Raw genomic sequence first — 72,089 nt, 5'->3', positions numbered from 1 at the left:
ACTATGTAAAGATGTGAACAGAGGGATGAGTCTCACAATGACGTTTTTTGCAACATTCTCTCTGCACTGAAGTATTCCCCAGCCTTCCAGCTAATATTGCTTCAGGATCAATTACCTTCCTAAGATATGCCAAAACATTCTAGATTATTTCTCACTATGGGAGGCACAAGAATATCATAAAAAACTTAATAATGAGAAGGACAACAGATGATCAGTGTGAGAGATACACACTGGTTATCATTCTGATGAGAAAGTACCAAATGTCATACTATTCTTTGAAGGGTGAAAAGTAATTTCAAATGAGGACATATATTCCTCTCTTTTCCTTCTATTTTCTTCACTTTATTAAATTAGTAAATACAAGCACTGACTGATATGAGAGCCATCCAATCCAATCAGGCAGCACATGGCAACACATGGCCTTGAGATGCTTCAGAACTAAACAGACATCTCCACCTCGCTCTCCAAGAGCAGTCGTTGCTTCTGCAAATTCAGAGAACAATCACCAAATGCTAAGAGACAGAGTGTGCATTTATCAGAGATAAAATGTCTTATCTCTGATTTCATCCCTCCCTCACTCCCTCACTCCCTCCCCTTTATCACACTAAAAGCCAGCGTTTGCCTCCATTATGAACAGAAAAACTTCTTATTAAGAGAAGCGTAGCTCTTTCTCATAGAAAAATAGACTAACATACAGGGAATGTTAGCCACTGGAATCAGGAGGAGGATTTCCTTTTCCTTGGTCCTTTTTTTTTTTTAACTAACTAATTGAGTTTATCTCTGAGGTTTGCTTGTATGTGCACAAGATAAATCAAAATGTTCAATATGCCGTGTGATTCAATAAAATGTGACTTTTGGCTAGAGGTTCCATACATATTTGCTGCAATTATAATCAGAAAAATTTGAAAGTAATGCAGTCATCATTTCTACTATATCTCCAAATTATTATGAAGTACATTTTGAATTCATTGATCTAGAATATCCACACAAAAGGTGGCTGCAAATTCTCAGTTTTTTATATTTCTAACACCATTTTTTTTTATTGTTTGGTGTGTGTTGAACTAATCAATGACCTTGGTCATCAGTGGCAGGAACCAGTTTTAGTTAACTGAGAACAGAAAGTGACTTTATGGGATGCTGCCTAGAGGCATTGGTAGGATGAATGGAAAAGCTGCTGTACATAGGAGGCATGGGGCAAGTCAAGACAGAGACCACAACCAAACTGCACCAAGGAGATAATCTGGTCTTCCCCCTAACTCCCCAGGCATTGCATGGTAGGCTCAGCGTCTTTGCACCAAAGTCCCAAAGGGTTCTCATACCAATGATAGAACTTTATAAGTAGGCTTGTGCTTATCTGTGCCTGTGCTGAGAATGAAGAAACACTAGATTTACTGAGTATTTAGTGAGAAGAGTTATTAACTAGTACTGACTCCACAGAAGCTTAAAATGTCAGACAAGCAAAAAAGGAGGGGATGAGTAACTGTTATTTACCTAGTACACAGATTGATACTTTACATGTCATATGCTTCTATTATGTTTAATTTTAGCAGCCAGTATATTTAATTTTGAAATTTAGAGAGTGGGATAGGGAACAATGTATTGAGCACTGCTCATTTCAAACTGCATTTATGAGAATATGTATAAATCAATTAGTATTATTTAAGTTTATAAAACCCCAAAAGGAGATTATTTTTTCTGTCTCTTTGTTTAAGACTTTAATTAATGAAAGCTACTTTATCTTTAACACTAATATGGCTCACCTGGATTCATTTTATGGCACTGCTAAGGTTTCTGAAATTATTTTGAGAAAATAAGTTACTCCAGATAAGTTTACTGGCAGCACTAAGCCTCTTTGAGTGCTAGAAGGACCCAGAATTGTTCAGAATCTCAAGCTATAATTTATTCCTTGATAATCTGACATCTTGTCCAAACCCAGAAAAATCTAGTTTTCATTATGTACAACCAGGTTTCAAAACTGCAACAGATAGCCTACATTTGTTCATTCTATTACTAAAAATTTAATCCTATAAGAAAATGCTCCTTCTATAAGACCATAGCTGCAGTGAACTACAACACAAAGCAACATAAATAAAATTTACTAGGTTCTCTCAAGTCTCTGTCAAATTCATTTTTGACCAAAATAAGCACAAGAGTGGAAGGAATTATTAACTGAGATGGGTATAGGAACAACTTAAGGTTACAACTTCCTATAGACACAAGTAGTTCATATGGACAAAGAGGAACTATACATTAAGAATGGGATGTTAGTATAAGTTATTTATACAGTTAACCACTCTCCAAACTTACAATATTTTATAATTAATTTCTTCATGTAAGTAAGCAAGACCATTTCAAGTGTGAGCTGTGCATTTTCACAAGGGTCAATTGCTCTTGTTTTATTCTAACCACTGATATGCCACAAACAAACTCCATGGTGTGCAGTGTAAAAGAAAAGTCCTAGCTTTAAAACGCAAAGGCAAATACAGAACCAGAAAGTGACCTTGCGTGGGCATTTTTTTCTCACATGTGTAAATTCAGCATTTTAACAAATTATTAGATACTGCTTTGCATACAACCTTAAAGTTAATAAATTCAAAACAAAATGAAGAAAATCCGATGCTCATAATAACAAGTTGTTTAATTGAATTCTGAAATAAACACAGAAGAATCTAGTATACAGAATTAGGAAGAGCTTGGATTTAGATGCAAGGACTGAGTCTTACCCCTAAGACCAACTATCTTTGTAGCCTTTGAGAAGACATGAATTAGTGAGGTTTGCTTTGCTCTCATGTCAACTGAGAATAAGGAGGGTGTTAAAAACTCACTGTTAGTAGTCAAGGAAACCATGACTGGGCATAGAGTAATAGATCAACAAGCCACCATTATCATTTTTCAATACATTAAAGAATGAGAATTTCCCAATTTCCTTAACTTTACTCTTGTATCTTTTTAATTGGGTTAGAGTACGAAATCTCCAAGCAGAAAAACATAATATATTTCTCTGCATATATTTGGACATAAGTAGGTACCTAAGTATGCTGCAAAGATATTCTTCAAAAATCAATGGATTTATTTTTACTTTGGAGAACATGTGGTAGAGGAGAAGGTTCTTGTCGCTGGGAAATCTGATGAGACAAAAATACACTAAATTCCTCCATTTCTAAATTATGTCTACCAGAAGACAATAGCGGTTATGGTAGATAGATGAAGCTTCTTCCCTGAAGTCTGTCTTTTTAAAACATCATCTCTTAAGAAGAGAAAGACTCATTTTGTGCAATGTCTTTAATAGCAAAGAAAAAAACAGATCTGAATACTAAAGAGAGAAATTGCAGCTCTTCTATTGCTTTAAAAAAGAATTGGAAATATCCCAGGTTTAGAAGAAGCAAATAACCAAGTATTTGCCCATCACTGGCCACCACGTGATAACGATGCATGTGCAGTACAGCTGAGGGTCACAAGAGAATGCAGAATGGCACAAGATGTTCTTGCTAGACTACTACTGCAGTGTCATAGAAGTGTGGCAAGACAGTGTTAGCTGGGGTCATTCAGAAGCCTTGGTTATCTGATTTATACATGATAGACCCTGGCCAAAGATAGTTACCTCTTACATCAGCTGCTCCCTGCATCCTGTCCAAGGTTTACCTGTAGAAGCCTCCACTTTTCAATGCCTTTGCATGAGGCCTTCGCAATAGAGAAAACTGTGCAGCCGCTTTATACAGGGGCAGCCCACTGCAAAGTAAGTCTACTTGCATGCTGCGTGTCAGCCACTGGGTTTGAAGCCAGGATAAGGAAATGAGATCAAGATAAAAAATTAAAAACTCATTAATTTAAAATACATTCTTGCTGGATATGAAGTATCTTGAACATAGCCAAAGTCAATTCATTAATGAAAAAGTTACTATAGAAATTAATATTGCAAGTAGGAAGCTGGGGGAATATTTACATAGGAGAATATTTCATATTAATGCCTTCTGAGGAACAGACAAATCCAAAGCAGTTTAAAACCAATTCTTTAAAATCTTGGAAAGAATGTTTAAAATGATTAAAATAGACTCAGTTGACATTTTCCCAAATTCTAAAATTTAAAAAAACTGAAGTACATGTATTTTAAACTATTATATAATAAAAGCTACTCTTCAATCTACAAAATTTATGAGATTGAAGATTATTTAAAATAAATAGGAATACATTTTGTAGATTGAATAAACATTAAAGTTTATACATTTGGAAATATTTATTGTATCCTTTGAATACTATGCATGGATGCACACATGACTAAGTATACATTGTCTGTATGTAGACAAAAATGCATACATATGCTGTTAATTCACTTACTAGATGAATTAAAGAAACAAACTAGAGTGACAGAATCGCTTTAAAAAGCACACAAGTATCAATGATTATTTCTCAAGCAAAAAAAAAAAGCATTAAAAACTCAGCTAGAATAAATATAACTTACAATCAATAACATTTAAAAAAATATTCTGGCAGGCATCTGTAAAATGTGTGTTGAGAAACCGGGCCCATCTTTTCAACAAAACAACACAATGCGAAGACTAAGCCCTGGGAATCCAGAACTCCGTTCGAAAAGGGAGAAAGGATCACAAAATTCCAGAGATCCCTCAGACATATTTTGATGTTTTTTTTTTCTTTTGTGTACTGTATTGATGAGTGCGGCGTGGTGCTCATTGAGAAACCAGCCCTCGGTAATTGTCAGGGATCTTCATTCCAAGTGCCGACTCTACTGGAAATTAATTGCTTCGGTGCAATCCGAACCACATCATAAATGTCATGTAGAAGTTGCAGGGAGTGAGGAGGCAGTGACAGCTCAATCCGCACTGTTTCATTTAAAGGTGGGTAAAACACAGTGCGACAGAAGTGCTCTTCATCAATAATTTAGTCCGCGGTGTAAAGCCAAGCCGTGCCAAAGATGCCAGGGGAGCCGCTGCCTCCCTGGTTTTAATGACACCAGCAGGGAGGGGTTGAGGGGCCAGCTCAAATCAACATTCACTGCACATCTGGGCATGTCGGCAGATGAAGATATCAAGGACTGAGCTGACAGGACAAAGGGTTGAAAAAAGAAGTCTAACCTAGGAAAACCTTTGCTTTGAATTCTTTGTATAAAACTCAAAGGAGATGATAGTTCCTACAGTCATCTTATGGAATAAAACTTCAGCAATCTACATAGAAAATTTTAACCCTTTCCAACATGTAATCAAAGACAATAAAAGTTTTTTTTTCTAACATTTACTTTATGACCCTGAAATATCCCTGTCTGGTTCCTTCCCCTGTACTAAAACAGAACGAGCCAAACTCTAGCAGGGGTTGCTTGATTTTGCCTCAGGAACACGAATTGTGACCCCTCAAAGAGCTGGGGCAAGAGGTTGACATTTCGTCCCAGCTCAGAGTGTAGGATCTTGGCCATTTTACATTTGCACGAAACTCAAAATGCTTGTGTGGGAAACTCCCATGTTACCACCAAGCAACAACATAAGACAGACAGCAATCCACTCTTTCCGATGCCTCTCTTCTATCAAGGTAAAGAGAAAGGGTGAGTGTGGTGTCACTCTCTAACATGCGCTGTCTCTGGGACTTTACGTTTATAAAGCAAGCTTTGCAGGAGTCATGTGTACGCCAGTTTTGACTTTGGAGGACACCATGCCTTCCCAGGCTTAATCAAATCCAATGCCTCCTTCTGTTTTATCTATCTGAAGGATATCGCAGCCTCACCAAGGATTAAATGGGTTTAGCAATAAGGATATTCCATCCACATTAAAGAAACTTACCCAAAAGAAAGCAAAAACCAGAAGACTTCCCCCATCTTTGACTCCCAAACCTGAAGGCATCATTAATGCAGGGAAGAGCTAAAGGTTAAAATTGTTCAGATATGGAAAGGCAAAATAAAAAAAAACAATACATGTAATAACAAGATAGGGATATAAAACAAATGTCATGCTTACATTTGAATCCTCATGGCTCTTTACATGATGATGAGCACGCACTAAACTGTCACAAGTAGTCCTGCATGTTTGAGAACATAGGGGTCCATGTTAGTTTCAGAGTGCTAGTTCGTGGGAAGTTGCATGGCTATAAGCCAGTCAGTGCAAATTGCCAAGAACGCCTTGTTGCGGCCAGTTTTTCTTGAAGCACAGGTAAGAAGCACATTACACTATTTTAGGAACATTTTTAAATGACTCTATGAATCCAGAATAGGTATAAAACAGAGAAATGTGGCACCAGAAATTTGGACAGACTGCTGCTTCCGTTTAAATGTCTGGCATTCGGAAGGTTCTAGATCTGGTGGTTAATCTGCTGATACCTTGCTGAAAAGAGTAAGACTGTGAAGGTTGCCTAAAACAAACAGGAAACGATCTTATAGTATTTAGACTGGCAGCTCAAGCCAGACAAGGTCGCCTTCAGAAAGGTCGTAAGGAAACAAAAACGAAGTTGATAACCAATTCCGATTGATGCATGCAATAAGGAGGCTTTACTTATGAAAATGAGGTAGTGGTTTGTCAGACGAGAAGTTTGAGTAGGTATGGCAAATGTCTCATTTTATGGTTGGTAAAATATAAAATTAGTCGATGAAAATCGTTTCTTTCAGTTAGACTTATCCCAACACTGTTGGCCGCTTTGTTGCTTGATAAAAAAAAAAAATGATTTGAACCCATCTTAAATTCCCTCTTTATGAAAATAAATCATCCGTCCATTTACTAAGGAGAATCACAAAGAAAACTTTTCTACGTAAAAGCAGAAAATGGAACCCCGTGACAGTCATCTGTGACACTGTGAAGACGGTCTAAACACATGAAATCATTAATTTTTATCTTTTAACCCCCCCCAAATATAGTTTATGTGGCTTAAAAATGAAAACTCTAACAGATAATTTAAATAATTATTCCTAAATATTTATTAAAACACCAGTTGCAGATGTTTGAATTCCTTCTATGCGTCCAGTAATATCTTTGTATCAAGCAACATTTCTGCTCATAAATTTTAAGGCAAATAAAAACACTTTACAACAGTAATTTGTCTTAGGGACAAATTGAAAGATTTATAAGTGAGCAGAACACTATGATATTTGAAGTTTTACTAAATAATAGTTAATAGGAAAGAAGCTATCAGTATTTTTCAAATCAACATGCAAAGCAATAGATTTCTATACGGCATTTTTGTAGGCATTTAGTTTTGATTGTCCCTTCCTAGGCTCTCCCCTCCCCCACATCACTTACCACCTTTCACTTAGCAGTATCTGCAAAAATTATTTCAGTTACAGAAATAAAATAATGAAAATGTTACCACTTTTATCTTTTTAGTGTTTACATGCAATCAATCCGAGGGAGCCGCTCATGTGGGAAACTGCTGCAGCATGCTATTGGCAAAACAGACCTGGGAGAAGGTATTTTATATGGGCTGTATTAAGCCCCCAAAATGGCAGGTTTCACAAATTTAAAATTATTGTCCACTTTACAAACCAAAGATATTCAGCTTTCCATATTCATGCACGAGTCTCCTGAACTCCAGACAGAGAAGAAGGAAGACTGTAATTATCAGTGGATTGTTGTAGCTTTAAATGAGACTGAAAGCTAATCACACTGAAGTGTCAGATCCAAAGGACGGCTGCTTTTAAAAAGCCCATTAAACAATATTATTCAATTTAAATGGTTGCATTATCAGAAGGTCTTTGATAATGTAGCTGCCAATTGTGTTCCCTTGATTTGTAATGTTCTTTGAGGGCTTGGCAAACGTGAGCTGTTTAAAGCACCTTTTAAGAAAGAGCCTAATATCTTTCTGACTTTGAATATTCTATTTTCACGGTAGAACTGACAGGAACCTGCAACTCTGCCTCGCATGGAGGAAGATTACACAGATGGAGTCCCCCAAATCATACAAGTGCCATGACTAAAACCGGGAGACACAGGTAGTTAACAAGGCTGACCTGATGAGGGACAGAACGTGAAAATGCAGGAGTCACAGCCTTTGAGACATAAATATCTTAGAGGGAAGAGATTCCCACCAGAGAATCTGCAATCACAATAACAAAGGCTCCATCTTCCATGCAAGCTATATTTCTTTTTCTCTCCCTCCCTCCCACCCTCCCTCCCTCCCGCCAACCCTCCCTCCCTTCCTTTCTGTCTCTGTCTCTGTCTGTGTCTCTCTGTGTCTGTGTCTCTGCCTCTCTGTCTCTCTGTCTCTCTCTCTGTCTCTCTGTCTCTCTCTCTGTCTCTCTGTCTCTCTCTGTCTCTCTCTGTCTCTCTGTCTCTCTGTCTCTCTGTCTCTCTCTCTCTCTCTGTGTATATAAATGCTTGAGGTATGTGGCTCCATATTGCAGGGGCCTCACATAGCTTTTAAATTAAACCTTGTACTTAGAGTCTGATGAAACATACCAAAGGTCAGTAAATACTTGTTTTGTTTTTATTTGTTTTAGACCATTATAAATAAAGTGACAGATTTTCTTCAATCATTGGCAATTACTCCTCATACTGCCTCCTACCCTAAGCCTTCTGTGTGGGTATTTAAGTGTTTACAATAGAACAAAATGACATAATACAAAAATCCTTCAACCAAATCATTTCTTAACATGAAGAGAATGCATATATTAAAATACCTATTTCACTATACATGGTTCCTCTGAAATTTCAACCAATAGAATGCCCACAAAAGCTAGCCATTACTGCATACAGTGTTCTATTTCACATATATAACATCACATGAGTATTAGGTATACACTGTAATGTTTATGGCTGGTGAGATCATAATAAACACTGGTTATTTTGAGGCAATAATTTTTTTTTCCGGAGCTGGGGACCGAACCCAGGGCCTTGCGCTCCCTAGGCAAGCTCTTCCGCTGAGCTAAATCCCCAACCCCTTGAGGCAATAATTTTAATATGACTCTATTAAAGTAATAAGTAAGGTCATTTGAAAGAAATCTTCTGAATATTTTAAACCACTAGGTTAAAATCTCAAAAATAAGAAATAGAGACTATAAAAATTGGCAAAGTGAACACCTCCATGGTAAGAAATCAACTGCTCTCTGAAATTCATTCTCCACACAGACTCACAAGACCCACCTAAGAGACTCTAGTGATCAAAAATGATGGTGCCCAGTCCCAAGAGACATCCACCTTATGCTCCATTAGGTTCAATGTGCTGTGAAGTTAAGCATTTCCCACAGAAGGGAAACATATCCTTTAACAGTTCCTTTTTCTTCCTCCTCTGTGGCCACAGTGAGAAACAGCCATAAATACCCTTCACTGTCGGAAGGTAGGTGGAGAAGAGGGTTTCTCCTTAAACGGTAAAAGAAAAGGTATGATTCGCCGATAGTAAATGGTCAGTTTTATGGACTGGTGTGTGAGGTCTGAAGCTAGGAAGGGAAGGTGTGTTGGCGAGTTAAGAAAGACAGAGAACGGCAAAGGCACATGGGCTCTTTAATGGAAGTCTGAAAAGCCATATTTCAAATTTTTAAAATTTCACTTGGGTTTGTGCTAAGTTTCTTGAAGGAGTTTGAAGCCCGGTATATAAAAAGCTGACTATTTATATATTTGATTCCTTAAAAGCAATTAGGAATACAAAGCAGATGGTCCAGCACTGTAGATTTCCCTTTTCATATTGCTTAAACACTAGAGATCAATAAGTCTAATATAAACAGATGATTTCCATAGCAGGGTTTATAATTAGCTGGCACTGAATGTGTCCAAACTCTAAAATAATTAGCAGAAGCATGTGGCACACCATTAAAACCTTGTGGCTTGTCTGCATTTACATTTATAATTATTAAAGTTAATTATGATGCTTGCAGTGTGATTCCAAGCTCCTTTACAACTTAGATTAAATATTTTTTTAATCGCATACTTCTGTTATAACCTTCCTTGAGCCTCTGGAAAGCAGTGAAGTAAGATCAAATTACAGATATAAAGCTACAGTTGATTTGGGTTTCTTCTTTGTTTCCATTTTTTGTTTGTTTGTTTGTTTGTTTGTTTGTTTTTCTCCAAAGAATAAAATATGGCTTGAAAGATAGGCTCATCTTAAATAGCTGGCAGCTTCCTCGCTGATTAAAAAAATATTTAGATCTTGGATTTTAATGTATTCTTAAAGAAGAGGATAGGCAGGGTAACAATGCTGATGGATTTGTGGAGTGAAAGCTGTCATTCTGAGTGCTAAATGAATGGCGAATTAGTGCCAATGTAGTCATCTCAACTTATTACAGTAATAGAGAACTTTAAATACCACACTTACATAACGTTTTTGATCCAAGGTCTAAAGATATTCCGTGTTATTTTAGAGCATAGTTAGCATTTTGTAGCAGTTTTTTTTCTTTATTTGTAAAGTTAATATCACAAAGAGGGCAAATATTTAGTGAACCCTCGCCTATACTGGGAGCCACAGATCCAATAAGCAGCATTTGCAGACCCTGCCTTCTAGGGCAGAACAAGGGTTGCAAAGCTGCCAACAGTCGCGTTATCCACAGAACACATTTCTTTAAAACCTGCATCAAGAAATATGGTGACATGCTTCCGTAGAACATACAGTCTTGCCATCTATTGTCACTTCAGCACCTGGCCAGCATTCTCAGCATAAATCTTATTAAGTCTGAAAGTCTTTTATTTCTGGTTGGAAGTATTCTATGAAGGTTTGTACTATATGTCCTATATGTACTATATGATCATATATGTACTATATGACCTAATAAACTAGGTCAGTTTGTAAAGATATAACCCCTAACATTTATAAGTCAGTAAACCAGAAAATGAATCTTGAATATCTATTTTCTGCATTGAGTGTAGATGCGTGTTGGTATGTTTGTCTGTACTCTATAAACAATAAATATGATTCGTTGATAAACCACCCATTGATTCACCGTGATGGAAGTTATTTGTTGGTCTTTGATTCTTTGGTGTTTTCTCATTACTAGACTTTTACATAAATACTACTTAGACCACCCTACAAAAGTTTAATTGGCTACTTTCCTTTTTAGACATTTTAATCATATGTTTCATGGTTTTAAATAAAGAACTCTTACCCATATAAAAATTAGAAAATGATTTCTATAAAATATTTGGCTTTGCCGAACAGTTTTTATAACAGCAGAGACTTCTTAAGAGACATTTTACCATGTGGGAAAATCCTTTGTTACAAATTCCCAATGTTTTAATGGAGGTTAAAAAGTTAAAATATACTTCTTTCAGACTGTTAATACTGGAATCAAAGACAGTTGTGTTAATTTTTCTGCTGCTGAAACACAGGAAGACATATGTAGCACTGAGAAAAGAAAACATATCAATAGAGTGATTTCCAAGTTCCTTATTATTTTAATAAAACTACTAAAGGATTATGTACAGTGGAACCTATGGTCAACGGCAGCCAAAAGAGAGACAGAAGGCAAAGAGGAGGGATGTAGAATGAGATAGAGCATGATAAGGAAGCACTCCTTATTCAGAAAGAGAACTAGAGCACAGAGCAGGAGGACAGAGGCAGTATCGTGGAGATTAAGGTGAAACCACATTTTAGCAAATATGTTGCTGTTAGCAAATCTCCCGACAGCCCTGCTTGCCCTGGTGCTCCTTCCAGAGAAAAACTACATTCCTATAATGTACTTTGTGTCCTATACTGAGGACAATGAAATGAGGTACTGCTGTTTACACAACTATAGATCATGTTATACGTGTGTTAGTTTCTGCGCAGAACACCTGTGCACACCTGTGCTGCCCCTCAGAACTTACCTAAAACCACTTCTGTCAACTGCTCACCCTGTATTCTTTTGCCTAACTAAAAGTTAAGTTCACAAAATAACTGAGATAAGCCAGAGAGGAAAACAAACTCTAACAAGCAAAAGTTCTGATTAAGATCAGGGAAATACAATATAAAGAGCATTGTGATGTTATTATTTTATATTGCTTGCAACTATCCACATCATGTTACTATATAAACACAAATTATAACATTCTTAATCGATATTGCCAATAAGTTAAACTCTGACAAAGTCTAGTGTGTTTAAATCAGCTTTTTGGTGCTGAAATCTTGAAGATTAACTCCAAGCAATGCCAAGCCTGATATGGGAAATACAAAATGTCAGGAGCAATAAGAAAGGATACTGTGCACCGAGAAGTACAGGGTGCCAACTAGAATTAGCAGTTCTTCAGCAAGGAAACCCTCACTAGAACAATAGAGCTTTTCATATGCTCTTATAGAAGGACAAGATACTGGGCTGCGGGTGATAAAGGAGAGACCCAAGTTCAATCCCTAGAATCCACACCCAAAATCCAATTATGATGGCAGGTGCTTGAGAGACAGAGATAGAGAGATAACCGGGGATCTCTGTCCACCCTGACAAGCCTTATGTGTAAATAAAGATGGACCACACAAGAGAAATGGATAAATGAGGCTAACCTTTAGCCTCCACATGCACACACACATGCACATGGATCCTCATGAGCAAACACAAAAACATGGTAAGTCAGCATACATCAGAGGCGCAGACATAAAGTATATTCAGAGAAGGAGGAAGAAACCTATTTAGGAAAAAGCCCTAGCTGTCATCCTGAATGGGGTCTCTTTTAAGATCTATTTCAATCATCAGATAATATCAAACTTAGAAATATTTTTAGACAGAGCTTATTTGAGTTTTTGTCTTCACATTATCAACACCAACATCCCACCCCCACCCCCACCTCCACCCCCAAATCAACTCAGCTTTCAACTTCACTTTGTGTATGTCGAAGTCTGCTTGGCTCATAGAGGGGAAAAATTCTAAGTATCTCCCCCACAGCCCAAGTGTCTTCCTTTGTCACATTTGTCATCTTAAAACATCCGTGTTCTTCCTTCAGAAAACCCACATTCTTCTCGCAGACTTGTTAAGTCTCCTCCATGCCCATCACTCCTTCTGGCCCACACTCTAGTTCCCCTGGTTCAGGCTAGACCAAGAGATGTCTGGAGTTTGACAAGGTGGTATGAGCCTGCCAGCCCTATTCTGTTAGCAAATTTATTTTCTTCTCTTAGACGGATGATAAAAATGTCACGGTGTGATGCTTTAGCAGGCCCAGGAGCTCCCACCTACAGCTGTGGGGCTTGTATGTGACCGGGAGCCAAGAACAGCAGAAGGAACACAGACAGCAGCCCCACCATGGCTGCCTCTCCCGCACTGCTCATTCTCCTGCTAAATGATGCAATGGGACCCCTCAGGGATTCAGAGTCTGATCATGTTTTTCTTGCTATTTTTTTTTACCTTCCATCTCCCCTTCACTAAAGCAGCCCAAACTGCTGAATTTTTCATGAAACAGATAATATCATTGTACACAAGATAATGGCATTCAAATACATACATCTGCTTGTTAGCTCCAACTACGTTGATTGCAAAGCGACTGAAAGAATATTTACTAAAAAATGATTTTTCTCTTCCTTTTGTAGTATTAAAAATGCACATTTTCAAAAGGGAGCTATAGAGAGACCCATATACATACATTAGCCAAGAGGGAAAAATGAGCTGAGAAATTAAACAGCAGTCCCTGGGGCTCGTCCAAGAACAACAGTTTACTTTTTCTCAAAGACAGATTAGAAATCCAGATGAGTTTTATGACTCAATGATTTTGTTCTTCCATCAACTGGAGAAGGGAAGGTAGAAAACAGACTTTCACTGGTATGATAGACAGACACCAGGCAGTTCCCCCACGGGTTGGAAAATAGACAGAAAGCTATCCCTTCTTCGCCAAGCTTGTCTTGGTCTCCATGCATGTGACAGAAGTGCAACTTTTTGATCCAGGTCTGGGAATCTGGCTTCTGAGTCTAGGCTGGGCATCCACAAATCTGATTCTTGATGGCAGGGCTTCTTTCTCTCTGTAGCATAAGAAATCGAACATCATACATACAAACTTATTTATTTACTTTTACTGTATTTGTTGTATGCCTATACGCAAGGTCATGGCATGTGTGTGGAGGTCAGGGGCAACTTATAAAAGTGAGGTCTCTCTGCCATGTGGGTCCTAGGAATTGAACTCACTTTATGTGGTTTGGCAGCAGGCTCCTTTACTCACTAAGCCATCTAGCCTGCATGATTTTAAACACTATCTGCTTTAGTCTCTTGTTCGTAAATGATAGACTTACTTATTTACTGTGCTTTTCTAATTGCCATGCTTGCATTCAGAAGTCAAATGGGAAATTAATTCAGCATGTTGGTGTATGTCCAACCATTATGTCAGAAGTCACTGTTTCCTCTGTACTTCTTCTTTGTCCTGTTCAACAACAGTCAAGTCATATTAACTGGTTTGGATTCTTATTTGAATAATTGCTAAGACGTTTTCTAACTGGCATGAGATTTTTAATTGAATGTTCAATTAATTCAATTACCCCTGGCTTCCCTAAATTCTAGACAATTACCCCCAGCATCCTTAAGTTCTAGGCAAGTATTTTTTGTCCAGTATCTAAATGAAACAAGTTTATTCCAGTCCTTATTGTCGTCAAATTTCTAGATAAAATAATGACAAAGCATTTAACTTAAAAACGTTCTAACTAAAGGATCTCTATTATTCTTTAGTACGTATGAACTAGTAGAAAGAATCAGGAAACTTTTCAACTGTATTACAGACCATTAGGAATTATTCTATCACAGGGATGTACTTTTTGTGAAAAACTGAGGTATTGCTATAATACTTTTGAACGGCACGGCATACAAACTGGGTGAGGAGGGGAGGGGTGGGGTGGGTGTTGAAAGTACACTGCATTCTGTGTAGTTTTCATGACAACAAATCCAGAATCTCAGAACCGTGGATGACTGCTTCTTTGTGCTGGGCCTCTTGTAGGACAGGGTGTGGAGCTGATTAAATGACTGGACATCAAAGACTGGCACACGGGTGGGTGTTAACACACTACTGAAGCTCGGAATCCTTATTCTGTGCTTGCAAAACAGGTTGAAACACCGTTTGGAAACTACCTGTTGTACTAAAGTCCACGCCACTTCTGCAAAAGGGAAATTTAAAGACAATACAGATAGCTTAACATGTAGTCACCTGTTATGAAGCCTGAGGACAGATCTCAAATAAGCTCTCCACGGCAGAAATACAGAACTGAACCCAGCAACTTGTCCTCTGGTCACATACATGCACAGGAGGACACTCCCCCATCCTGATAAATAAATTCATTAAAATAAATGCAATTTTAAATGAAAATAATAAAAAGCTATACCACATGCAGCTTTCCACACATACTGTACAGTTTTTCCACTGCATTAATGAGAATTTTATAGACCAAATAAGAGGAAGGAAGGCCTTAATTATTCCAAGACTTCCTATTAAATGTCCATCTCTAAGGTTGGACTGAGTTCAAATAGCTAACATTTCACAAATAAACTATTAAAATCTTTCAGATGAAAACCAAAGTCACTGCAATGGCGATGGACTGGTCTTCCTTATTTCAGGTTTTGCTGAGAAATGCTGCAGTGGTTACAGCTCACGCAAACATCCTTTCAAATGGCTACGCACTCCACGGCAAGATCAGAAAGAGACTGTGCATTGGCCTCACCCAGTCGAGTGGAAAAGAGAGTGATTTTCATTAACTCTAAAGTTTATTGTAGAACATCAATAAATATTGATAGCAGCAAACATAAGTCAAAGGGTTCCCTTCATCTTTACAATATAGCAATCGTTATACGATATCTTTATATTCACTTACGCCTTTTTGACTGGATCATGGGACTTAGTGTTACATTTACAACACATACCCACAATTGCTCACAACTAATTCTTCCATTCCTTCCTACTGAGGCAGGAGAGCAGTTCACTATGTCCTGTAAATTGTTCTCAGAGGACCACTGTTAATGTCATTCTTCTCTCTGTCTCTCTGTCTCTGTCTCTGTCTCTGTGTGTGTGTGTGTGTCTGTGTCTGTGTCTGTATGTTTGTGTGTGTGTGTGTGTGTGTCTGTGTCTGTGTGTTTGTGTGTCTATCTGTGCCAATTACAGTGACTTTGGCTGAGATTCATAACTCATGTAACTGTTTTACATGAGTAGATGTAGCAATGAAGCTACAGATTTGTTCAGACATGTGGAATAACTGTTAATAAATACTACATTTTTTCTAATGCCAAACATAAATACATAGGCAACTACTTCACCTATATTATCTTAGGTGATCAATAAAGTACACATTGTAATGTGTGATTCTGTCCCTCCTCGATATGTCAGAAAAAGGAAGAGAATTAAAGGAGGAACGAGGAATAAGGAGCAGCAAATGGCAAATAGCAGGTCCATGAGACAGTAGCATCATTTGATCAGTAAGAAACAGTTGTTGGTACAAGCTGGTTAACACTTTTGTGACGAACCAGATAGATAAATACTTTTCTTTGTGAGTCATATAATCTTTCAAGGTTACTAATTCTCCCTTTGAAATGTGGAAGCTGACATATGTATAAAAATGTACCAGATGAATAAGCATAACACTACTAAAATGAAACTCTAGAAACAGAAGGCAAACAGGATGTGGTCTATACAAGTCATGACCCCTTTGGGAGTCAAAGAAGCTTTTCACAGAGATTGCCTAAGATCATCAGAAAACACAGATATTTACATCACGATATATAACAGTAGCAAAAATACTGAGTAGTCAGGAAAATAATTTTATGGTTGGGGTCACCACAACACTAAGAACTGCATTAGAGGGTCACGGTATTAGGAAGGTGGAGAACCACTGCTCTGTACTACAGTGAGCTAGCTCCAGTTTTATAAGTATGCTAAATAAAAAAGTAAACCCTGTATTCAAATTTTGCCCAGTCTCATTTGTGATGCCATGAAAATACTTCATTTCGATCCAAGTCATTCTGTGGTATTATATGATTATTTTTTTCCTAGAAACTAAGGCAATATTTTAACATATCTCCAATGTCTTTTCTTCTCAAAATACCTTTAAGAATAAAAGAGATAAGGCAATCATAGACAGATAATTTAACATTAAATCGATACTGTGGGAATTAAGTGAATAAAATTAAGATTTGCAGAAAAGTTAAGATCTGAACCTATCCTAGCTTGGGAACCTCCCAGATACACTCACTTTTTGCTTGTCTCTCACAATGTCTGGGGGCGATTAATCTTAACTTTTCTTTTTAATTTCTCACCAACTTTGAATGCACATTCCCATAAAGTGAGAAACTCACAGAAGTGTGTGTTTCTTTAAGGGAATGTACTGTTCTGTCTTCCACAGTCAGAAGGACTGCTAAAAGTATCATATCTTAGTAACATTTTGTTGAATCTCAGAAATAGATTTATATTACATAAAACCTAGAGTGTTGTCATTGAAAAAGAATAGCCATGACACATCCACATGCAGAACTTAAGGCGATTTAAATCACCAAGCTCAGAGAAAAATGAAGAATCTCTCCTGCTTGGGCACTGCCCATATCATAAAGAACTGCTTATGGATTCCCACCAATTCAAGCATTTCTGGCACATGATTTAGACGCCTTGTTTAGAAATTGAAAGCCAGAATGATTATTTGAAACTCTTTCTGTTTAAGCAATTTTGTTGGTAAATGTGAAACAGTTAAAACTGTACAATAGGTCATAGCCACACCTATCAGAAAACGTTTTCAAATATGAGTTCTGTAATATGATGTCTTTCCTTCTGAAACACGGGCTCTTTGGTTGACAGGGTGGGGCTGGAAGCATGGAAAAGTCCACTCTGCATAGTTAGTATTGGCCCAACATCATTTTTTTGTGCTCCTGGAGGAGCTGAGAGTACAGCGTTCGAAGGCCAAACTTGTGTGAGTCAAGTCCAAGGAGCCAGAAGGTAATTTTCCTTTCCAAGTGTCTCAAAGCCAGAACTGAGAGAACAAGAACCAGAAGTGGATGAGAAAAATCCCAGGAAGGACTGAGAGAAAGGCACATGCTCCAGCCCTAGTAACTGGGATGAAAAGACACCCTAGTTAGAGAGAGCACAGAACCACCAGGGAATATCCTAAACTCTGTAAAGAAACTGCAGTTCGTGTCTTGGGAAGTCAATTGGACAGTCATGTCTTCCTTATGCACTCCCTCCTAAGGTCTGGGATCAGGCTGCAAATATCTTACCTATACTTACCGATGATTTTAGATATTTGAAAGGAAAGATTTTGACAGATATGCCTTGGATAAAATGTTCTGAAAATTATAAATTAGGATATAGAAGTCACATGAATCATAATACATTATAGATCCAATATAGGAGTTCAGCACAAAACACTATTTGACTTTTCCTTTGCTGCCTGTGGCAGAGCTGGGCACACTCTACAACGCACTTCTCAGTAGGGCAGAGAAACAGTGCTCACCCATCTGGAAAATTCTCAGGCCTCACAGAGGAATTCCTATTGCTATTCAAACCCTTATGATAATCTAATCTAGACAGATATTTTTTTCTTAATGAATGAAAATGGCTTTAAATGACTATAAACCTATGTTAAATTAGCACCCTGTTAACTTAATACAAATAGCATCTTAAGCCAAATGAAATTAAATGATCCCTAAGAAAGATTATCTTAAGACTTACCAATCTTCATCTGCTTAAAGAGAATTTTTATTTCAAGTGATATATAAATATCATATAACTTAGCTGATGATCAAACTTCAAGTACTCTGACTTACCAAGAACACTACTTCAAATACAGAAATTAGTTTTTAGAGGGAAAAAAAAATCTCCAAATGGCAAATTACCATTAAAATGTAAGGAAGGGAAGTTGTGGACGGAAAATGTCTAGTTGTACCCTGCCTACGTAACAAGAGGCACCCCATGAGAGAGTCCATTCTCAGGAAACATAGACACAGGGGTCCTATGGAAGTCAAAGACAAAAGGCCAAGTAAGGCAAGCCGGCTGTCAAAACCAAGTGTGTTTAAATTACGCAGGTACTGGTCGTCCAGGATGTACTGGGTGAGAAGCACTGACTAGAGAAGACTAGTAACGGCCAGGAAAATGGAGGTAAACGGGGCACAGGGTGCAAAAGCCTGTGCCAATGTCGTCTGTAAATGGCTCTGTCAGTGTGCATTCAATCTAAAGCATCCAACGGTGAGTTTCCATCCTCTTATTTGAAACCTGACTCTCTACAGGTGTAACTACATTCTTCTGAAACCCGTTTTCTGAGCTCACATAGCTTCCCTAGAAATAGATATGCTGTAGAACTTGTATCGCTACTGCTTACCTCTATCTGAGCTGTAGTAGAAACTTTTGAAGTAGCCGCCATATATCAGTAGTACTGGTCTGAGTGGACTAACTATCACGGTGCATTTTCTGAAAAACTCTGAGTACAGGTTTCATTTCTTTCACAGACCTGAGTGTATTGTTTGTCATTTGGTAAGCAGATTGCTTGTTTTGCCTATCAAAAGACCATTTAAAATGTAGGGAAGGATTTCTATTAAAATGTATTCTTCACAAAACCCTTTCCTACTGTGATCGGCTATTCCACATGGATTTATCTCCCAGACAAGCTGGATTTCCCTGCATCGGTTTTGGTCAACGAACAAATCTGTCAACGTGTTAAGTACTGCAGATATGGAAAACGGCTCTCACATTTGTATTCCTTCCCTGAAGTAATTCCCTTACAGTAAGTTTGCATCATCAATAAAATCTCCATGTGTTACTTTTAATTTCTTCTCTTTCTTGAGAAAAATGAAAGCCTTAGAGTGCAGGGCATGCTTGAGACCCCGGGATTCTAAGCAACGCCCTAAGTAGGTCACATTTCCACGCTGCAATTTCAGCAGACAAATTTGTTTGATTCTTCAACATAATAAAAGAAGACACTTGGTTCAAAGTTTCAGCTGTCCATCGTCATCTTCAGAGTCTTTGTGGTGTAGCCTGGCATGTTCCAACAGTGTAACACACAAACGTTAACTCGAATAGGGACACTTGTTTCAAACGCTCTGCAGTCTTCCGCCCTGAAGGCTGGTTTTCCTGTGTATGCTCCATTTTCCATTTATGCCCGCAAGCCCATCTCTACAAACACTTTCCTCCACATCTCAACTGCCAGTACTCTCAGTCCTGCCCTTGCAGCCTGTGGGACTCATTATAGCGCAGAGTCTGTGGCCATTTTGTGAGACAATTTGGCTGTTTCAGATGTTTGTTTTATATCTTTAGTTATTAAATCATTTCTAAGTATAACAGCTCATTCAGCATAGACCTCAGCAATGATTATCTACAATATTTCTCTAATATAATGTGGATGGCTATTTTTAGGACCTAGAGTATACCTAGCTATACTTGTACTCCACTGTGGTTGACCCCCAAGTGGGCCGCCCAAGTGGTTGCCATTTTTACACAATTTCCTCAATAGTACTTCTCGTAAGAAGTCTAGGGGGCATTTCTTTGCTTCAGCAAAAGGCCAACAAAGTACTCTGATCTTATCACCCATGTTCCCAAAGTCTCTGTCAGTGACATCATTATGTCAGCAGGTCTCTTCACTCATGGACCAATGCTAAGCTTTGTTTACTTAATAGAGAGAAACAGTTCTGAGCTCATCACTTCCCAACATGAGAGTCAAGGACTGGACTTTGTGCCCTGAACTCTGGGTTTGGAGACCAGTTTTATCCATAGTCTTGGCCAGTGTAGAAGTCTTCAGAATTCATCTCTGGATATCAGCTGTGACTGTGGGGTCAAGCTGACCACTGCAAATAGCACTTTAAAGAATCAGGGCTACAGTGGAGCACGTGTAAATGGCTGGTATGAATTATCCTTTGATATGTCATGTATACAATTGGTTATAATACAATTTTTAACAAAGCAGCTGTATCTTTAAGTGTCAATTTGGGAACTGCAAAGAGTGACTGAGTCCAAGGTGTGGTCCAGACACTGCCGGCTGTTGAAATTCCAATCTGAAAAGTAACCAGAAGTCCTTCTGTTAGCTCTTTAAAGATAAAATAGCTGTATGGGGGAGGCAGAGGGGTGCACTCTCCGGCAACGGAGGCCGTGGAGGCTGCTGAGTAAACAGCATACACAGATTTCGTGAAGTGTATCTCCCACAGGACCCATGGCAACAGCTTTTATTTTCTTCTATTTTTCCTTGCAAATCTTTTCCTCGCCTGATTTGCTCTTTCTCCTTCTATCACTAGCCCTGATCAATGCAGCAGGTCAGCTTGAAAGAATGGACGGCCTCCAAGCCACACGCATTTAAGCCACTTTAATGCAAATATTGATCTTAGGAACCAGGACACAGAGTGTCCCCCCACCCCCACATACACACACTTTTTAGTGAACATGCCTTTTTTTTCTAGGGCTCTACTGCCCGTGATAAAATAAGTCACCATAGATCAGCATCCTACCATCTTTTATGCACAAGAATGTAGACGTCACCCAAGGGATGGGCCAGATTCAATGACAAGCGTGCAAACCTACATAGCAGGTACTTTGCCAGAGTACTGAGCCATATTTTCTCCATCACTTATGGAAACCTCCTCGGGGAGCTACGCTAGTCCACACAAAGGCACACTATCAGAGTGGGTGTGGTATCAAGTATCACAGGAGTAGTTGTGCAACAGCCATGTCCACTATGCTAACATTTATTTTCTCTGTGCCCAAGATTATCAAAGCATCATAGCAGAAAGCCACTGTCCAAGAGGCAGAATTAGCAACAGAGTCCAAGTAGGAGCTGAAACCCAAAAGGAGAGATCAAGGGCAGGAAGGAATTCTAAGGGCCACTTTGAAATTCGAAACTAAAAAGATCTGATATTCTATCTGTAGGCATTTTTCAGGACTAAGGTGGGGGTTGCGGGGGGTGGGGGGGGGAGAAGAAAAACTGTTTGTACAAAGAAAGCTTGCTTGGCCTGTGGCCAAGAAAAGAGGCATCACAAACTGGGAGGAGTTTGAAGGCAACACACAAAAAAACCTAGAGCCAAAGGACAGGGGGAGACAACCCAACTTAAAAGCTCTGGGCCAACGCTGGTTGCTTCAAAGCCATGCTCGCTTCTTACACATGTTTGTCCCCCCACTCCCACCCCAAGGGTTTGTCACTGCTGTTGTTGTCTCCTACAACTAGAAAGCAAAATAAAGCTGCAGAGGCGTCCCCACTACCGAGATAGCTTCAGACATGGAAATAGCCCTGCACAACCTTCACCACAAAGGCACTTTCCTCGCTCTCTTCCTCTTGCTCCTCAAGCCGCATCTTTATGCAAAGGGGCAGATGTCATCATGACAGGGACCAGGAGATGTGTACATCAGGTGGACAGAATGTTCACTGTGGGCTTATCAGCCTAAAAGCTGCAGATAACTGGGGGTGAAGGGAGAACTGAGTGGTATGCAAAGTGGGAGGGCAGCTAGGCAGAAGGAAGCCTTTGACCTTGGAGAGGCGGAGTACTACAGAAGTGTAGGGTGGGAGTCGGGGAATGGAATGAGGAAGTCTGAGCTGTAATATATTCGGGTAAAAATGGTGCTGTCATCTTGAGCTACAAGTTAGAAAGTTATTACTTTTAATATGCCACTACCTTAGGCCTATACTGTTATGTAAAAGAAAAATAACCTTGTGTGACAGTTTAACATTGATCGATGTGCCTGCCAAACGCGAAGAGATAAATAAGCAGGTGATGAATAAACACCACTTCAAGTAAAGACATTACGCCGCATGCATAAAACGGCGCCAGGCACCTAGGAGCTGTGGGTGGCCGAAGGTTGGCCATTTCATGCCCACTCAGTAAAGCAGACTTAATCGCTTCCAATATTTTCTGTTAAAAAGCACGCTTAATGAGCCAATTTCACAAGCCCAGAGAAACTGATTATTATCTCCGAGTTCCAACAGAGTTGGTTGTTTTCCAAGAGCCAGCTTTTTTTTTCCTTGATGGGATAAAATCCTTTTTTAAAAGAGAGAGAGAGAGAGAGAGAGAGAGAGAGAGAGAGAGAGAGAGAGAGAGAGAGAGAGAGAGAGAGAGAGAGAGAGAGAGAGAGAGAGAGAGAGAAAGGAGAGAGGGGTGCACAGGAGAGAGAGAGAGCTAGAGCAAGAGAAAAAAGGGAGAGAGAGGGTGAAAGAGAGAGTCAAGGAGCCAGCCTGAGGGCACAGACTCCGGCTCACCGGGCAGGGGCGACCGCTAGATGGCAGTGTTACCCCGCAGTCGGCCCCAGGGCCCAGCTAGGTCTGGGCAGAGAGCTGGGGAGGGTAATTAAAGCTCAAAGCAGCTGCCTGAAGAGTTCACACCCTACCACAGTGCAGCTCCTTTGTCCACTTTCTTCATGCCCAAGCAGCTAGAAGGCAAGAGACAAAGGGGGCAGCCCCCGAAGGCCTCCGTCCCTCTAACAAGCAAGGTTTGAGGATTGCCTGCTAGGCTTCCTTTCTCCGGGTGCGAGAGACCTTTCTCTGGTGCCTTATTTACCCTGAGGGGTTTGCCAACACTGTGTACCTAACAGGACGAAGCAGAGGACTACTGGGGGCAAAAATTCCAGAAGACAGAAATCTTTCCTTTACCCTTTTCTTCAGGGGAGTGCTCCCTTTTTTTCTTTTCTCTTCTCTTCTTTTCTTTTTTTCTTTTCCTTTTTCCCCTTTCCTCTTCGATGCACTTTGTACGCTCTCTCCTCCCCAATACCGTTTTTGTTTTCTTTTTCTGTTTGTTTGCATAGTTTCGGTAAGAGGTCTGCAAAAAGGGATAGAAATAGTGTCAGGAAAAGAGAGATAGGGCCTCTTAGGAAGTTGGCTACCTGTCCATCAAGAAACACTGTCAGGAAGGAGCCTTCTGTCCCTCCAGTTCCTGCCAGCTACACCCAAATGTGCTAAAAGCCAGGCAAAGCCACGCTGCTATTGTCAGCGACTGCAGTCACCCAGTCACCACTAGGAAAGACCCCACAACTAGACCTCAGTGTACCATCAACATAGATTTTTTTTTTTAATGAAGCAAACTGTTGTTAGGTTCTAAATTGAGATGCAAGTTCATTATTTATGAATATTCATGGAAAACTTGAAGATTTTCCAAACTTGGCCTTTCATTTCTTATCAGTTAACCAAATAATTGATGCATATTCTCTTTCTGGAGGAGAATCTTCTCGAGATGTGTGACAGAAGTATTCATGAATTTTGAAGTTAATTTTGCCTTCTGATGACTCAGAAGAGAAGAGAATTGGCAACAGAGCAAAAATGATTCTCAGCTCTTATCTTTCACTTCTAGTCCCCTAAACGAGAAGAACAAAGTAACACTTACAAAGAGTGGTCTATTATGGGGAAAGAATTAGGATATCTGAGGGGCATTTAGAAGCTGCAGAGAAATCGCCACTGGTATTCTGCAGGAAGGAGCAGAGAAAGCCAGGCAGAACTACTTGAGGTAAAACAGAAATAAGAGGACTAACCCCAGAACTGATTTACTACAGAAGATCTGAGAAGACACCAGAAGCAGTCACTCAAGAGCCTCACTGGGCAGGTATCATCCCAGAGGCAAAAGGACAGGCAAACAATCTTAAGGGGCCTCGCTGGCCTTGTTGAGTCATACTTCTCAAAATGCCCCTCACCAAGCACGAGCGTGCAAATGCGCTCCTTTCCCTGAATCTTTGGGTATTTGCTTCCTTATGCCAGCTGTCATGTGATCAAGCATAGTGACAGAGACAATATGAGTGTGTGCCTGTCATAGTCTTCTATTATAGGAGAAAGTTCTAACCAGAAAGAGAAACGAACTTCAGGCCTTCAGGGAGCGTGCTTCCCATTCACTGTGTCAGAAACACAAAGTGTTACACTTTTGTCTTCTCAGGATCTTGGACCTGTGTAGTTTCCACCTCACAAAACTTAAAGGAAATACATAGTACCTGAATGTATCATTTCAGAAGGGTAAAGGCCCCACAGAGCTCTACCGTCTTCCCCCCACAACAGTGTGTTAGGCATTGTGAACAGCCTGAGTCCACAGTCCAGGAGCTCACTGGCTGGAAGCTCCAAAGCAGTGACTCGTCAAGGAGAGCGCAGTCTCCAGAAGCTGGTTCCTTGCCCAGACCTTGGAGGTCCTGAAGGCTGCTGGAATTTAGCATCAGTTGCAGAGCCAGAAAAGAGTAATTGTGTTGCCTAGGGCTGCCACAAAAGATTACTGCATACTAGCTGCCTAGAAATGACAGAAATTACTCCTCTTGCTATTGTCGACGCTTCCCGGGTGCAGCGTTCAGTTCTGGAGGAAAATGCATTCCTTCCCTGCGTTCTAGCTTCCAGAAGGACCCATGTGACATGTCAGGTGTGATAGGTAATTCACAAGATGTTGGCAATAGTCACTATTCTGTATAAATCAAATGCTACTTTGCAAGCCTTAAATAGATAAGACTTGTGAAATACCTATTTATGAGTAGGGAGAGGTTTTGCGATTCAATCCAGCTCTGACGTCACCTGGAGCAAGAATGCTAGAAGAGACAGCACCCCAAGTACTTCAGTTCCTGCCTCCCAGTTACTAAGAAAGATGACAAGGAAGTGTGGATGAGAGGAAAATGACAGGTCAAAAAGACTTCATGTGACTTTAGATTTTGAGCTGATGAAGAGGGTTAGAAAGAAAGAAAGAAAGAAAGAAAGAAAGAAAGAAAGAAAGAAAGAAAGAAAGGAAGGAAGAGATAAAGAAAGAGAAACACCTCTATGACCATGCTAGATACTAAGACCTGAACCAGAGGCCGATTACCATCTTGAAGGCTTTGTAACAGTGAGAGCAGGATTGAGGCCACCAGAGCAGTGTCAGGGCTTTTGAGAACAAAGTTCACTTCTACCTTTCAAAGGGAATAACATAATCCACAGAAGTTAAGGTGTGGGGAAGAAGAAACTACTGGTTGTTGAATAGTGAACTTGTCAAAAGCTGCCAAGGCTCTCAGACTTCTGGCCTGAATAAAGAGGTTGATCATACCATCCTTAAGCAAGATTAGACATAGACATAGGTATCCCAAAAGCAGTAGACTTGAATGCAGTGGATACTAGTCCATTTGTATATATAAGGAGAGAGGCAGAAGAAGAGAGGGAGGAAGATGAGGGAAAGGAAGGAGGGGAGATTGAGGAGGAGGAGGAATTCACAAATGAATAAGACAAATTGGAGCACAAACATAACTGTAAGTTAGAAACTTCTAATTAGATGGTAGAGGAGTTCGTAGAGAAGGCAGAGAAAGTACAGAGTTACAGGGCTGAAAGAAAGAAGAATGCATCAGGTTGGAAGGGCTGAGGGATTTCAGAGTAGGTCTGTCTGCCACATATAAGGAGGTGCGTTAGACAGCTGTGTGGGGCACCAAGGGCCAAGAACAAACAATGGAGGTGAATAATGGGAAAAAGAATAGAAAAGTGAATAGCAGACAGTATTGAAAAAACGATCTGTCCTTTCTGTTTGTTCTAACAAGAGGGAAACAGGCATTCTTGTGCGTGAACACAGGGAAGGATGCACAGAACTGAGAAACAGAATGTGTGGTTCTAAGAGAAGGGAGAGCACAGCCTCTGACTTTCTCATTGGACCCACAAGAACCAGGATTCCGACCTAGGTGGACCCTTGCTCTAAGTTATTGGGGGCTGGGTGAGTGTGTGATGTCAAATCACTTTGAAAACCAGTTTATTAAGATGCAAACAAAACCCAGGCAGTGTCAGCACACATCTTTAATCCTTGGGAGGCAGAGTCAGGCCGATCTCTGAGTTCCAGGATAGTCAGTGCTACACAGAGAAACCCTGTCTCTAAAAAACAAACAAATACACACACACACACACACACACACACACACACACACACAAATAACAACAAAAACAACTCATACTTATTCCTAAGCTCTTAAGAGTAAAATATGGTTTGATATTATTAATTAATTTCACATAATCTGCAGATACAAGAAGGGACGCACACTCAGCCTCCTCTGTCCCTGTTGGGTTCCAAGTAGCCCAGTCTCCATGTCTCTCACCTGGCTTTGACACAGGAAGCATTTCCTGCAGGATTAAACTAAAAGACTGAATGGAACTTTTCTCTTACTCAGTGTAGAAACCAGGACTTGTTTTACAAACTTTAATATGGATGAGTGGGCTCCAGATTTTTACCACAAAGCCTTTAGGAAAGGCATGAACAGGACTCTCTCTCTCTCTCTCTCTCTCTCTCTCTCTCTCTCTCTCTCTCTCTCTCTCCCTCCCTCCCTCCCTCCCTCCCTCCCTCCCTCCCTCCCCCCCCCCTCTCTCTCTCTCTCTCTCTCTCTCTCTCTCTCTCTCTCCCCTCCCCCTTTCTGCGGCAAATGACTGTTTTTCTCTGATGCATCCTGTAAACATCAGCATACAAAGGTCCACCCCACCACACACACACACACACACACACACACACACACACACACAAACACACACACACAAGATCTGGGACTCAAATTTGATCCATTATAGAAATTATTAAGAGCCGTACTTCCACTCTCAACAGAACTTTTTATTAAAAACAATCCTCAAAAACTATTGAAATAAAGGTCCTTTTTCTCATCTGTGAACAGCCCATTCAGCCTCTCCTTGCTTCTGTGCACAATGCCCAGGATGGCTGCCACACCTACGACTTCTTACAATGTTTCTCAAGTGGTCAGAAAAACGATTGCAGAAAAAAAACCCTCTTCTACCATACATGGAAAAACAAACTGCACCATTAAGCCGAAGGAGACAAAACTAATGTACAAGAAAAAAAAAAGAAGCATCAGCTGTGTTTTTTTCCTACATAAAAAGAAAAGAAAAGACGTTCCTAAGGCAGCTATTAGTGACAAAATAGAGAGTTTTTACCAAACGCCATTTTGCTACCCTGTCACCTACACATATCCACTCCTGACTCTTCTCCTGTGTGTCCCACCCATGTACACTGTCCTGTCACCTACACATGTCCACTACTGATTCTTCTCCTGTGTGTCCCACCCAGGTCCAGAGCCCTAGAAAATCCACTAAACTGACTCAGGCAGATTGGGTACTTTTGGTGTAACACAGACAAAATTATGACTCTTATCTAAAGATAAAAGTAGGGGGCAAATAAAACCATGAAGGTAACAGAATCACCAATGCTCAGATATGATGAAGGACGGACAGCTCTATGCTATGTGGCTAACTGTCCATCAGCCTTACAGATGCTATCCATGACCTAGGCAACCCCCGCTGTTTCTGTATTTGGAAAACAATGCTGATAGATGTCATTGGGAAGAGAATTGGAAAGTAACTTGAGAGTGAACACAGAACATTAAATTTTCACAAAATGCAAAAACATACAATGGATTTGACACTTGAGTTTCTCAAATTGAGACATCTGCTTGAGATATGGAAGGATGAGGGACAAAATTCCTCTGTAATATATAGAACAATGGCTTGTGATTTTTTAATCCTTAAAGTGAGTAGATGCCATTTTCACAAGTTTTTATGTAATTATTAGGCTAAGGACAAGTGAATTGATTGGTCAAGAGATTACTCTCTATGCTGTGTAAAAGACTATAATAACAGGGTAATCTATGTTAAGGGTCATGGTAATCAAGATAATAACTTGGTTAATATATTTTAGAAATAAAGCCAATAGCACTCTAAATGTGACATTACACTCTCTTCATGCACACTTCGGTTCTTTGTCTCAGAAATACATTGTTATCAACCACCATGAGATCTATAGTCAATGAGTCTAAAAAGTTTAGATTAAAATACATTAATATGTTATTGGATTACTGTGTGTATTTGCATGTATGTATGTATGTGTGTGTGTTTGTGTGTGTACATGTGAGTGCACGGGCACACACACACATATATTTGAGTATGTATGAGTGTGTATGTGAGTGTTGTGTCTCAGAGGGTGGGAAGAATAGTTCTGCATGCTTTGTGCCTGTTTCTATTTCTTGCTTTTTTTCAGTTCAAAGATTTGCAGCCACCAGCCCTTGGTAACTGTGGAAGGGTGCCATGCACTACACATTAGATTTTAAAATCTACTTTTTGAAAATAAAGACTCTAACAAATTTATATCCTGTTACATGTTTGGGGCTCAGTCAAAGCTCACAGCAAGGAAATAGAAGTACCGACCAAAAAGAGGCTTCTTGGTCATTCACATGCTTCAGGTACATTCTTTCTCCTTGGGTGGCACTCAACTAATCTTTCCTGTCATCCAGTGCAGAATATTCTACTGCATATGGACATATTCCTTGCTGAGAGGGAGCAGCAGAAAGTGGTAAAGGAGAACAAATGGAAGAAAGGAGGAAAGGAAGGCCATGAAAACCAAATCAACTAGTGATTGTTCGAACAGGGGCGGGCATCAGAGGTTGAATGGCAGCTTCATTTATTTTTCTGCCTCTTTAATATGAAGTGAGAACACAGACTCAGTGATCCTTATTCATATAATATGCATCTCCTGTGTTCAATACAGATACCCACCCTGGTCCTGGGAAGGCTCAGTGCCCTAGTGTAGAGGAATGTCAGGGCAGGGAGGCAGGAGTAGGTGGGTTGGGGTGGGGAGCAACCTCATAGAAGCAGGGGCAGGGAGGATGGGATAGCTGGTTTCTGGAGGGGAAACTGGGAAAGGGGATAACATTGAAATGTAAATAAATAAAATGTTACATAAAACAATGCAAATAAACAAACAAAAACCAAAACAAGCAAGCAAGCAAACAAACAAACAAACAAAAAACCCACAAGAGTACTCACCAGGAAAATTCAAGAGCCAAGGCACACCAGCAAATTATTTAGCAGCAACCCTGAAGATTTAGAATTTCTTATCACTTCATGTTCTTTATCTTCTTAAATAAAGACTTTTAGGTTTCCAAATTCATTCACTAAATGAGAACATCTTTGAACCCGGTAGCAGGTCAAAATTGTCTATTATTTGTTTTCTGCTTCCATAGCATGAGATCATCAAAATGTAAGGCAATACACTTTGACCCTGGAGAAATAAATGAATCCTTCATAGAGGGTCTAGAACAGTGGCTATCACTATGTGGGCATGTTTCATCTGGGGATTAAACAACTCTTCCACAGGGTTCACCTACGATCATTGGAAAACACAGATATTGACATTACAATTCATAACAGTAGCAAAATTACAGTTATGAAGTATCAATAAATATCGTTTTATGGTTGGGGGAGGGGGTCACCACAACATGAGGAAATGTATTAAAGGTTGTAGCTTAGGGTAAGATCCACTGGTGTAGAAGAAGCCAGTGCCTGTATCTGGATTTTCAGCTGAAACAGTTACATGCACAGGGACTTACCTCCTGCTTCTCACCTAGAAAAATGGTTATGTAAGTAAAGCTTAGAATGCTACACTGGGGGCTGCAAAGATCATGTGTACACCTCCATCCAGACACTGAAAACGCCAGGCTCCTCCTCCTGACCTTCATTCATTAAGAGCACGCATCAATATGGGTTGTTTATCTTGTTATGTTCCTAAATAAAACACAAATAAATGTTTTGGCTTTGCTCGATTGAGTTATAATAATTGACTACCTTACAATATATAACTAAAGAATACCATGTGCCCTTTCTGTATTTAAAATTTTGCACTGTTTTCGTGACTTGGGAGTAAAAGTTTTCTACCATTGTCATTATTTCCATCATTGTAAATCTTATAGCAAAGTATATAGAAACTGACTGTAGACATTTCAAAAATATATGGAAAGTCACAAAGGAGGAAGTTAACGTCCCCTGTAACCCTCTAACTTATGGTGACCACTACCCATTTGTGAGCCTCTCGTTTTACTCCTGGTGTGTGAACAAGTTCTCCACTCCTGCTACACTGCTGCTTTAGGGATGCCCATTTCCTATGAACACCATGAAGATATATTTAAGGGCTATACTTCATCTCATGGACATGTTATGAATTATTAATATAAGGTCATTTATTAACTATGTGGGGTTGCCAGTTTTAGGCAATAAAATAAAGAACAATGTACCCTTAATCCAGTATCAACTACGTGCAGCTTGTGGTAGGAGTTCATTCCCTTAGACTCTTATTCTTACTCCTACGCTACTGGGAAGAAAATCTACTCAGGGTTTTACCTGTATACTTTTCACTGTACACCATTAAAAGATAAGAAAATGGTAAATAAAACTGCGAAACCACTATCATAGCACAAAATATTACCATCCTTTCACGTCATCAGACACCCAAGCATTGTTTGAAAATCAATCTCCTCTCTCCTGACTGTAAAAGTGAGCGTTATATACTATTCATACATCCCACGCTTGAGCAGGCTTCTCTCTCTGCAGCTCTCCTTCTCTCTCTCTCACCATATCATTTATCTGTTGTGGGAACGAAAGTGTGTGTCGGAATTTATGGTATTCTCCATGTCCTAAAAGGTACTGGCTACATCCTCACCAAGGCCACTTATGCTCCTCTATTGACTTGATTTCTGGCATGTATGTTCTTAGAGCTAGACTTTGGTTCAGATTTAGGTTTTGCATTTTGTCAGGAGTGTTTCGTACAACTGGTATACTCTCCTCAAAGATACATAATGTTAGCTTGTCTGTTTTGTGTTTATTTCACTCCTGACATTAGCAACCATTGTGAATGCCTTTGACTTATTACTACTGTGCAGTAGCCCCCCAGCAGCCTTAATAACACCAAAGCAAAATGTGACAGTTGAATATTTATGCACAGTTAAGTGCCTACATTTAATTTACAGAAAATTTTAAAAATAAATACCTGAAATAAAATGAGTTCACATTTGCAAATTTAAATTATAAGTGTGTGTGTGTGTGTGTGTGTGTGTGTGTGTGTGTGTGTGTGTGTGTTCTCTGTGTGAGTGCATGGGTATGAATGTGTGTATATATATGTATGTGTGACATGAGTGCATGTATGTGTATATCCTGAATCACCTTAATGAAAACTGTACCAACTATACACAATGTTGGGATTATTTGTTTTACATATTTCTGTTACTAGATTAGTCAATAAGATAAAATACACTCTGATGCTTTGGGGGTTTTGACAGTTTTTTATCAATAAGATGATGCATGCTCTCCGTAATTAAAATTGTGTTTCTTCTTTTGTGAATTGTCACTTTTCTGCTAGGTCTCTATCATCATTTAGTGAAGCATCCTAGAAACTGATTTCTGATGATGAATCCCATTTAGACACAAGGATGCCACATAGCAAAACCTCTCATCATTCCCAGCCTAGAATTGATGTCATAGTCCTGATCAAACGTGGTAAGTTATTATTAGGCATTTCAAATATAATTGCCATATAACTCACAGTGGTGATCTGATATACTCAGCAAATGGTCACTCTATATGTATCTTGTCTTATAGGTAAGACAATACACTTAGCCACTTAATACAGTAGCCATTTACTTTGCAATAACATTATGATTAAGAAACTAAAGTATACTAAATACTTGGCCATAAATTCTATAAAAATTATACATTCACCTATAAGTCCTAGCATTGGAAATTTTCTTTTCCCTTAAAAGAATAAAAAGAAATAAGCATTATTACACTACACTTAAAGGGATTGTGAAAACTACCCTTGTTGTGTGATACATAAGAGAGGTTGATTGCTAGCAGTCGTACACCAGGCAAGCTTCTGTCATCACAGCACTTGGGAGGTAGAAGCTGGAGAATCAGGAGTTCAGAGTCACCCATGGTATTTGAGAACAGCCTGGGCTACACGAGTCTTTGTCACACAGAGCTCTGTGAAGAGTCCTGTATCTAAGCACTAAGCCATGTGCTTTAAACAAGCTCTGCTGGGAGAACATGCCCTGGAAACGTCCATCCCTTTCAGCCTAGTGTTTATAACATCTTCATCTGAAAGCGGGATTACAAATGATTGGAAGCCCAAACCAAAATATAAAGTATAAAAAGTGAGTAATATCAGTAGGAGAGACACAGTGTTAAAACCGCACGTGTGATTATACTATACTTGGAATTGAAAAACATAGCAAAAGAGTGCAATCAGATCTTTGTTACATTAGTGTCTCTATATAAATATTATCACGAAAACAAAATTGCTATTCAGATTGATTGGCTGCTTGGTGGTTTAATCAGTGGTTGTGGAATTTCTAGTATATATAATACAAAATAGAGATTATAGTTATCAAAAGTAGTAAAGGAAGAAATGATGGATAGAAAATAAACAGGTAAGAATGAAAATATTGCTAAACTATCTTCATTTTAGAAAAACTGTGTATTCCAATTATAATGACAATGGTCACAATACAGTGCTTGCTTCATCGTAACCAACCCATAACCATCTGCTCGGCTAAATGCACAAGGGATTCTTAAATAATCCTCCTGCAGCACTTATAAAATCCTAATATTCTTCTTAGTTTCTATAATCATTTCAATATTGACAAACTGAGAATGTCAGTCACATCCTAAACTATTCCAAAAAAGGAAGACAAAGATCAACACACACTGGAAACCCCAGGCCTTCCTCAGGGATTTCTATTTTTACGCACGCCTTGTTCAATGCATTAGGAAGTTTACCTGATCTTGGTAAAATCTTCCTAAGTGCTGCAGGACCATGGGCATAACTGTCCTCGCTAACAGGTCCGCTATGAAGCATCAAGGTGATGCCTGCTGACCCCACTGCACAGTGGCCGCTGTGGAGAGCTCAGAGGACCTCTATCCCTTCTGCATCTTAACCACCATTCCCACAGAACCAAGAGAAGCACACTGGGATGTGTTCTTTGAAATAATTTTCCATAAAAAATATCTGACCTGTAGAAAGTCCTGCTCATGTGAAAAAAAAAACTGCTTGAATATGTTTGTCTTACAGTCAATCTTTCAGAGACCAGTCAGGGAAGCCAGTGCTCACTGGGAACATTTTTATTTTCTATTTTCCAAATTCTGACTTAACCGTGGTGGGCCTCGGGCCTGCAGCTCACGGCCATGGTGGCACTCCTCAGCCCTACACTTTGCTTAGATACCTGTCTTAGAAAGTTGTTGTGCCTCTCTTGTGAAATCCAATAGCTTAGCTGAACCTTTTGGGGAAATTCTTAAGTCACACTGACAACTTTTTGCATTTGATGTTTTCATGTCTAGAATGTATATTTTTATCTTAACGACTGTGCAAGGAGAAAAAAAGCACACTTGTAAATCCATGTTAGCCATATGGAGAAGACAATGAGTCCAGTAATTAAAACTGAAAAGGTAAAGAACTATACAGTAATTAGAAGACTGATTAATCAGCTGATAATTTTATCTTGATTAATGCTGCTGGTTTCCCTTCTTATTGACCTAGGAAAGGTGGGTTTAGACCAATTAAACATAAATTATTCTCCTTTTTAAACATTCTGGGCAGCTTCCAGTATTCTAAGTCTTTCTCCACTTAAAGAGTACCATTAAAATGCTTTTACTAAATTGGGCAGCTCAACAAAAGATGGAATTAGGTTTATGTTCCAAGCAAACGGTTGCTTTTATCTAAGGCGAAATTATGCAAAACTGGTTTATTTTCTACTATGCAGGGAGTATTAACAATTGAGTGAATTGCTATTAAAAGGGAGGGGCTTAGGTGACATTTAATGCAAAAACAAGTAGACCCATGTTTTACTAAATCTATCAATGAAGGAGTGTGAACAGCAATTTGTGTAGGACCCCACATCACGAGTCTTCAGATCATAGGATTGATAGAACAAACCATCTAATGTAAAGCCCAAAGTCAAATTCCGAAGATCCAAAAATTCTACAAGTTAGTGCACATCAGTAGAGTCCACTATTTTAAAGCATAGCAGAGCTTTAGAAAAGAGCCAGAGGTGAGCATGTTTTACTAGGAGTACAAATGTACATGCACATATATGCATGTATTATTAATGGGATGATGAAGAAGAGGCCAGGAGCAAGGGAGGGGGACGAAAAGAAAGGGGGAAATTATATTATAATCTTAAAAAGAGAAGAAAAATACCAAACAATAGCCAGAAAATAAGAGGATTATGCTGTAGAAAAAAAGTAAAATCAAGCTGAGGACCCAGGTCCTGTGATAACATGGTGGACTGGCATCCACAGAAACCTAGGATTAATTCCACTATATAAACCAGTTAGATGGGCAAGCTGCTATGATCCAGCATTTACGAGATAGTGACAATAGAATCAGAACTTCGAGGTCATCCTCAATTAGAGAGCAAAGTCGAGAAATTTGAACACAGCCTGAGGTACATGAGGTGAAATCTCAGAAGAAAAGAAAGATAAAGGCAAGGGAAGATAGGAGAGAAGCTAGGAGAGGAGGAGGGGAACAGAGGAGAGGAGAGGAAAGGAGAGGAGAGGAGAGGAGAGTGTAGGGGAAGAGAGGAGGAGAGGAAGAGAGAAGGAAAGGAAGGAAAAAGGGGAGGAAGAGAGGAGGAGGGGAAGAAGGGAGGGGAGGAGGAGGGGAGGGGGAAAGACAGAAGGGGAGGAGGGGAGGAGGGGAGGAGGGGAGGAGGAGAGGAGGAGAGGAATGTTGATGGTAGCTTTTAAGTACAATCATCTCCAACACCATACACTAGACCATACATACTGGTAACCTGTAGTTTGCCAGACCTTACCCTCATCTCATGTAGTATCCCAGCCCATTCTCTAGGAGCCCCCTGATAAATTATATTGAGAAAAACCAACACACTGTCTTCTTTCCTGGTTGTTCATCCTCTGGACGTTTGGTACCATAGTCTCTAAGCACAGAGATACTCTGGAATGACAATCCTTTTCTGTACTGCATGGATGAATGTCTGTACAGGCCACATTCAGAGAAGGAAATGCCACAGCAAGACTTCATGAAGTGAATCTTAAAAAACCTTCCTTGTGAATGTTAGAAGGCCACAGAACGTTCATGAACATGCTTAAATACAAACAACACCCACAAGAATCATCTAACAGAAAACATTAGCCTCATCTAACAGAAAAAAATGAGGCCCTACATGGACTCTGAGTAATACTGTCACTTACTGCACTATTTACTGTCAAACAGTCCGGTGATTTGGGGGTCAGTTTTAACCTCATTACACAGAGCTACAGAAAGGTACAGAAGAAACCACAGTGCAGGATTAAGCAGGAGTGAATCCCAGGACCCCGTCGACTGTTCCAACTGAGCTTTGGCTGTTTGGATTTCAGCAACATGACACAGTATGAGAAAGAAAATCTGACTTACCCATTTTATAGCCATGTCTGTGTTCAGGAGGCCTGTCTTTCAGTGTAGTGATGAATTGAACAGCAAGGACATGCAATGCTTGATCAGTCATTGTTGCCTCTAAGTACACATAATGCAAACAGGTACCCATGAGACTTCACAGCCACTTCATAACTGTTGTAAGATAACTTTCATATAAATTATTGTATAATTTAAAGGAAAAGTCCACTCAATTAGATCTATTCAATCTCTACAGTCTTTGGCTTATCCCTTTACAAGTGGCTGCACCTGATACCAACATTCATTCACTCATTCTCTCATTTATTCATTCATTCATTCATTCATTCATTCATTCACTTGAGGGTGTCTTATGGAAGATGAGCTACGGCAATGAACGATCCTTGTAATTCTTACCCGGTTGTTGCTTAGAGAATACGCTGAAAATAATGTCAGAGTAAAACTAGTAACACTCATTCATGAGGACATTTTTTAAACGTGGGGACTATTTTATAATTTGAAATAATTAGGTAGAATTTCAGCTCCAGTGCTAGAAGGACAGTGTTGTCTGGTGCAGCGAAGTACATCTAGAAAATGCCTCGCATGCACTATGTTGCTAGCAAACTAATCCCTGGGAGTTACATCAAACTGTTGTTCTTGTTTGACAGATGACATAACCATGGCTCAAAGAAATGAAGTGATTAGCCTAAGAATATTGAATAAGTAGTAATCCCAAAACTGAGCATTTACATTGTGTTAGAAAAAAACAGAAACAAATAAATAAATAAATACTAAGTATAAACAAATATATGTAAGATTATATGATAAAGAATCATATATGCCAAGTCATTTGTTCTACAAATACTCTGTCTATAAGAGAGGCTACATAAGATGAGTGGTCCTCTATCTTCCCTAGATAATTGAGTAAACACGCATGTAAAGTTGAAAGGGGCCAATGGAAACATAATAGAGCTGTGGCGTTGTAAATAAGCCAAGATGTTGGTCCATGAAAATATCTGGTACACTGAGAGAGCTGTTTGTTGAGAGAAACTGAAGCGTGGGGTGGATACAGGTGTGGTTAATGGCAGGCAGGACCGTAGGATAGGAAAAGCAAAATCACAAAACGAGTGTGTACTTGACTTCATTGGACATGTAGAAGCCTTGATGATTTCAAACATGAAACTTGAATTTTGTATTATATGATTAATATGATAGAATGATAACTTTGTCACTAGTATGAAGAAGAGATTGGAAAGGTAAAAGCTCATTTGCCTATGTCTCCTGGAGTGTGCAGGATAAGATGACAAAGCAACATGGCAGAAGAGGATCCTGGAAAAGTAGGTTAGATCACAACCCTACAGTATCTTCATTAATAATAATCATCAGATATTAATAATTTTATTTTATAATAACAATAAATTAATACTCAATGGACAATAAATTAAATAAGATAAAGTTCAGTGATAAATCAATCAATGATAACTAGTTATAACGTAGGACTTTAGGACTTACTTTATAGTCAAACTTTATAGCACTTAGAAAACCGTTAAGTCATCTTTAGTCATAAGGGAAATGCAAATCAAAACAACCCTGAGATTTCACCTCACACCAGTGAGAATGGCTAAGATCAAAAACTCAGGTGACAGCAGATGCTGGAGAGGATGCGGAGAAAGAGGAACACTCCTCCATTGTTGGTGGGATTTGCAGACTGGTACAACCATTCTGGAAATCAGTCTGGAGGTTCCTCAGAAAATTGGACATTGAACTGCCTGAGGATCCAGATATACCTCTCTTGGGTATATACCCACAAGATGCCCCAACATATAAAAAAGACATGTGCTCCACTATGTTCATCGCAGCCTTATTTATAATAGCCAGAAGCTGGAAAGAACCCAGATGCCCTTCAACAGAGGAATGGATACAGAAAATGTGGTACATCTACACAATGGAATATTACTCAGCTATCAAAAACAATGACTTTATGAAATTCGTAGGCAAATGGTTGGAACTGGAAAATATCATCCTGAGTGAGGTAACCCAATCACAGAAAAACACACATGGTATGCACTCATTGATAAGTGGCTATTAGCCCAAATGCTTGAATTACCCTAGATGCCTAGAACAAATGAAACTCAAGACGGATGATCAAAATGTGAATGCTTCGGGGCTGGGGATTTAGCTCAGTGGTAGAGCACTTACCTAGGAAGCGCAAGGCCCTGGGTTTGGTCCCCAGCTCCGAAAAAAAGAACCCCCCCAAAAAATGTGAATGCTTCACTCCTTCTTTAAAAGGGGAACAAGAATACCCTTGGCAGGGAATAGAGAGGCAAAGATTAAAACAGACACAGAAGGAACACCCATTCACAGCCTGCCCCACATGTGGCCCATGCATATACAGCCATCCAATTAGACAAGATGGATGAAACAAAGAAGTGCAGGCCGACAGGAGCCGGATGTAGATCGCTCCTGAGAGACACAGTCAGAATACAGCAAACACAGAGGCGAATGCCAGCAGCAAACCACTGAACTGAGAATAGGACCCCCGTTGAAGGAATCAGAGAAAGAATGGAAGAGCTTGAAGGGGCTCGAGACCCCTTCTGAACAACAATGCCAAGCAACCAGAGCTTCCAGGGACTAAGCCACTACCTAAAGACTATACATGGACTGACCCTGGACTCTGACCTCATAGGTAGCAATGAATATCCTAGTAAGATCACCAGTGGAAGGGGAAGCCCTGGGTCCTGCTAAGACTGAACCCCCAGTGAACTAGATTGTTGGGGGGAGGGCGGCAATGGGGAGAGGATGGGGAGGGGAACACCAATAAGAAAGGGGAGAGGGGAGGGGGATGTTTGCCCGGAAACTGGGAAAGGGAATAACACTCGAAATGTATATAAGAAATACTCAAGTTAATAAAAAAGAAAAGAAAAGAAAAGAAAACCGTTAAGTACCTGTGCTGAGATTTTTTAGTTTAGTTTTGTTTGGTTTGGTTTGACTAACTTGACCGCTACAGCCATTTGGAAAGAGGGATCCAGAGTTGATAGTTGGAAAAAATGCCTCCATCAGATTGGACTTTGCAAGTTTGTGAGGAATTTAAAAATTAATGATGGGGGGGGGTACAGTCCAATGTAGGTAGTGTGTTCCAGGTCTACTGGCCAAGTGTATTCGTCAGTCTAAGAACATAGGCTTAGCAGGCTGTGAAGGGCATGTGAGAAAGCAGCACTTTTCTGTGCTTTTGCTTCAGTTCTTGCCTTGAGCTCCTGCCCTGACCTCCTGCAGTGATTAAAAGCATTTCCTAATATTAAGTATCGGCCTTTGTTTTTTCTTAAGGATATATAGGCTACAGCAAATGAACATTTAAGAGAGAAATTTTAAAAAGTGATTAAAATTTCATTAGTGCATTTGAACCCGCCATATAATGGTTCCTTCACAGAACCCCACAGTCAAAGGTGACTCTCATCCTGAATTCAGTCCACATTATCCCTCTACTTTGTTCATCCAAAATAATATATAGCTTTATCTTTGCATATGATGCTTTATTTTATAAAAGAATAATATTAGACACAATCTATGCTTTGTTTGTTCACTTACTATTGTCCTCATAAGACTTCATTGTGATGAAGAACGGAGCCGTGGATGCTGTTGTGTGATACTGCACTTCATGAACACACTAAAGCTCTTCACCCATCCTACTGACAGACGGCATTTGAGGTGCTTTCCTTTTTCTGCTATTACAAGCAAGGCATTTTCTTACATGTCCTTTAATATATGTATACAGCATCTCTCTTAGTTCACTCGGAGGCTCTCAGGCAATCCTGGACTCCTTTATCATACAGAGACTAAATTCTAATATGTTTTAGTTTTAAACTTTAAAATACATTCTTTTCCCTTGCTATACCTTCTATCAATCTTGCATATTAGAAATTATATGTGTGCATGTGTAGGTACATATATGCTCATAGATGTATATTCATGCGTGTAGAGACCAGGAGGAATAATTCTTCATTAGCCATCCATTTGTGTTTTTGAAATAAAGTCTTTTACTGGGACATAGAAGTTGCTGATTGGACAATAAGCTCCAGGAATTTTGATGTCTCTGCCTGCCCTGTAACCAAAACAAGCAGCTCAGGCTACCACACCTGGCCTTTGAGGGGTACTGAGGATTGAGTCCTTCAGCTCCAGCAATGAGTTCTTTTAACTACTTCATCTCACCGGTAAAATTCCTGAAAACTGTGGGTGTTGTGCGATCATTTCAAGCTCCATTTTCTTGGCCTTAATGAAATCAGAAGTATTTTTCCCTGCTGCTCATGCATTCCCTAGTATGAGAGTGTAAATTCCATTTTCTTTTGCCCTTATTTGTGCTTTGCACAAAAATTGGTGCAGCATTAGTGTATGTTACAGATTCTAATTCTTTTCTGTGTGTTTATGGGATAAACAGTTCTTCCCTGTGCTCTGTTTTAACTGTCTATCAACCGGAACACTTTTAGAAATCTGAGACAGTAGATTTGCTTTCACGCATTGCTGAGCATTCGTTCTCCTAGGCAAACCCATCTTACCAAAGACGTAGCTATACCTGCCTGTAGTGCTTATCAGAAGGTTAGGAATTTTATCTTGATTTAAGTTGTTAGAACAGAGAACTTTCCATGACATAGAAGGGAAGTTAGAAGACCCTCTGTCTCTGTTAAACAGGAATTCCTAATGAGTTCCTAATGATTTTGTAATCATTGCTTTCCCGTACTGACCTATAAACCCAACAGTCTTAAAGGAAGTGTTCCTCTATTGGGTCTCTCTTATCCTAGGGTCTATTAGTCTAAAACTGTACAAATAGTATAAACCTGAATTACCATAACTTCACAATTAGAAAGTTGTGGGGCTGTTTTAACCTTTCTTACCTTCTATTTTCCCACATATATTTTAGAGTCACCCTATCCAGTTCTCACTAAAACTTGTGTTGGCATCACATTGTCAGTGTAACAGTGTTGGGAAGAGTATTGGAGAAAGCATGATGTTTGTCTACAGTGACTAGATGCTTTCTCTCAGAGAACATCTCTTTCCTTTTTTCTGCCCTCTTCCTTAGAGGTCTATTTCTCACCCTTACACACTCTCTTGGTACATAACACCACCTGCTGCATTATAAAAGCACATGGGCCTCCTAGAGCTAGCTCCTTAATACGGTTTTCTGAAGCATAAGCCAAAACTAAGACCCCCTCTTTATAAATTACCAGTTTCGGGTAATTCTGAAGCAATAAAAGAACTGCTGTAGCAATAAAAAAACTGAAATATCCAAAGCACTCACACTCACACACACACACACACGCACACACACACACACACACACACACACACACTCACACACACACACTGCCAGAAAAAATATCATTTGTGGACATCGTTCTAGCTTAATATTCTCTGAAATTAGATTTATATTATACAGTCAGTGTTTCTTTTAGGTTATTTTTCAATATATATCAACTTTCCAGTGGGATTATTCTCGTTTTTGAAAGAATCATTTTATAATTCCCTGTGGTAGAAGATGGTCTTTGGTAATCTTTCAGTTCTTGTCATAAATTTCTTGCTATTGTCTAAACCATGGAAAATTTTTTTTGGCTGTAAGTTTCTGAAAGAAAATTATTTTTTATGTGCAGATACAAGTTTACACTGTCTTATACCTTAATATTTCTGTATCTGAAAATTACATAATCGATTTCAGAAATTTTATACCATAATATCGCTAGGTACTACATCTTTCATATTCTATTTTTCTTTCTGAGACTTTAATGTAAATCCATGCGACTCTTTCCTATTATCTACCTTCTTCCACACAACATCTCCTTTTGTAGTTGTCTGGAACTAGGTACTGCCCTACTTCCCTCACACTTAGTTGACATCTATGTTCTTAGCAATTTAACTTTCCTTTAAAACTTTGAGAGTTGTTGTTATTATCAATTGCATATTTTTTCCAAATTTGATCATTTATTAGCCCTTGAGCATGTATTTCTGTCATTTTGATACTTTAACATATTCAGAGGCTTTGGGTTTATGTAAGTACATTTTATGAAGTCTTTCCTGGGTTAATATTACATATTTCTTCTACTGCCTCTCCTCCATTGTGGTTTATTTCTTGTTTGTATGTGTTAATTCAAAGTTTTATTATTCATCTATTTACAGAATAACTATTTAGTGAACTCCTTAAAAAATGAGTGGAAAATATCATTGAAAAATAAATTCAAGGGCTTCCAGTCTTCATCTGCACCGAGAGCTAAGGCTGCCACATAGCCCTCCATAACCAAATCTGACCCAGAGAGAGCTGGTCTTTCAGGAGTACTCTCACTCCAGGCTATCCCACAGCTATCTGTACCCAATTCCCACCCGGAAAGAGCTGGTCTCCCAGGAGTGTTCTTACCCCAAAGATCACAGGCTCACAGGCCCACAGGAGGGACAGGTTCAAGACAGAGAAAGAAAGACCAACTAACACCAAAGATAACCAAATGTCATGATGCAAGAGCAACAGAAACCCAGGCTACTTGGCATAATCAGAACACAGTTCTCCTACCACAGGAAGGCCTGGATACCCCAACACACCAGAAAAGCAAGATTTGGATTTAAAATCACATCTCATGATGTCGATAGAGGGATTTAAGAAGGACAAAAATAAATTCATTAAAGAAACGCAGGAGAACACAGGTAAACAAGTGGAAGTTCTTAAAGAAGAAACACAAAATTCCCTTAAAGAGTTCCAGGAAAACACAACAAAACAGGTAAAGGAATTGAATGAAACCTTCCAGGATCTAAATATGAAAATAGAGACAATAAAGAAATCATAAAGGGAGACAACCCTGTATATAGAAAACATAGGAAAGGCATCAGGAAACATAGATGAAAGCATCACCAACAGAACACAAAAGAGAGAATCACAGGTGCAGAAGATACCATAGAAAACATCGACACAACCATCAAAGAAAACATAAAACACAAAAAGCTCCTAGCCCAAAACATCCAGGACACAATGAGAAGATCAAACCTAGGGATGATAGGTATAGAAGAGAGCAAAGACTCCAAACTTAAAGGGCCAGTAAATATCTTCAACAAAATCATAGAAGAAAACGTCCCTAACCTAAAGAAAGAGATGCCCATGAACATACAAGAAGCCTTAAAGAACTTCAAATAGATTGGACCAGAAAAGAAATTACTCTCATCATATAATAGTTAAAACACCAAATGCACAAAACAAAGAAAGAATATTAAAAGCAGTAAGGGAAAAAGGTCAAGTAATGTATAAAGGCAGACCTATCAAAATGACACCAGACTTCTCAATAGGTATTATGAAAGCCAGAAGATGCTGGACAGAAGTCAAACAGACCCTAAAAGAGCAAAATGCCAGTCAAGGCTACTATACCCAGCAATACTCTCAATTACCCTAGACAGAGAAACCAAGATATTCCATGACAAAACCAAATTTACAAAATATCTTTCAACAAATCCAGTCCTACAAAGGATAATAGATCGAAAACTACAACACAAAGATGAAAACTACACCCTAGAAAAATCAAGAAAGTAATCTTCTTTCAACAAACCCAAAAGAAAATAGCTACACAAACATAATTGCGCCTCTAACAACAAAAATAACAGGAAACAAAAATCACTATTCTGTAACATCTCTTAACAGTAATAGAACTCAATTCCCCAATAAAAAAAATCATAGACTAACAGACTGGATACATAAACAGGACCCAGCATTTTGTTGCATACAGGAAACACAGCTCACTCACACAGGCAGACACTACCTCAGAATAAAATACTGGAAAAAAAGTTCCAAGAAAATGGTCCCAAAAAACAATCTGGAGTAGCCATCATAATATTGAATAAAACTTTCAAGCTAAAGTTACCAAAAAAGATAAGAAGTGACACTTTATATACATCAAAGGAAAAATCCACCAATATAAAGCCTAAATTCTGAATATCCATGCTCCAAATGCAAGTGCACCTACATCCATAAAAGAAATCTTACTAAAACTCAAAGCACACAATAATAGGGGGGAGATTTCAACACCCCACTCATCAATGGACAGGTCATGGAAACAGAAAGTAAACAGAGACATAGAGAAACTAACAAAAGTTACAAACCAAATAGATTTAACAGATATCTATAGAACATTTCATCCTAATACAAAAGAATATACCTTCATGGTACCTTCTCCAAAATAGAGCATATAATCAGTAACAAAACAGGCCTCAACAAATATAAGAAGATTGAAATAATCCCATGCATCCTATCAGATCACCAAGGACTAAGGCTGATCTTCAATAGCAACAAAAACAACAGAAAGTCCATATACACAGGGAAGCTGAACAATGCTCTACTCAATAATAGCTTGGTGAAGGAAGAAATAAAGAAATTAAGGACATTTTAGAATTTAATAAAAATGAAGGCACAACATGCCCAAACTTATGGGACACAATGAAAGCAGTGCTAAGCGGAAAACTCATAGCTCTGAGTGCCCAATTTAAAAAAAAAATGGAGATAGCATACACTAACAAGCTTAACAGCATATTTGAAAGCTCAAAAAAAAAAAAAAGAAACAAATACATGAAAGAGGACTAGAGAGCATGAAATAACCAAACTTATGGCTGAAATTAACCAAATAGAAACAAAGAGATCTATACAAATAATCAACAAAACCAGGAGCTAGTTCTTTGAAAAAATTATCAAGATAAGTAAATCCTTAGCCAGACCAACCGGAGGGCACAGAAAGAGTATCCAAATTAACAAAATCAGAAATGAAAAAGGAGACATAACAACAGAAACTGAGGAAATTAAAAAAATTATCCGATCCCACTACAAAAGCCTATACTCAACAAAACTGGAAAATGTGGAGGAAATGAACAATTTTCTAAGCAGATACCAGGTACTAATGTTAAATCAGGATTAGATAAGCCATCTAAACAGTCCCATAACTCCTAAAGAAATAGAAGCAGCCATTAAAAATCTCCCAAGCAAAAAACAAAAGCAAAAACAAAAACAAAACAAAAAAAAAAACCACACCAAAAAACAAAAAGCAGGTTGGGGATTTAGCTCAGTGGTAGAGCGCTTGCCTAGCAAGCGCAAGGCCCTGGGTTCAGTCCCCAGCTCTGGAAAAAAAAAACAAAAAGCAAAAAACAAACAAACAAAAAAAAAATCCAAGACCAAATGGGTTAAGTACAGTATTCTAGCAGACCTTCAAATAAGACCTAAAACCAATACTCCTCTTTAAATTGTTCCACAAAATAGAAAGAGAAGGAATACTACTCAATTCATTCTTTGAAGCCTCAATTATGCTGATACCTAAACCACACAAAAGCCCCACAAAGAAAGAGAACTTCAGACCAATTTCCCTTATGAATATTGATGCAAAAATATTCAATAAAATTCTAACAAACTGAACCCAAGAACACATCAAAACGATCATTCACCACAATCAAGCAGGCTTCATCCCATGGATGCAGGAATGGTTCAATATAAAGATATCCATCAATGTCATCCACCATATAAATAAACTCAAAACAAAACCACATGATGATCTCATAAGATGCTACAAAAGCATTTGACAAAATTCAACACCCCTTCATGGTAAACATTTTGGAAAGATGAGGAATTCAATGCCCATACCTAAACATAGTAAAAGCAATGTACAGCAAACCAGTAGTCAACATTAAACTAAATGGAGAGAAACTTGAATCAATCCCACTAAAATCAGAAACTAGACAAGGCTGCCCATTCCCTCCTTACTTATTCAATACAATACTTGAAGTCCTAGCCACAGCAATCAGAAAACAAAAAGAGGTCAAAGGGATACAAACTGTATAGGAAGAATTCAAAATATCACTATTTGCAGATCATATGATAGTATACTTAAGTGACCCCCAAAATTCCACCAGAGAACTCCTCCACCTAATAAACAACTTCAGCAAAGTGGCTGGATATAAAATTAACTCAAACAAATCAGTAGCCTTCCTCTACTCAAAGGATAAATGGGCTGAGAAGAAATTAGGGAAATGACACCCTTCACAATAGGCACAAATAATATAAAATACCTTGGAGTGACTCTAACAAGAAAGTGAAAGATCTGTTATAACAAGAAGTCCAAATCTCTGAAGAAAGAAATTGAAGAAGATCTCAATACATAGAAAGATCTGTTGGTGAGATTGTAAACTGGTACAACCACTCTGGAAATCAGTCTGCAGATTCTTCAGAAAATTCAATATAGTGCTACCTGAGGATTCAGCTATACCACTCGTGGGCATATATTCAAATATGCTCCAACATATAACAAGAACACATGTTCCACTATGTTTGCAGCAGCCTTATTTATAATAACCAAAACCTGGAAAGAACCCAGATGTCCTTCAACAGAGAAATGAATACTAAAACGTGCTACATTTACACAATGGATTACTGCTCAGCTATTAAAAACAATGACTTCATGAAATTCTTAGGCAAATGGATGGAACTAGAAAATATCATCCTGAGTGAGGTAAAAACAACGACTTCATGGAAGTCTTATGCACATAGATGAAACTAGAAAATATCATTTTGTGTGAGGTAGCACAAAAGGACACACATGGTATGCAGTCACTAATAAGTGAATATTAGCCCTAAAACTTGGAATACCCAAGATACAATTTAGAGACCATATGGAGCTCAAGAAGAAGGAAGACCAGAGTGTGGATGCTTCAGCTCTACTTAGAAAGGGGAACAAAATACTCACGGGAGAAAATACAAGGACAAAGAGAGGAGCAGAGACTGAAGGAAAGGCCATCCAGACTGCCCCACCTGGGGACCCATCCCATATGCACCCACCAAACCCAGACACTAATGCTGATGCCAAGAAGTGTTTGCTGACAGGAGCTTGATATGGCTGTCTCCTGAGAGGCTCTTTCAGAGCCTTACTGATACAGATGAGGACTTTTTGCAGCTAACCATCATACTGAGCATGGGGTTCCCAATGAAGGAGTTAGAGAAAGGACTGAAGGACCTGAATGTGTTTGCAACCCCATAGGAAAAACAACAATATAAACCAACCAGACCTCCAGAAGGACCAATGGCCCCATCCATATATGTAGCAAACGATGGCATTGTTTAGCATCAAGAGGAGAAGAAGCCCTTAATCCTGTGAAGGCTCATTTCCCTAGTGTAGGGGAATGCCAGGGTAGTGAGGTAGGAGTGGGAGGGTAGGAGAGGGACCATCCTCATAGAAGCAGGGGGAAGGGGGGATGAGAGAGAGGGGAACCAGAAAAAGATAACATTTGAAATTTAAATACATAAAAAATCAATAAAAATGAAATAAAGAATTCTAGGAAACAGAAGTGCTGCTATAGAAACATGCGGTGGTGTTCTCTGTGCTGCTAGAGAACGATGCAGGTCTGCTCGCTGTGCTGTCTGAAAGTTGTAGAAGGCTGCCCACGGATCACTTTTCTGAAGGTACATAACTGACAGAAAGGCTGTCACTGCATGGCCCCTTCATGGTGGACTGATCTACAGCCACCATCATGGCTGCCGCCTGAAAGGTATTTGATGTCCCAGTACTACACACTGCTGCATATATTCTGCTTAAGGCTAAGGTGTGCCCATCCAGGTTGTATTGATTTCCCTCAGGAAGTAGCCTTCCCAAAGTCACAGACAATGTCATTTGGAAGCACTCTTCCCCAGATAGGTTAGGGAGATGTGAGAGGCTGCACTGAAGGTTCATAGAGAAGCAACCTTCACTTACCAATGAAAGTCAAAGTAAAGAGATGGTGCCCATGGTATACACAATGGCCCTCCAACAGAAGATACTGCAGAGCAGAGAGAAAGGTGGTGTTAAATAGCTCACTCATTAAATTAACCAGTGAAGGTCCTGACAGACATGACTCCTGATCAGTTCAGCCCAGAAAGTCAGTCCAGAAGCAAGGGAAAAAGATAGTACTGACACCTACGAGGATTAGATGTGGAGAGGAAAGTAACCAGATAACATAAAGGCCTAAATTTCAAAGGTGACAAAAGGAAAACAAAACCCTTTGGAACTGACACAGAGGAAAATCTTTTTCTCAAGGTAGAAGAAAATCTCTTAAGAGAGGCCCTTCCCTGGTCTGTGGAATTCCAACAAAAGTTAGGAAAGTGAAAAGTAGGCCTGGTCAGAAAACATCACACACAAATGACAAATAGCGAAGATTAACATACAGAAACCGTGCACCAACTGTTACATGGGAGTAGTACAACCCAATGAAAAAGTAGAAGAATATTAGAGTCATTGCAGAAAGACATAAAGTTGAGAGATACAGCTTTCAGTGGTAGGACGTTTGTCTCACAAGCACATGGCTTCAACAAAGGAGGGAGGGAGAAGAAAGGAAGAATGGCATTTGGTTCCACTATTAAATTGCAATAATATTTAGAAAGTTAGTAGAAATGGCAATACTATTACAATGTGTGAATATGTGAAATATGGATATGGAGCATGAACCCCTATTACCTAAGGGTACAAGCAGAGCATGCATTTGCCATTGTTTGGGAAATGTAAAGACATACAAAGGCTGCATATCAACAATATGATCTCAAGGAAGACACTAAAGAACTGTGGTACATGTGTACAAAGGGTTCATATTCACATTATTTGTGAGAGGCAAAAGCTGCTAGTCCTGTTCCAGTAAGAGTAAAGCATAATAACTAATCAATTCATCAATAGCAGAGCACACTGAAGTGAGAGGAAACAAACCACAGCACTTTAATTGAGAAGTAACACCAAGGATGTATTTTAACATATAGCTAGAAGACTGACAAACCATAAGTATTCGTGTATATGTAATGAAGCTCTAATGAAAGTAGGAAATGACCAGTTACCAGAAGAGCACAGTTCCAGTTGTGATTGGGTACCTCACAAGTTTCGCCAGTGTAGACTAGGCTGTTCATTGATCTGCACACTCCTTACATGGGGCTTTGTTGATCTATCTTGTAGGAAAGCACAGATCTAATGTAATCTGAAATAAGCTTAGTATACAGAGATTGCTCAATAAAAATAACAGTTGTACATGCAGGGGATTGCTTACCTGACAATCCTAGCACACTGCAGGCTGAGGCAGAAGGATCACAACTTCAAGACCAGCCTGAACTACAGAACACTAATAAATAAATTTATAATAATTATATAACAAATACATAAGATAAAAAATCAGTCTGTGGTGTGAACTTTCCTACTTGCTTTTCTGCCGCATAGAGATTTGCTGATTCATTCCAATGAAGTAAGGGGGTTATAAAGAAACCTCAAGCCAACGTTTTTACCCTCTCTGTTTACCACCAAAATCTTCTGCACAGACTCTCGTGATTGTGAAAGTTTATTACTAGTTCATCCTAAACACGAAAGGTTGACCCTTAGGGACACCTTAGTCATGCACAGATCTCCTCACAAATGTCTCATTTTGTGCATGTAAGAGATTTGCTTCAAGGTATTGCTTGCTGTGTACCTTACCAATCTGTTAAAGATATCAAAACCAGTTGTTTGGCATGGCTATATTTATAGACAAAAGCATCTTCAGAGCCCAAATACAATTTCTACCTATTCCCACATTCATTTTATTTCTGAAGTTTGAGAAAAGCAAAATTTCTTGTTAATCTTCCATGCCTAAGTTATGTTTCATCTTTAAACATATTTCAGCATTTTACTAGAAATACAGTTCAGACCATCTGTTTCAGCTATGGAAGGGAACTCAAGATTCCCTTCTCATTCTATTGGTTTATCTGGTGTTGCTGGATGTGTGATTCAGTACCTAGTCCTTCTGCACCATCTCTCCATCTAAGGGAATGCAAAGGTTAGACAGGAAATACCTTAAGCTTTTCATTCCTAAAATCTCACTTCCAGCTATGAGATCTGACTTTTAGTACAAAAGCAGCCACTGATAATACTCAAGTGGATAAATGTGGCTATTTTCTAATCCAATAAAAACTAACTTTATTAAAACAGAGAAAAAGCCAGCCTTTGAGAGTGTAGCTCTAACCTGACACAATCCCATAATAATCTTTTTATTGGATCAAGTTAAGGAGCTAACAGAATTTCAATATGAAGAGAATATTTTATAAATACATAAGAACTGATGATCCCCAAATAGTGTTTTAGACTTGGAAGGGTAAGAAAATAAATATACACTTCATCTGAATAAGTAGTAGTGACCTCTCATGGACATGGGGAACTACCAGACTATGGCCTTACCATGAGCCTTAGTAGGTCAACTCTGAACATACACAGTAAATTTCCAGTCTCCTAGTATCTTAGGTAAGCCAGAGGAACACATGAGACACATCTATCTTTGCTAGATGTTTCTGGGACCTCACAATATAAGAAACTAACAACTAATATCTCACAGATGTAGGTAAGTTTTACCCTAGGACTTACATAATACTAGACATACTATATTTTTCAAAGAAAATTAAATATAGCTGGATTTGAAGAGTTATAAATTATATTACTTGAAATTGGTTAGAATAAATGCCACTAAATTAGGCAACACCAAAGTGGATCTCGAACAGTAAAACTGAGACTAGAAATTTACTCAGCTTGAAAATTAGTCTAATACCTCATAAACCAGAGTTCTATAAGAGTTAACAATTATGGTTTTAGAGGATGATGTGTCAGAGAATTGGGCTTTAAAAGTTTGTCATGAATCTATCGTGGGTTTTAAAAATGGTTGTATTATAAATTATAAAATCTAAGAGGAAAATCTAAAGCTTATAAAATGGTCTTTCTGTAATATCAAAATCATAAATAATAACTCCAGGAGCTTCTCTTATCATTATATGACAAAATGGCTCACATGGCAGCTTAGGAGAGGAAGGACTTATCTGTACGAGAGTCCAGTCCATCAGGATGGGACAGCAATAGGAGCATGAGGCCGCAGAGCATGTTGTGTCCACAGTTAGATAGCACACAGTGAGAAAGGCAGTCGCCCCATTCACCAGGACCTTCATATTCATCCATTGACCACAGCTCATAGAATGGTGCTATCTACATTCAGACTCACATCCGGGGAGGATCTTCACCCTTCAGTTAACTCTCTAGGGACAGATTTCCATAGACATGCCCAGAGGTGTATTTCAAAGGTGATTCTAAATTCTGTCAATTTTACAATGAAGGTTTACCAACACGGGCTGAGTTTTTACCAACTTGACAACCAAATTCATCACTTTTAACCATGCATTCCATCCTGGTCCTCAAAGTCACACAATTTCACGTATGTTCAAAAGCTCAAACCAGACAAGAACACAAAAGGGTTCAGATATCTTTTGCAGCAGCTATCCCATTCTATTTTAATATACTAATACTAAACTGTATTTCTGGTAGGGGCTGATATATTTTTAACAAATACGAATTTCTGAGTTTGACCCCATAAAATGAGCAGAAATGAGGTGAAACCATTTTTGCTGAAGTCTGGGCCACTAGGTAAACACTACCCCACACGAAACCCTCTGGTTCTCTCACAATGGTATTCTAGCAGGGACTACGACTGAAGAAAAACCACAAAGCTAACACACGTTTTTCTTTCTAGATGCACATAATTGCTCCAGTTATTGTAGATATCATTAACTGTCAACTCTGGTGTGTCTTCCCTTCATAATAATAGCCTTTCTTCATATTTTCCTGGCTACCTCTACAACAACGAAAAACGAACATGGAAATCAACAATAGCAGCAAAGACAGGGTAACAGAAGAAAAGCCTTCATTAGCTATGACTTCTGTTTGACATGAAACTTTATCAAGAAATGAAGAGCTAAAGAAAGGTTGGATCTGGGACTGCTTAACTGTGGATTGATGAAGACTGGAGAGTTGTGGGGGAAATGTTGTGTGAAGAAATAAGAATAGTAAAACTGGGAACACTGTCTTTCCATACAGACTCTTGTCATTATCTTTGGAGACAAGAGACTGCTTTCCTTCCAGTATCTAGTTCCAGGGAGCATTCACTGAAGGGCTTGTGACTTGCTTGTGGGAAATGTCAGATAGTTCTTCCTATATTTGTAGTTTTTAAAATTCTTTCAGCTTAAAATACTCAATATGGTAAGCTATCATGTCAGAGAAAAGCATATCACGAAACTCTGTGACAGCACTGATGACCTCAGCACTGGAACTGTGGGTTGAGGCCCAAGAATGTTATCACAGGTCACCTGTTTCTCGGGAAACAATCTTCTTGAATATCATTTAGATCTACTGGTTATCACGGGCAAGCTTCATGTGATACTCAGAAAATGGTTAACTTTTTCTCTCTATTATAATTTGAGTATCATACATTTAACCTGCTGCTTTATATCCAGATAACTGGAGCTGTCAAGAAAAGATTATTTACCATTGCTATTCAGAGAGGAGGCAACCAGCCAGCAGAGTAGTTTATCCTGGAGGCTTAACAAAATGTAGAATCTTGGGTCCTAGTCAAAACTTAGGGGTTAAAAAATCTGAATCACTGAAAGGAATCCAGGTGACTAGAACACAGTGCTCTGGGCTGTACAGCACTAATATGTGTGCACTTTTCAACACAAACACATGGAACTGATAATGTACTCATTTCTTTCCAGTGGAATTGAAAGAATTGTGCAGCTTAAGTATATCATGGTATTTGCAAATCTTGGTTCTAAATGGGGATCCCTTTCAGTCCACGGCAGTGATTATGGGTCTTACGATTATTCGTTGAATGCTCACTGTGCAAACTCCTTTTTTGCCCTTAGATCCCTAGAAATTTTCTCACCACATCAATACAGACATGTTGCTCTTCTAAAGTCAGTTCAATAGCTTTTACAGTAATCTCTTCTTCTAAGGCTTAATGACCAAAACAAATTTCCTCCCCAAACACTAAAATTAGCTACTGAACTCTTAGATTGTACTTAAGCAGAGAAGTATTCCTGTGAACACAGAAACATAACATTAAAAATAGTTATGTCTACCTTTCATAGAATCTTAACGGACTACAACCCTTCAACAAGTCTAATCTAAATACCAGGGAGGAAGTCACTAGGAAGTCACATTTATAATAGCTTTCCACAGAATTCAGTTTAATTAAAAACCAGGTGGTCCTGAGATTTCCTCTAAGGCTTTGTGTTCAAAATTCCCATTGATCGTGCTTTCTATAATGAAAGACTCACTATAAACCTGGAGGAAAACGGGTTAGACGAATTAAAGTATTCTTTTCTCTACTTAATATAATCTTGATATCCATTAAGGGTTTATAGTCATGACCCTGAAATTAGAATCCATCAAGGAAATACTTGATAGATTTACTAATTAATTTTAAAAATGTCTTTGTACAAAAACATACATAATTCAAAGGCCTATTTAAATAAATAACTTTTATGAATGAATAATGAAACGATTAATACATCAAGAGAAAAATGAGAGGAAACGATCTGGAATTTCTCAAAGGAAAACAAAATGGACATAAGTAGAGAAAATATTTTCATCTTTTGGGTGATGAACAAATAAAAGGAGGGTGCTGGTAATGGTGTTCTGCCGCTTGAGTGCTTCCCTAGTATGGATGGGGTTCTGTACTCAACTCCATCTTCTGATAAGCTAGAGGCTATAAAACAGTTCTGGAATATCAATACCATGGGGTCAGGAGGAAAAGAATCAGAAGGTCACAGACAGTGTTAGCTTTAAGGTACGTCCTGCCTGGGATGTGTAATATGCTGTCAATAAACAAACAAACGAACAAACAAACAAACAAATACACCTTCTCCCTGCTCCATAAAGAAAATAGCAACAACTGTTTTCACTGATGTGAAATCTGACTATGTTTTCTAGTGTCTGTAAAGATTTGAAAACTGATACTGGGGTATCCTGTTACAGTTCAGGCTAGCCTAGAACTTACTATGTAGCTGAGCATGGATGGACCATCCCCCATCTCCCCCATCCTCCCCCCGCCCCCATTTTGTTCCTAACAGAGGAACGCCCCCTGACAGGCCTGGATGGTACACCTGGGCGATAATTTGTTCCTGTCTTTTGTTCCCTTTTCTTTGTTCCTGAGGGCATAAGTTGGTTTTTTCCATTGTGCTTCCTGGATTTCTTCCCAGTGAATTTGGGGTATATATTCGGTGTATCAAGAAAAAATTTGGCATTCTCATGACACGAATGACCTGAGTATGTGTTTTTCTTAAACCTTTCAGGCCTACTCGGGGTTCTCTGTACAATGTCGGTGCAGGCACCGACACAGTCCTCCTGCCTCCACCTCCCAAGTTCTGGGCTTACAGGAAATGCCGCCACCCCTGACGTACATGCCTCAAGGAATAGAATATCGATTGCCATGCCAGGACATGGGAACAAATTGGGGGAAACTATAAGAATACATATTATGTTTATTTTTTAAAAAAATATAATGAAAGGGTAGATAACTAGGTGGAGAATAAGAGAAAATTTAGTAAACATAAGGAAGTACTATGAAAAGTGGAAAGACACTCACCAAAATACCAGTACACTTACTAACTCTGATATTACCAGTTATGATAAAGCTTTTTAAATGCTGGATTATTTTGTTATATTTGCTTATTTATTTTGTATATATGTGTGTGGTACTTCCCAAATATATCACATTTGTGGTATGTTTATTAATTTGATAACTTAGAGTTTATCTTGGTACGTGATACACAGAGAATCAAAACAAAACCCAATCTTACTGTTTCCCATACTCATGAACAAATTTTCTTTAAGCACCTTTTCAAATAGTCCATCACTCTACCATTAACTGAGTACACCAACTTAATGAGGTTTTATAATTTTTTAATTTGACTTAATATCCCTTCTTTTTTTATTGCTTCATTAGTTACCATAGAAAATAAGACATTTTTCTGTCTCCATCCAGTTTCATGGCTAATACTTCTAACATAAGAGAAAGTATATGAATGCATTTGACTTAAGTTTTGGGTAGTATAAAGTCCCACAGAAATGAATAAACTCCTGAGGTTTTAAACTTCATTTTGATGAGGAGGAGACAGCAGAGAAGCGCTGTGACTGAACAACGGGCCACACCTGATTATAAGGAGCAATGAGAGACATAACTGTTCTGTAGCTGGGTCTTCATGTCTTCAAAGAAAGCACTTCTGCAAGGAGGGTTTTTGGAAAGTCAGAATGTTCTTTAAGGGCCCGTTTTTTGGAGAGGCAAGGATGTACCATACTTGGCTAGCATGTCCTAAACTCCAGGATACTTTGCTAACACCAATGGTATTGCTCATTTGTATTGAATCATTCAGAGAGATTCATATTGGATTAAAATCCCAAATTAAAGACAACATATGTCTCCTGTTAGATCAGACCCACTCTCTGAGCTAACACATGAGAAGTTCCAGGGTATTTACATCCCGTTGAAGAAATCTGTTTCGGCACAGAAAAATGTTGTTATATTTATTATATAGTCATCGAATGTATTTTCTATATTTGGGTTTTACTGTAACTTAAATGGGACAACTTCATAAAGAGTTAGAAAGCCGAAAAGCAATCCACACAGAGAAGCTGTTCCCAATAAATTTTAAGATCAACTCTGATTAAAAAAAAGTTCAAGAACAATAAAAATTTAGTAATAACAATTAGTAAGTAATCTTTGTACCTTGCAAAAGATCAAGGTACAAAGAATGTTCTGAAAAACAGCTACGTTCAGTAGAAAAAGTCAACAAAGAGTATTTCATGAATGCCTTTTCTCTTGGAATAAGAAACAATTTCAAAGTGAAGTTTTAAATTCATCTTACAAAAATATTAGAAGGCACGTGTGTTTAAATTCTCATGGGGAGACTTAAACAAAATTGAAGGATGCCACAGCGTTGTGGTTTATAAAAGACCACACACCTAAAGAGCGTAGAGTACTCAAAGAGTACATTTTCTGGACCATGCACAAGAGAGGCCAGGGAGGAGAATAGTAGGCAGAAGGCTGGCAGGCCTCCCTCTGTGAGGAATGAATGAAGAGGGGAGTCCGAGGCTTAATCCCCTTGGATTTGTCCCTACTGCATAACAGATGTGGGGATTCCTATGATGCAAATTGCCAGGGAGGATTAAGGCTGGATGGACTCAGGGCACGGACATGAAAGATGAGTGAAATGACAGGATTCCTTAGGGATTAGATGTGAAAGTAAACACTAGGAATGACCCCTGATTGCTAAGATTTTTGACGTCAGAAAAAATACTTAGTACACATCTCTAGAAAATACAATTTGGCTTTCTAGAATCAAGGAATGAGTGGAAAGGTTGAGTATTTGGTCTCTCGATTTGTACACTTAGTGATGACTCAATAACATGTGTTTGAAATAACTCAATGAACCTTGAATTAATAGATAAAAGCATCTGAAAGGATGAAGTCTAGGTCTGACAGAAACGTGAATTAGGGTATTAGAGAAATAATTTGTTCAGAAACAAAACAAAAACAGAACATAACCAAACATCCAAACACTAGCAAAACAAGTTAAAAGAAATGATTAGTGAAACTTCCTGTCAGCACCTTTAAAAAGAAATTTTTGCATGAGGAATTTTTTAATTCCAATTTTAATACTGTAGAATAGTAAGAATCCATTGATTATTACTGCCGTAAATTTTGGATTATTTCTGATATTGGCTTTCATTATCATCCTTTTTTTTTCTGTCAAGCAACAGGCAAAATTCTAGTCTCTCATGTTTGACCGAATTTCTAATGTAAAATACAATTTAGCAGTCAAATTTAGTAGAAATAGCAAAATATTAGGTACTTGAGAACTGTAAAAGATTACCCAAAATATTTACTCATCATTCAGGTTTTTGTAAATATCCCTGATGTCTGAAAAAGTGCCTCCCACTGAACAGGAAATGCTTCCATTAGGTAAAAGTAAACATCTTGGCAAGCATCCTATCTCACACTACAGAGACGTAACAATACTGAGAAGTCTGAACAGAATTCATATCTGTTCTCTAACATAAAATAACTGACACAAGAATTAATATGTACTAACATTGTCAAAGCAAATAGTCACCTTTTCTTTTACTTTCTATTTTAAATAAAGACTTGACTTTCTTATTAATGTTCCCTTAGAAAGAGAGTTTATGGGTACGGGTATGTAACTAATTAGTGTTTAGTTTGCTGTATGAAGTCTTTGATTAAAAAAGAAGAAAAACATACCTAACTAACCAAGTAGTTTTGCTGAAGAAGCAACTGAGCCAGGGTGAACCTGGCATATATTCAAATGAAGCACACAGTGGTGGTGGCCATTGTCGTTTACTCCTTTGAAAGGCTGACAAAGTGACTATATGCCTTTTTAATATCCGTGGAACAAAGACAGAGATCTGAGGACACTTGCTGCTTTTTATTTAAAAAGGAAGAAAAAAATTTAAAATCACTGATTCTGACCCATGTAAGTAAGTACCGAGTTAAATAAAAGTGGCTTATCTAATATACAGTGCCACGCTATTCTTTACACTGTCTAATGAGATAGAAAGAATAAAAACAGCCACTTTACAAATTGACAAAGATGAACTCATAGTGACTCTGTAGTGGTCGAAAGCCTGTGAAAATGTTCGGAAAAAGACTTGTTCTTGTAACATCAGATTGCTAACTGCTGAATATGAAAACTAATTTGTAATATTTATTGTTGATAGATAGCAGTAAAACCAGGCTCTCAAGATAAGTAAATTGCTCTTCAAATATATTATTTATTTCTCAAAAAATGAGGAAATAATTTATTTCTAAGGTACTATGTGTTTGTCAAGCAATCAAAGAAAGATGAATGATAAAAAGTAAACAACCTTTAAAAATGATATTATAAAAAATTAACACAAATAAATAAAGTGATAATGAAGCCAATAGATGAAGAAGTCACAGTAATCTGAACAAGGCAGAAAAAGATGATTCTAATGAGAAAAGCATCTTTAAAAAAATATAAACTTACTACTACAGATAAAATTAAAAAAGACTAACCATACAAAGTGTTGGTGAAGACACAGTGAATATTTCATATATTGATAAGTGAAATACTCATATGATCATAGTAGAAATGTAAAACAACAAAGGCACTATGAAAAACAGTTTAATAGCAATTCACAAAATTAAAAATCTGTATATTTTGAACCTCAGTCATAGCATGACTAGATATGTATCTAAGAGAATTTCAACCTTTTAAAATTTATATACACAGACATACATGCCTCTCACCAAACCTGAAATGAACTAAAGACGTCCAGTGGTGATATCTAGATAAACATACTGTGGTATGTCCATACACAGAAATACTAACCATCAATGGGAAGAATTTCTGTACGCATGCAAAAGAAGAGATGAAATTCATAATTGTTGCTATAATTGAAAGAGGCTAATCATGAAAGAGCACGTGTTGTAAAATCTCACTAACGTGATGCCTTTTTACCATTTTGTAACTAAAGTAAAATAAAGATCAGTGGTTGCAAGGACACTGGGTTTGTGTGGTATGTGTTTGTGTGTGCGTGTGAATTATGTGTCTGTAGACACACATGTATATCGGAGAAACAATGAAACAGAAAACTTTTAGGAATATGAAGGGATGAGATATCAATAATGTGTGTCCAAACCTCATAGCAAAAAAATGAATCAAATCAGTAAGTCTATGTAACTACAGATAGATAGATAGATAGATAGATAGATAGATAGATAGATAGATAGATAGATAGACTGACAGACAGACATATATGGACATAGATAAGGACATAGACATAGGTTATGTTGCTATTAGGAGTTATAAAATTACATGGTTCTATGTAACTAATGACTCTTCCAAGTTTGGAACTCAGTAATTGATGTACTCATGTTTTTAACCACAGAAAACAAATTGCGAATTCAGTTGTGATAGGATATCTGAAGATCTGACAAAGGCAAAGAGAGTCAACAAAGGACATTTAAGAAATAAAGGAAACTAGCTAGCAAGCCAACAGGTGACATTACTGACACAGTAATAATCTCTACAGATTTTGATATACCCGAGAGTTTGATATAAGAAGCACACCAAGTGTGGGTACCCATTTTAGACTAACATCAAATTTTAACTTTAATTAAGTGAAGTGGAAACAGAAAATATGAATGAGTGTGTGAACAAAACCGTAGTAACTATTCAGAAGATAAGAAACAGTTTCTCAGCACCAAGTAACACAGAGCAGGAGCCTTACTAGCCAACAGCCTGATGGGTCAAGTTTTTTCCCAAGTTTCCTACTGTGGAACACCAGTTATCAGTGCTTCCCCATCTCCTTTATTGACCCACTTATGTTTAACCAAGCACACAAGAAAACAGGTGAAGTTCTCACTCAAACGTGTGTTCAATTATCCTCAAGCAAAATTTTTTGACAAAAAATTAGGAAGACTTTAAAGTACTCTCTTCAAACTTAACAAAGCAGTGATGTATATCCGATGAACATTACAGATGTTGAGAGGTAAGAAAATATATGAATTGACGGGAGCGATGTACAAAGCAATGAACAAATATAGGTACGCACATACACACAGGTATATGTGCTTTTGTGCCTCTGTTTATTTGTACATGCATTACAGTCACAGATGCATGCCAAATGTCTTCTCTCTTTGGTTTACTGTGTTTTCAACAGAGTTTAGAACCACACACTATGGATCTAAATGTATAACAATTTTACGGATGCCCAATGACATTTGCTTTTATTGTCTAATAATTTATAAGAATGGATTATTGAGTCATTATATTGACAATCTGCAGAACAGGTCTTACTAAATTAATATCCATATTGTTAACAACAAACTAAAAATAATAGTTTGGTTTTAAAAAATACTATAAGATTAAGCATTACCTAACAAAGCGGAAACATAGTAGAGGGGTCAAAGAGTATATTTAAACGGGTTAGTAACAACAAATTGGAATTGAAAATAGATCTAACTGTCAAGATGGTTTGATGGATGTTTAAGGCCAAGCCTGATGATAATTTCAATCCCTAGATCCCATAGCTGGAAGGAGAGAACTGGCTTCTGCAAATTGTCCCCCAGTCTCAATACATGCATACCCACACACATGCCTATGCATTAAAATAAGTAAATAAAAATAACTTTAAAAAACGGGACTATAATTTTTATAGAGAAAAATGCTTACCAAATTTCTGTTCTTCCAATATCAGAAATTTTCAGCTAGTGAAGAGAAGTAACTTCAAGTCAGCTTTTTGAAGCAAACAGAGTCCAAGGCCAAGTGATCTGAAGAAATGGGAAATAAATGTTTTAATCATTCAAACTTTTACAAGTTTTACAAGTTACATATTCTCCTCCAACATAAACAGAGCACCCATTTAAATTATTTATTAGAGTAGTAAATATGGGGAGCAGTGATACAGTTTTGGTTGTATGGATAGAATAGCTCATCCATGGAAGCTTCACAAAGAAATGAAAAGTAGATGTTCAATCCAAACAAATGAGGCACGGGGCCAGACTCCTTTATCTGGAAAGACCAATGCACATACAAGTACTCTTATAGAGACGTATTTTCTGACAATGAAAAATTCTTGAGTAGACATATAAGTAAATGCATTTAAGTCCCAAGGAAGAGGCAGCACCAAGGTACCATTTCTTATTTTAAGGCATTATCATTAGCAGAATAGATGATCCTACTTCAAAAGAGAAAATCTGATGACACACCCATCAAGCCCGTCAATTCTGTCACTGAAGTCAGCATGAAGAGAGATGCATGAACAACAAGAGAGAGTTTACTTCAACTCTGGAGCAAAGGTGTGTTCATCCTGGCGAGGGAGGACCTACTCAAAGTTATGTGCCTTCAAGTCCACAATTAGTAGCTCATGGCTCCTCCCCAAATTCCATCCAACCTTTACATCCCCACAAGGGACTTCTCCAACCAAGACATTTTTAGAACCGTCATCTCCATGCTCTCTCTCCAGCATCCATCTGCCTATTCTCATACCTAGGAATCAGCAACACTCAGCCCCTTCTCTCTCAGGTTCCAATGGGGGCTTCCCTACAGCCCCCAATCATTTCACAGTACAGTCCAAAGGTTGATAGTGATGCTTGCAATGGCGTCTACATTTCTTCCCAATTCTCTTAGAAATCCGAGAGGAAACACAATAGGAAGAAAATTACAATCTACACCCACAGGTCCCCAACCTCTATCTCAAATGTGTGTTCTACCTGAACATTCATTAATGTTGCTAATGCAACAGCAGGCATCCTCAGGCTTCTCCTAAAAGCAACAAGGAGCGTGCCCTCTTTCAAAAATTATTCTGTGCTGTTCTGCGGCCACGGTGGCATTTTTCACAGTTGGGCTTATTCTCTACATTGTTGTATCCAGTCAAAGCCACTCAAGAGTTCCTACGGTCCCAGCAGCACTAAAAATACATAACAGCCTCCTTACAATAATGACTGTGAATCACAGCATTCCTCGGCTGACATAAGTAGTTAAAATAGTTGAAAAAAAAAGTTAAATAAAACTTTTTTAAAAGTTCAAGTGAAAAAATATATGAAAAGGGGGTTGAAAAGGACTCCCCTACCGTCTAACAATATTAAAGTCTGTCTCAAATTTACAAACGTCCTCAGGAACATCAAATGCCGCAGCTTCAAACACACGCGCCAGCTTCAAGCCGGACAGCTTCAAACGCCGCAGCTTCAAACACGCGCCGCAGCTTCAAACGCGCCGGCTTCAAACAGCCTTGGGCAGCCATCTTGCACACGCTCCAAGGAGCACAACCTCAGGGCCCTTAGGCGGCCACCCCATCCCGGAGGCCACACAGAGGCTTTGTTGGGGGAAAAATGGGAAGAAGAAGGGGGGAGAAAGGAAAAGAAGAACTATCATTTGCAGACGTTAAATTAGCCCGTAGAGGGAGCTCCTAGAGCCCCATAATTTCACAGTAATTGGAATATCCTGTAATTTAAAATGTAGCCCCATCATTTGTTAGAGAGAGCATCCAGGGGTCACAGGGAGCAAGGCTCGCTTCTTACCGATCTCTGCATGCCTAGAAAATGCAATTCCATTCATATCCCCTTGACCGTGTGTTTTGTTATCGCAACAAAAAGATGATGATTCTTGGCTACACGTTCTCCAAAAACTAGCCCAGAAATTAAAGTGGCTCATCTATGTGTGCCGTTCGGGTGAATCCAACTGAATAAAGACCATGATAAGAATAAAGTTCCAACAATTAGAATTGTCATGGCAATAACCTACATGTCCCTCACTCACGGCGGCTTTCGTTTCAGAAGCCCTGCTCTCTTTCAACCTTGACTGGATACAAACTCATGGCTCTCCATCTCCCTCACTGTACAGTCCTCAGACCAGGAATGCAGCAATAAGGCTCCAGACAAAGGGATGAAACCAGAAAATGGAACGATACAATAGCAGAGAGCCTTTTCAAAAATAAAACACAAGAGAAACAAAATTCCAAATTCTGTGGAAAGAAAGATCGAGGAGCAAGCACACTCGGACATAAAAGAAGCATCCAAGTGTGCCGAGGGGGTCCATTATCTACTCTTCTGAAGCACACGATGAAAGGGAACTTTCTTTACATTTATGTAATTCTTAAATATTTAGAAACTCCAAAAGTGAAGTGGTTTCTAAATATGTTTTAACCTCTAAAGTGATGTTATTTCTGTCTTAAATGCATATCCAAAATGGTATGAACAAATCATAGTAGCTGGGACATAATAATTTAACACGTGTGAATTTTATTCTCTTTAGGACAATCTACCAGGTGCCAAGAGAAACCTATCTATTAAAAAATGTGCCTATGTAGTTTAAATTATTAAACGATACACTTGTAAGTTGTTCTTAAATCTCTGCATATCCCTGCTCGTCTGGGAGCCATGGATATCTTTTGTATGGAACTTAAATAAATGTCATACAATTTTTAGAACGAAATATTGTATTAATAGTGCAGATTTTGTGTCGACGAATATAAAAGAGCAACACACACACACACACACACACACACACACACACACACACTTACTTTGTAGGTAAGAATTCCCCCAGAGAGAACTCAATATCAAACTCATGTTCACCACAGCTAAGAAAACAGTCTTACATAATCATTTAAAAAAACTTGTTAATCTATCTGTATTTGCCTTCTACTCAGGCTGTGAGTTTTCACAACCTCAGGACCTTCATACCTTAGAAATATTTCATTTCAGATGTGGCTGATAGTCAAGGTCCCGACATATCTCCCACCTTTAAAACTCTAACAAGAAAAGAAAAGGTCAAAAACCTCATAAATACAGTTCACTCATAATAACTCCACACAGGTTCAGGACTCTCTTGGTATCTAAGTCTAGATCCTATTATGATACTAATCTTAGTTTGTCAAGGGCTTGATCCAACAGGGACATCACAATGACCATATAAATGAGAACATGCAAAGAGGATCCTTCAGGCTTAAGAAAATCAGGAGAATTGTTGCAAATGCAATCATTGAGTACCATGGACCTAGAATAGACCCAGCCACTGTAATCTGTTATGCTTACGAATGAAATACATTTATCTGTGCTCAGGAATTTAAGGCTGTAGGTCATATAAGATTGTAATTGATGAACTGACTCAAAGTTATTATTGGTCGTCTGAAGGGGAGAAGGCAGTGATGGTTTTTAAAACAGGTTTATGAACAATTTTCGTTTCTTGGCAGTGAGGAAATCAGCGATGATTCTGAGTAGAAAAACAAATGAATAAGAAGGGCAACCTCTTCACTTCTGAATTCACGCATTAGTAAAACATTGAACTCTATAAACGGCTTGCTGTGCTAGTGCTGAATTTGCTTCGCGTCAAAAAGTCTACACTCTTTATCCTTAGCCTGCTGTAGAGTTGACAAAGAATGTCACTCAATTACAGGAAGGAAAGATGAGAGAATATTTATTGTACCTCAAGCAATGACCATGCTTCCTGCATGAAACAGAAGGTAACATTCTACGGGTGCTGGCTACCCTTCTTTCATAGACACAGAACAGATAAGCTGTTTGAGTTTCAGTGTTTTTAGCCATAGGGATAAAGAATGAGTAGAGCTGCAGTTGTCTGAAATGGTTTCAACCCAGGTGACTTCGTCACTCACCAACGTTACACACTTTCCGTTACCTTATTGAGTGACAGCTAATCAGGATCTATGTCTGATGGCCTATGGTTTCTTCATTTGAAGTCTTTTACAAAACTCGGTTTTCTTGTTAAGACACTGGTGACTCTGAACATGCTACTGGATACCCTAGTGGCCTGTCAAGACCACTACTCTGGTTATGATTAGATCAGCACTTTCAACCTGGCAGGTTAATCCCTTTAGCAAACCTCTATCTCCAAAGATATTTACATTATGATTCATAACAGTAGCAAAATTACAGTTACGAAGTAACAGCAAAAATAATTGCGTGGTTGACTGGGTCACTACAACATGAAGAATTAAAAGTATTAAAAAGTATTAAGAGATTGCAGCTTCTGGAAGGTTCAGAACTACAGGATTAGAGAAACATAATCTATATGTAGATGGATCTGTTCCTTTGGTCCGTTGTCCATGAGTCTCTCTGTTGTCGCTATCTGGATTGTTATTGTAAAATCTGTGTGGTTTCAAGTTGTAGTTTGTTCTGTGAATAAAAACATGCTCCCAAGAAAATTCAGAATGATTATTACCCAGAACTCCTATAGGAACTTTGAATGTAGACTCCTACTAGCACAGAATCAAATTTCTAGCCATCTAATTTCCATAAGAGAATCTAAAGAATCTAAGTCAAACATTGACAATGAAGCAAAAAGACAATTCAAATATATCTTGTTATGAATAGTTATGACGTAATATGATTATACCTATATGTGAAGTAAGAAAACAATGACTAAATATATAAAGACATTGGTTAGAGCTCTCCACAGTTGGAAATTCATACTACTATCTTTTCTTCACGTAAACACACCTGGTTCACATATCAAACATTATTTGGTATAAATTGTTTGTGTTTGAGGTTGTTCTTAGGCAAATAGAAATAAATAATGATACTTAAATATATAGGTCCCCTCACTCTGTACAAAAGGTGACAGTGATTTATGTAACTGCCAAGATAATGAACCCCCAAACTATTTCTCACCAAAGTGTAAATCAATTACATACTTAAACTGAAAAGTGAGAGAAACTGTTTAAAACACAGATAGTCTTGCACTGTGTGGAAGGGTTCAACATGAATATGTACTATTAGACCATTTTCCTTCCTTTTAAATGTTACTTAGCCTTGAAAACCTAGCACAGTCACATAATCATTCAAAACTATGTTTTGAGGATAAAGGGGACAATAGTAATAATGACTGCCATAAAACTGTCTAAACCAGAAGGTCTGACAAAGCAGGCTGTACAGCTGCCCTTAGACAGGAGCATTTGTTACAGCGCTCTGCTTGAGGTATGCCTATTGAAAAGGGATGCTTTTGGAAACTTTGTTCTTTTTGTGCTACTCTCTGGAAACCTACCTATTGACAAACTAATTGCTAAGCATGCATTGTAATGAGTGCTGATGTCAATGGGTTGAGGACTGGAGCTCTTTCAGCGCTGTAGGGGCTGCTAGGCTACAACTATGTGTAAACAGACTATTACAAAGACAAATTATAAAGTATAATGGAAACTGAAACATTTGAACATAGGATATGACGTTATAACTTCTTCACCATAAATCTAAAAGGATTTCACTATCCTCTTTAGCTTGTAAGATGGCCTTTCACGCAAAGACAAGTACCAGTAAGTCTGCCAAACTGGATTCCAGTTCTGGGACACACATGGCAGAATGAGAGAAGCTAGTTATCTTTTGTCCTTCACATTCACGTCATAAACATGCACACAAATGAGTAAATACAAATTCATACTTAAACATGCTTTTCTGTATGTGAATCACATAAATAAATCCATACACACATACACACAAATAGACAAGCAGACGCATGCATTCAAGAGAGAAATGCATTTTGTTATGACTTAGGAGTTGAAACACATGTTTTTAGCTTAACCATTTTGGAAACATCTGTGAGATGCAACTACAAAATGGAAATTGCTTTACAAACTATGCATTAAGAGAGATACACTTTTGTTTCTCTTTGTCAACAGAAAAACAAGATAAATTTTCCATCAGACTCAGTAGAAGCCAGAGGGACTGACTATTCCATATATAGTCACACCTACATTTCTCCAAATAATCCCCAAGACATGGCATTTACTCTGAGTGTTCAATAATGTCCTCAAGCTGTACACCTGAAAAATATGTCTCTTGTCTGGTGTTCATAATTTGGCAGACAACCACATGTGTTCACAGCCCATATCTTTGAAACAATTATTCTCTTGTGTATGCAAATACACTGGGTTTGCAACATGTTTATTCAAGAGAGTGGGCAAGAATGTTTCTTATTTGAGCATCTGCAGGTTTCCACAGGAGATCTGCATAAAACAATAAATATATTTCTCTATGAATTCATTTTTAATGGCAATTATACATATTTAAAAACTTTCTTCCAAGAATTAAAGGAACTCTTCTTGGTAACTTTTTTTTAAATCCACAAAAGCATATAAAATAAACAAGACTAGTGTGTTTATATTAGAATCCGATTCATGGGCTAGATCTCTGCATGTTCTAAAGACACAAAAATCCAAACGGCCAAGTATTTCTTTTTTTATTGGTTATTTTATTTGTTTACATTTCAAATGTTATCCCCTTTCCAGTTTGCCCTCCACAAATCCCCATCCCAGGGACTAAACCACCAAGTCTTTCTTAAGCTACCCTCCATTTTACTGTGTTCCATATTCTCCCACTGCCAGGTCTAGGATGAGCTTTCCTATAGGTACTTAGCTATCTTCTCATTCCATTTCAACCTGTTTGCTGTAGCTAGGCACAGCCAAACGTAAAAGTGTTAAAATAAACCACTACCCAAAGACTAAACATGAACTGACCCATGGCTCCAGCTGCATATGTAGCAGAGGGTGGCCTTGTTGGGCACCAATGGGAGGAGAAGCCCTTGGTCCTGCCAAGGTTGGACCCCCAGTGCAGGGGAATGGTGGGGAGGGGAATGGATGACGAAGGGAACATTCTTATAGAAGAAGGGGAGGGGGAGAGAATGGGGGCTTATGTCTGGGAAACTGGGAAATGTAAATTAAAAAATCCAAAAGAAAAAATATGTTAAAATATTTTTAAAATAAACTTGAAATAGTAAATATATTGATATACACTAAACTTAATATGTAAACTGTACAGAGTACATGTTGAAAAGGCATTAAATCTTCCCTACAAACACTAAAATATAGTATAATATATTTTACATATTTAATACGTAGATAGCTGTAATAGCTGTATAACTAAGACAATAAGTATAATTAGCACTTTTCCCAGCAAAATATACAATGACCACTTGTCTCAAAAAGTTAGATTTCTGACCATATGTTGAATGTGTGGCTACCACACTAGTAAAACAGCAATGTATTTTCCAAACTTCATTTTATAGAGGTTTCTTTACCTATATATTAAAAATAATAAGAAAATCAGTTTTGTTTTGCTTTTGTTTTTTATTTTAGAAATGATGGATTATTATTTAGACCAAATCTACTAACGATAATAATTGAATTCTGCCTGGAATATTTTAAAATCGAGAAGGAATAACTAATGGTAAAAGCACACAAAAATCAAAAGGTAGGAAGGGAGGAAACAAAGGTGCACTCGTGAAAATTTTAGGCCTTTATTCCTGGCCATGGATTTAGGCCTTTATTCCTAAATCCATGCTGAAGCTTAGTCCCCATTGTGGTGGTTAAAGATGAGGTCTTTGGAAAAGTGACTAAGTCCAGAGGGAAAATCCATGAATGCATCAGTACCTTACAAAGGACAGAGGCAGCTACCCTAGATCCTGCCGGCTTGAGCCTCCCTGCACCACACGGTGAAGAAGATGTACTGTTCCACTTTGGAGGATGCAGAAACATGGCATTATCTTGGAAGCAAAGACAAATCCTTAGTCTTTCCAGAGCCCATGTCTTAGAGTTCTCAGCACCAAACAGCCAGACAAATACTTTCTACTCTTAGTAAGTTATGCTGATATATTTTGTTACCAGCTCAAATAGTCACCCAGATGCTTTCAGTCTAGAATGTGCAGCAAATTTTCCAAAATGTGATGTGGACAGAGGAGAAAAGTATAGTCCAAACAAAGATTTCCCAATAACAGTGACTCTAAAAGGAACATCTACTGCCTGGGGGGTGGGAGTAAGGCTGAAGAAAAAAAAGGTGAGAAGTATTCTTTAGGTAGAGGTAGGTTTAGGTGGTCTGGGAATAAAAATGATTTTTTTAAAAAAATTACAAATTTTGACTTATGAGTATATGGGTATATGGGTAACTGCTTATCTACATCTGCACTATGTACACCTGGGTGCCTGAAAAGTTCACCTGAGTCCCTGAAACTAGAGTTACAGTCAGTTGTGAGCTCTCAAATTGGTTTTAGGTGCTGACATCAATTCTCTTACAAGCACAGTGGGTGCTCTTAATATTGAAAATTGTTCTAGCCCCAAATATACATGGTACTGAGAATTTTGGGTAAACAAACATTTTCTATTCATCACAATCTTAAGTGCTAACTAGAAGAAAAAGGGAATAATCTACGATGAGGTGTACCAACTAACTGTGCTTTTCAAGGATAACTGTGATTCCCAAGATTTTTTTTTAAAGCACAAAAAGAAATATGGTACTATGATCTAGAGCCAACCACGCAGGCCCATGAAAAGCCAAAGATATAAACCTAAAATTGAAAATTTGAAATATAGCTTACAAACCAACAATATGATATTTAAAGAAATGAAAGCAATATTTGAAATAGAGTTAGAAAATACAAAAAGAAAAATAGCAAAAACAAGTGAGGGTAGTTCTGTCACCACAGCTGGCCATCTTGTTTCTAATCAACCCACTAAAAACATGGAAGTTTGCATTCACATGTATAAAGCTCAAGATTCAGTGAAGAAGAGAGAGCAACATTCAGAGATAGAAAGCCATGCAGGGCTCACCCTGCCTTTACAACTTTTCTCATGATGAGGATGATAAGTTCCAGGTGGGGCTGAGATACCGAGCAGAAATTTTACAGATCTACAACTCTGAAAAGTCAAACATTGGCATTCAGGAGAAGGTACCCCGATGAATCTTTCATTTGCTTTGGATTCCAAAGGTTCTCTTCTCATAATAAATAAAATCTGGAAATAAGCCATTCCTCATAAACACTAAAGCCCAGCTTCAATTCACACTTCAGTTTCTCATTGGGTTTAGGTGGCTTCAAATTATTGTCTACCCTTCCTGCAAATTAGAAGTGAAGGTAAACATATTCTGGGAGATGAGGTCATCCAGAGACTCCAGGTACGTTTACAATCATAAAATTTCTTATATATGCTGAAAATAGTGGTGAACTCTGTGGTCCAGGAGAGCTGAAGCAGAGAGGTCACTTAGCCCAGGAGCTGGAGACCAGCTTGAGAAACGCAGAGAGAAACATACTACACAATAAAAAAATAAATGAAAATCAACACACAAAGTAACCAGGCAGTAGGGAAAAAAAACAGAAGATAAATAAGCCAAACAAAGATTTAAGTGTATCTAGGAAATACCAATATAATCATGGAATTCAATATAACTATTTAATATGTGTTTGGAATTAAGATTGCTAAGAGCAAGGATGTATTAACCTAGAAATCCACAAGAGAGTGGAGTAGGAATTCTAGAGTTAAATAAAACAGTATCTTGAAAATAAGAACTCATCAGGTAGCACAACAGGATGAAAATGAAGAAATAATGATTGCCTGAGAGGCAAAGGAGGGGAAGCACTAAGGTGACATTTAACATACAACGTATAAAGAATGGAAGAAGGGGTTGGGGATTTAGCTCAGTGGTAGAGCGCTTGCCTAGGAAGCGCAAGGCCCTGGGTTCGGTCCCCAGCTCCGAAAAAAAGAACAAAAAAAAAAAATCTTTCATTTGGGCTGGAGAGACGGCTCAGTGGTTAAGAGCACTGACTGCTCTTCCAGAGGTCCTGAGTTCAAATCCCAGCAACCACATGGTGGCTCACAACCATCTGTAATGAGATCTGATGCCCTCCTCTGGTGTGTCTGCAGACGGCTACAGTGTACTCATATATAATAAATAAATAAATCTTTAAAAAAAAAAGAATGGAAGAGACTTGATAAAAATGTTCCTATTCTAGACCAAACAAAGAGTAAATTCAGAAATATCTGAAGGAATCTAAGAAGATGACAGTTACTAAATAGATATTTCCAAATGCATAAAATCACAATTATATTTATGCTACAAAATAATTTAAATGTATTTTCAAAACACTAAAATTTAGTGAATTTACTATCAATCCAGCAAGCAAAGTTAAGTTAGATGTCCTGACTACAGAGAACATGATTGATACAACCAATAGGGTAATGTCCAGGTAAACTTCAAGAATAATGACTGAATGAAAAAGGAATACATTGGTAGATGCGTGTATGAATATGGATACTGTATACACATTAATATAGAATGAATTTTAGAAGAATAATGTACAGTGTTGTTTAGAAAAAACAAAATAAAACGGAACTTTTTTTTCTAGTTAGCTCTAATTGTTAACTCAGCCTAGAAACATCCAATAGAATCTCAATTGGTAAATTGCCTCATTTGTTTGAGACTTTTTTTTAACTGCTAATTCATATAGGAAGGGCTGGGCCAATGTAGGCTGTGCCATTCCTGGGCAAATGAGTCCGTGTCCTATTAGAAAGATAGCTGAGCAGGCCAATGAGAACAATCCAGTAGACAATTTTCACCCATGGTTCCTGTCCCGACTTACCTTGGAGATACAGTGTGTGACCTGGAAGTGTTACATGAAATGAGACATCTCCAAGTTATTTTTGGTCAGTGCTTGTGATGATATATGAAAAAGCAAAAGGTCATTTAAATATTATTTTTATTCATGTGTATCGTGTCTTTGTTTCTATACGTGGGTATATGCAAATATGTTCGTGTGTCTTCAGACACCAGAAGCAAACATTGCATCCCCTGGGGCTGGAGTTATAGGTCGTTTTGACCTACTCAAGGTGGATGATAGGCAAAACCAAGTTTAGCTCCTCTGCAAGCCGCAAGTACTCTCTACTTGGAGCCATCTCTCCAGGCCAAATTTGTCTTAAAATAACAAAAATAAAGAGAAAAAACGGCAGGAACAGGATTAAAGAAACATAGAAGATACAGATAAATTTTTAAAAAGGAGAAAAGTGGCTAATATAAGTTAAAATATAACCCATGCTCTATTGTATATAAATTGACACATTGCCATATGAAATATAAAAGACAAAAAAATCTGAAGTGTTTTATACTAAGAGTAATACTGCAAAAATGTAAGGTGTGAAAGTAAAAGAACTGGAAATATATCTCCTTTTAACATCAAAGAAGCCTAATGTAGGTAAATTAACTCTAATCAAAATGCACTTTAAAAAATGAATGCATTTGTTGAGATTAAAAATACATTAATAAGTTCAATTATAAATTCAGCTATTTCTCAAAACATCATCAGAATACATAAAGAAAGACTATTTTTTCCAAGTTAGAAAAAAATAAACAAATCTGACAGTAGGAGATTTGGAGAAATTTAATAACTGTAAAAGCAATTTGAAAGAGATGTAATTAAGGACTGTTCCTGTAATACAAAATTAACTAATTTGATCAGCTGGATGTATATTACAGAAGGCTGCACTAAGCAAATGCAGAATGTGGCTTTTTAGAAGTGTTAACTGGTCAAATTATAAACTAGTAAGACATTTGAATCGAGACCCTAAATTTCCACCGTGTCCCTTTGCTATAGGTACTGACAGAAAAAGTGTCTCTGACCACATGTTTGTAATTCACGCACCTCCACATGCTAAGAAGCCAGTGGTTCTCAGAACACCAGTTATTGAAAGCTGTAGGAAATAACAGACAATTCACTTACAAAGCTAGAGCCAGCAGTATAACAGCTGATTTTTCAAAGGAAACTTTAAAATCCAGAAGGGCTTAGAAAGAGGCATCCCAAGTTCTGAAAGACTACAACTGTCTATCAGAGTAAGATATCAAGTCCCAAATAAAACTCTTTTTTTTTTTAAATTTAAAAGGAAATAAAAACTTTCAAGGACAGATGAAAGGAATACATGACTAACAACCTAATTTCATGGAAGAAATGGGAAGGAATACTTTAGACTGTAGAGAAAGATAAACACATCGAAGAGGGTCACAGGGAACAATCGACATC

Source organism: Rattus norvegicus, chromosome 14, assembly GCF_021556685.1.
Source record: "Rattus norvegicus strain SHRSP/BbbUtx chromosome 14, alternate assembly SHRSP_T2T, whole genome shotgun sequence".
Classification (NCBI taxonomy): domain Eukaryota; kingdom Metazoa; phylum Chordata; class Mammalia; order Rodentia; family Muridae; genus Rattus; species Rattus norvegicus.
This window is presented reverse-complemented; position numbering follows the sequence as displayed.